We start from the raw sequence: 71,238 nt of genomic DNA on the forward strand, positions 1-71,238 counted from the left end.
GGAAGAGACGAATCCAATGATACCCAGTTTTACCTTTTCAGGTCAGTCATTGACCTTCCAGGTCAGGTCAAACTAAAAAATGTTGCTGTTTTGCGTCACCGTTGGATATCAAGTGTGCTGCTTATCAAATACCGATGACGATGCTGTTTTCTGGTGCCAAGCCAGCTAGAACCTCTTTGTCACACTACCTGACCAGAATGTTGCTGCTGAGGTCATTTCAGGTCAAGTTAGGTCAAGGTCAATTATATGTGTTTGTATGTCTGTGTGTGTCTGTGTGTATACTGATGTGTGCACCGATTGTTTTTGGGTCCATATTACATGAAATCATGATCTGAGAAGCTTTTACCAAAAATGCAGTAAAAAAACTTCAAAAAAAGTACATTCAGCTTGCCTAAAACGCAATTATCTTAGATGACCTAGGTTGACCTTGACACTGACCTTGACCCCTGTACATCGTCGAACAACATGTTCCATGATAGGTAGGAGGTAAGACTGGCAAAAAAGGCCGAAATCAGGGTGTCAAAAGCTCATAAGGCCCATGGCAAACGCAAGATGTTGAGAATTGGCCATTTGGGTCATGACATGACCTGAAAAACAAGGTCATATCTCCGAAACCAAAAATCACAGAAACTTGAAATTTTCAGTGGACATCAAGAAAGGATAGAGAAGCAGCTATACGAAAAATCAGCCTTCTAGCTCTAAAAATGTTGAGTGCAGAGCAGAAAGACTACCTGGGGGGGTGGCAACCACCCCCCCATGTGCGGGCGAGGGTTAAAGGGACTATCCCACCTTTAACATGGGGTTTGAGTTGAGATAGCCAAGTTTGCGGCGAGGTTCAGAAACCACTATCTATCTAGGTTGCAACCCCCGCGGCCTCTTGGTGTTGAAGAAATTCGTTCCCTTCATTTGAAAATGGGCCTTGTACAAGGCCCTATCTTCAACATGGAGCGCCCGTTAGTGTGACGTCACCTCGTTTAGTCATTCTGATTTAAATGGGTTTGTTCGTTGAAAAATCGCTTAAAACTTGGTCTGAACTTTGTTGTGGTGCCTACAGAGTAAAAAGAATCAGCTTTATGACAGTAATGTGGCCTGGGGAAGGAGGTAATTTTGGGCTGTGACGTTACATATTTGAAAGTTTGTGTTTGGAATATGGGAAGCCTAAGATGTTTAATGAAAAATAAATGCCAGAACCGTGTTCCTGGTCATCCAATCTATAAAGTCGGGCACAATTTAAATGGTTTTAACAACATTTTAGAAGGTGGGATAGTTCCTTTAATTGAGTCGTCCAATTTAGTTTCAGTGAGTGCGAGAATTGTGATTTTATTAACGTCGACAAAATTTGTTAGCTCTTGGACTTTGCCAGTGGCCGTTATACTGTTTATATTTACATGGGCTATCGTAATATTATTCGATAATTTCTTGTTATTTATTGGCCCAGGGTTCGATTCAATTCCTCCGATAATCAAAAGAATCCGCATGTCTGGAGGATAATTAAATAGTTTCAATGATGCATGGTTTGAGAGACATAAATGAGGCCACCAGAGGCCGGTGTGAGGCCCCCAGCCGCCGGTTGGGACCCTGAGGCCGGTTTAGGGGCCCTTAAAGGCCAGTAGAGGGCCCTCAGTGGTCAAGGTGGGCGCTTGACCGCCACTGAAGGGCCCTCAGAGGTCAGTGTAGGACCCTCAAAGACCGGTATGGGAGCTGTTAATAGCTAGCGTGGGTTTCTCGAGCCTCGCGACAATCGAATACGGGCCAGGGCCCCATACGCCTATGGGGGCCCAGGCCATCGGTTGTTTGGGGGGGGCAAATAATATGATGGCCCCCCTGATTTGCCTTTGGGGGGGCATGGCCCTGATGCCCCCCCCCCCCCTGCGACCGCCACTGGATAGGCGAGACGTTTAAAAGAGTTTTCTACCTACGAGCGGTTTAATAATTTTATCCCGTGCCGCCAACGTATTTCATGTAATGTCTACAGGGTGTCTCAAAAGTTCGCTTACACATTTCCCATGTCAATAAAGCATATAAGAACCGGCCAAAAATCTAAGGTTTTGGTGTCCGTGTGTACACTAGACAAATATGCATGCTTTGACAACTGATTCGGAAGGTTGGAAACCAAACCCTTTGCTGTATCTCCAAAAATATTTGCCCATACCGATTTTCGTCACTCCGTCAGCTGCCGGAGGCTGATAAAAGGTTACCAGCTTTCAAGCTCTTGTAGGGGAATCCCCCGCAGTTTCTGCGTCGGATTTAGGTTTGACGAGCTCCCCGGCAACATCCGCTTCTCCCTGAAAGCCGATAGCTTGCATCGACGCCATCCGTGAGTATTTTGTAGGTCTTCTCTGGCGCTAACTCCTTCATGAATCGCTGATGTGTCAGCTGTGTGTTCCCTGTGGGACTCGTCTGATTGAACGAATATACGATAAAAAAAAAATAAAAAAAAAAAAAAACACTGACCGGCTGACGTTTTCATTTCGCACGCTCTTCCTGTTGGGTCTGTTTTTAATTTTGCATGCTTGCTGTGCCTTCCTGTGCAAAGTAAACAATTGAATATAACTTCACTCTCTAAAAAAAAAAAAAAAAAAAAAAAAACTCCTTCATGAATGACTGGCGCCGACCTCCCAAGCACCATTTTCCTTTTCAAAACAACCCCATTCCTGAACAAATGGGAAGTGCCAGGGGCAAATTTTTCGCAGCATATCGTAGCAGAATGTGTCGGCCATCTGTTTCTTAGACACATTTTGCAAAATTTGCAAATCCCGAACGCTCGTCATTCCCAATGCCAAGACCTTCGCTGGGTTCCGGAGTGTTTTCCTCAGGAGAGGTTCTGCTTTGTAAACGGCCAAAACCTGTCCATCGTGCGGTTTTGTCCGGATTTTGTGTGTAAAAGAAAGCTATTTGCTCCAGATCTGCCTCTTGAAACTTCGTTAGATAAAACTTTACATTAATTGACACTTTTGGAGGGTCACTTGTCCTCGGCATTGACGATTTTCGCATTATTTTCCCTCAAAATTTAGCGTTATAGATATAATAAACAATTTTAAATGATGTTTTGTCTTTATTTTATGATGACCTGCAATTTTTGAAACTGGGTAACCTCTGTCTGTGAGCTTCTAGTCAGTTTTCAATAGTTAGGACTGCATTTTCAGCTGCTTTCCGGAGCACGAGTCTGCTGCGGTACAAGGGTCGTTCAAAGCGCTGTTAGTCTCGCATGGTTTTGTCCTTCAAAAATTTTAGCCACCGTTTTTATTAGATGACCATCATGTTGTACTCATCCTCGCCGACACTTTGCCATGTGTCATTTCCGACCTAACCATTCCCATTACTCGTGAAGCAGAGAGTTTCTCAGCCGACCCGAGTATGCGACCTCCATTTTCATGCCTGATCCATGGTCAGAGGTGAACCCTTTTTGTGTGCTCATGAAGGGTCGAATGCGCTTGAAAACAATGAAGCTGCTTGATGAAGGTTGTTACCAATGCCCATGCAAAATTTCGACTGTGAATTTCATGTTGATTCAGAATTATTGACAAAAAAGCATGGCTGGTACCTGTAAGCGAACTTTTGAGACACCCTGTACTAGACGTTTAACAGTTTGTTAATCGTCAAAGTAGACGTTTAACAACTGTTAAACGTCTGAAACCTGTTAAACAAATCAATTACTCAACATCTGATAATTTTCTCTCTTAACACGTGAAGCAATTGTAAACACTGACTACGGTGCGGGATAAATGACAGATTATCAGATATAAGATATACCGCTACAAACAAGCATTGTAAAATTCACAAAACGCATGCGAGAGCCTATTCAAATAACGCTATTCAAACGCTCGCATCAATCGTACGCACCTCCCGCATGCGTTTGATGCGGGAAGGACTGTAATGTATTTGAATAGGCTCTCGCATGCGATTTCCTGACTGCGGAAAGTCTGTTTCAGCCTTGATCATTTTATTTGCTTAACCCTATTCCTGGCGGGCTCCGCCGGGACAAGAAACTGGCGGGGGGGGGCCGATTCGGCCCCCCCCCCCTGAGATCTCGAGAACGAAGCAAGATAGCGACAAGCGGTAAACGGCATCGGATACGCACGGCCAAGATCTACAATTTTTACTAAGGTCATTTTCAGGTCAGGTCAAAGATGACGTCACAGGGGTCGAAAAAGTCAAAATGGCGGCGCTAGATATGGAGAGAGTTTTTCTCGAATAACTTTCGAATTAGTCAAGATAGGAACAAACTAAGGTCATCATCGTGATCCTCTCGTCAATCCGCATCGAATGATATATATGTTGACCTCGAAAGGTCAAGGTCAAAGGTTGACCTCAGGTCACGTGACCTCGAGGTCATCATGTATATCATTCGATGCGTCTTGACGAGCTGAACACAATGAGACCATCCACGGGTCTGTATCTTGTTCCTGTACGGGGTTATTGGCCAAAAACCTTTGGTGACCTTTGATGACGTCACATGACCTCACAGCTGCCCAACAGCAAAACAGACCTCAAGGTAGTGAAGGTTGATCGTATATGAAGTCATGTATGGTATATGGGGCCATTCCGACCCGTTTTAGTGGTAAAAACAGGGAGTTGATTCCCCCATTGACTTATAATGGGGAGGTCGCGAAATTGACCTGACCTTAGGTCACCGATATCAAAATTCCGAGATATACAAATTGCACATACTGGTACCCTAACTAAACCCTGAAGAGAAGAAATTGATCGGTCAAAAACTCTAGCTCTGGCGTGATTGCAAACTTTTCTGAGGTAGGGTCACCAAACCGCCTCTGGTGACCTGACCTGAGGTCAGATCAACTCAAAATTTTCAGACATGTTGCGTAGAAGCCTTTTAGGAAAAGTCAGAAAATTTGAGCTAGCTCAACGCGTTTGGGAGAAATAACCAAAAAACCTCAGGGGGGGGGGGGCTCCTGAGGCCCCCCCCCCCGCCAGGAATAGGGTTAAATGTCACAATCCAGAAACGGCTATATTGTGATGCATTGTTGCTGATTGGGGTAAATAGATAACGAAAACATTGAAAACAGTGATTTTTTGCAATGGGTGAATTTATTTAGCTAGGTAGCTTTGCTTGCAAATGCTGTATTGTTTTTTTTAACGGTTCTCCATCCAATCATATTCTCCGAAAGCATGTTACTGACGTTAATACGTTTCTGCTTACCTAAATAATAGAGTAGTACCGCCGAAACTGGAATATTAAATGCATTGTCTATACAAACGGAACTCTATAACTCATACTCATAACCAGGTGACAACCAAAGTTGGGGCGTTTTACCATACCCGTAATGTAAAACGCCCCGTTTTCAAAGGTCTTGCAAAAGCTCATTCATGCTGGAATGTAGCATTCCAGTGCTTTAGGTACATATTATTCTGTTCAATGGTCTAAAGATGACGCCTATAAGCATATGGTCCAATAACTAGCCTAGCGGTGACACACTTTCTTAAGGGGGCGTTTTGCACGGTTCACCTCTACCTAAGAAATTGCTAAGATCCGCAATCATAAAACATGGCTCACAGCAGGGCTGAAGCATGAAATACGCAAGCATGACCGGTTATTCAGGCTTGCTCAGCGCCACGACTCAGAAAGCCATGCAGCTCAGTTCGCCGCCGATGACGACAGCATGGTCGGGTGGTTCGTTCCGCGACAGGGTCCGGCTGTTTTGTGCGGCTCGGCGGGGCGGGAGGGGGGAGGCAGGCGACGCGTCTGACAGGCGACACTTGAGCGTCCCGGGAATCAGCTGTCACCGTGTGGCGCGGCGGGCCGTCCCTCCGATCCTTCCCATTGTTACCTGACTGTGGGCGCCGGCCGCCGGTCCTCCGGAAGGGTCACTTTGGTATGCGAAATCTTCACCGCACTTGCCCACTGTCAGAGAGTGCACTGAGGTACAGTAGTTTCTAACAGCTCGTTCGATTGGTCTGCCTGCTCAGCCAATCATATTCTGGCAACCTTGAACCTTGGGACCCAACGTCGCTATGGTACTTCCGTATAGCCTGAGGCACCTGGGTACTTATGAATCTTGGGTCCCGTTGGATCTTGGGTCCGACTGTACTTGGGTACATTTGATACACACCCGTTACGACCACTGAACTCTATAATGTGGAATGCGCATCGGCCGCCAGATGGTGTCCAACGGTGCCGCCATGTTGCGCAGACCAGAAAGCGGCCGCCGCCTGTGTTGGGGAATAGGAAATTCGGGACTTCGATTTACGTTTGCGGCCGCTGCATCCGTTACGTTCAAGATATGTAGACACGGAACCCGGCATCCTACGCAGAATTGAGTGGAGAACAAGATGACATCTTAAAAAATCCTCGACTGCAGGGAACTTATACGTTAAACCCTTATAAGTCAATGGGGAAATATGGAAATTGTTATTTTGGCGCCGGGAATGATCTGAAACTAGCTCAAGCATATAGAATCGTGATTTCATGCACTCCTTGCAAGGTCCAATGCCTCACATTTGCACTGTTGCCCTTGCGTGACGTCATCTGTGACGTCACAAGGGTCATAGCCTTTTCTTCAATAACTCCCGATCAAATTGAGCTAGCGAGTTGGGAAAGCCACCAATGGACTCAGGAAGACCTGCCGAATCGAATGATATGCGACATGACCTCTTTCGACCAACTTTGTGACCTGGGGGTGCTGACCTGACCTTGACCTGAGGTCAACACCCTAAGTTGACCTGACCCGAACAAAAAGTATATCACTCGATGCGCCTGAGCTAGCTGAACACGATGATGCCAAAATCGCGGCTCTACGGCTATTTTTGGCGAAGTTATGTACCAAAAACCGAACCCATGCCTTTGATCACTTGACCTGACCTCAGAGGTCACTGGTTGACCTGAGACCCTTACAGCGGGTTCCTACCAGTCACTCTGCATTTTACTTTGCCGCATACGACCACTTAACCGCTTAATTCTGGTCTAATTAGCGGCGCATTAGCGAGGTGGGTTCAATCAACCCCCTCGGCCGGGGCAAATGTAGGTCCGGCGAGTGAATTTGAGGAATTCTGAAGATACGATCGTGTTCCCCACTCAATTCTGCGTAGGATGCCGGGTTTCGTATCTACGTAACTTGAACGTAACGGAAATGGCGGCCGCAAACGTAAATCAAGGTCCCGAATTCCCTATTCCTCAACACAGGCGGCGGCCGGTTCTTGGTCTGCGCAATATGGCCGCCACCGTTAGACACTACGGCCAATAGGGTTGAAGCGGCATTGCTCCCCTGTGGTTACGACCATACGACGTACGGGAATGAGTTATCAGCTGTCTAATCGTAGACAACACAATGTCGAGCACAGGGGAGCAATGCCGCTTCAACCCTATTGGCCGTAGTGTCTAACGGTGGCGGCCATATTGCGCAGACCAGAAACCGGCTGCCGCCTGTGTTGAGGAATAGGGAATTCGGGACCTCGATTTACGTTTGCGGCCACCGTATCCGTTACGTTCAAGTTACGTAGATACGGAACCCGGCGTCTTACGCAGAATTGAGTGGGGAACACGATCGTATCTTCAGAATTCCTCAAATTCACTCGCCTGACCTACATTTGCCCCGGCCGAGGGGGTTGATTGAACCCACCTCGCTAATGCACCGCTAATTAAACTAGAATTAAGCGGTAAAGTGGTCGTATGCGGCAAAGTATAATGCAGAGTGACTGGTAGGAACCCGCTGTAAGGGTCTCAGGTCAACCGGTGACCTCTGAGGTCAGGTCAAGTGATCTAAGGCACGGGTTCGCTTTTTGGTAAATAACTTCGCCAAAAATGGCCGTAGAGCCGCGATTTTGGCATCATCGTGTTCAGCTAGCTCAGGCGCATCGAGTGATATACTTTTTGTTCGGGTCAGGTCAACTTAGGGTGTTGACCTCAGGTCAAGGTCAGGTCAGCACCCCCAGGTCACGAAGTTGGTCGAAAGAGGTCATGTCGCATATCATTCGATTCGGCAGGTCTTTCTGAGTCCATTGGTGGCTTTCCCGACTCGCTAGCTCAATTTGATCGGGAGTTATTGAAGAAAAATGGTGACCCTTGTGACGTCACAAATGACGTCACGCAAGGGCAACAATGCAAATATGAAGCATAGAACCTTGCAAAGAGTGCATGAAATCATGATTTTATATGCTTGAGATAGTTTCAGATCATTCTCGGCGCCAAAATAACAATTTTCATATTTCCCCATTGACGTATAAGGGTTTAACGTATTAGTTCCTTATAGCTGATGATTTTTTAGGATTTCATCTTGTTCTCCACTCAATTCTGCGTAAGATGCCGGGTTCCGTGTCCACATAGCTTGAGCGTAACGGATGCAGCGACCGCAAACGTAAATCGAGGTCCCGAATTCCCTATTCCCCAGCACAGGCGGCGGCCGCTTTCTGGTCTGCGCAACATGGCGGCACCGTTGGACACCATTTGGCGGCCGATGCGCATTCCACATTATAGAGTTCAGTGATGTCGAGCCTTAAACTGTAAGCCCGTATTGGTATTGTTTCTTTTATTTGGCTGTCGAACATTATTTATGGTTTGAAATATGATTTTATGTAAAATACTTGATATGAAAAAGCCGTCTTATAAGTTATGACCCCATTTCACCACACGCAAGTGGCAGAAATGACAATGATCAGCTGACGCATTTTTATTGGCCGAAGTCAGAGCGCGCGGCCCGACGCACCACGCGTATTTGGAAATTCCGACCTCGACGAGCATCAGAAGCCACCTAACAGGCGTGTTCGAAACCGCAGGAGATGATGATGAACGGGTTTATCGAAACTTGATTGGATGAGCATATCGGTAATAGCGATTTCAGTGTGTGCATTTATTGCTCATAGTGGTGTGAAATGTGGTTGGGGTACGACCGACAACCCGTCGGGGCGAATTTCGCACTGGGGTACTCAAAATTTGAAGAATTTAAGACGTTTCCATGAGTTTTGAAGGTATGGATAAGTTCTAAAAATCCGGTTCTCCTTATCTGGGCCATTAACTCCATACGGTCCAAGAAAGCTGGCACACTACCTTTAAACAGTTCGTAGCGAACCGTCAGTTTTGCAGCTGCACATAACAACGTCGCTGTTACGCTCTACCATCGCTTCAAAATTATGTTTCCCTTCTTTTTCACTTTTCATGACTGTCAGTATATTTGCTCCGTCTCTCTGCGGCTGGTGCATTCCTCATCCCTAGCGCAGTACCGCAGTGCGAGTTTTGACCCCGTTCACTCCGTTTTTCAGCACGAGTCTGTTCTCGCTGGGCAGCGTGTCCGAGTGTCTGCAGACGCTGCTGGCGCAGGGCATCCGCCTGTACCCGGCGCACATCCCCTGGCTGCAGGGCATGGCCGATCTCCGATACGGTTAGTGACGGGGCCAGTCGGGTGGATGGCGGTATAAAAGTCGTATTCTGAAATCAGTGTGTGCCTGCCAAGCTTATTTTTTTATGTCATATGAATTATGAATCGTTACCAGAGCTTTCGTGTTAGATATGCGTAATACATGGTTAACACTCCAATGCTACCGGAATTTCCATCGGTTTTCTTTATGTTTTTCCCTGTCTCATTTTCACTCGCCGTCTTGCTCCACTTTCCTGCCACAAATATCGATCGTATATCAATTCCATTTTCCCCACCCCACTGTGTCGCCCTGTCCCTGCGCGCCTTCTAACCCCCACCGACCCCTCAGCGGGTCACGAGCCGACCTCGTCTCTGCGCCACTACCTGGAGGCGTGTCTGGTGAGCTCCGAGTACTTCTCGCGGCCCGTACCGCGCACCGTGCTCAGTGAGGCTGTGCTGCGGCGCATGATCAAATGCTGCTCGGCGCTGCACTGCTACACGCAGGTACAGGGGATGGATGGGGGTGGTGTGGTGGGAGGCTGGGAGGGGTGAAATGGCTATCGATCAATAGTCATTTGGCTGGCGATGACTAGACTTTAAGACCAGCTCAGGAGTAGGTGCTTTGCTATTTTCTAACGGTGACGAGGAAAGCAGTGAATTTGAAGATCTTCCCCAGTCTCTTGTGTGCTTGCTAATGATTGAGCTCGTCGTTGTTTTGCCAATCCTGTCTATCCGGCTGTGCCTGGACTATAAATTTAACGGTCATCACGAGCTGTTGCACTAAATCTCGCTATGCTGTCTCTCTGTGCCCTGGTTAGTGGTTGACTCCCCCTCCCCTCTCCAGGCGACCGTGCTGTGCCAGTTCCTGTGGTACCGCTCTATGTCTCTGTTCTGACCCCCCCCCCTCCCCTCGCCAGGCGGCCGTGCGGTGTCAGTTCCCTTGGTACCGCTCTATGTCTATGTACTGACCCCCTCCCCCCCAGGCTGCCGTGCTGTGCCAGTTCCTGGACGACGTCGACTACGCCAGCGCGTTCCAGTACGCCTCCGAGCGCAGCTGCTCGGACGCCATGGACGCCTACTACGAGTGTGTCTGGGACGTCACACTACTCGAGTTCCTCACCAGCCTGCACCACCGGCGCGCCGAGCGCACCAAACGACAACAGGTCATCAAACTGATCGGACAGCTGGAGCTCAACTCCAACAATAACGAGGAGATCCAGCGCGAGGCGGCGGCCGTGCGCAAGGCGCGCTTCCTTAGGGCGATGGTCAAACAGTATGCGGCGTGACGAACGGAGGGCGAGGGTGGCGCGGAGCAAAGGTGGTGATGGCACGAGCTGCAGTGTAAGGGACGGTGTGAGGATGAGGTAGGCACGGAGGGTCATGTCGAGAGTGGGAGGCCGTGGGCTGTGGTTGGTGGTGTTCGGTGAAAAGGCTGTGTGGACTCTGGACAGAGTTCGTTCATAAGTCAGATGAGGGGTTTGAAGAACCCGGCGACCCGCGCACTAGAGTCTTGGCGAAACGGAACTGATTATCGGGCTGAGCGTTTTGTCCATCCGGCTGGCAAAGCTCGTCCTTCTGGCAAAAGGCCCACGTGACCCAACCCTTGCAATCGCAGACCCACTCTGGCACACCTCACGCACGATACCGAGCCTTGTTACCCCACGGGACCTGGCGCCAAGCTGAGAGCCAACCTTTTGCATAATTCCACCGCTGTGCTGACGAGTGAGTTGTGGAATGAGTGTGTGCTCATTGCATCAATGGCGTGGGATCCGTGTAAATGTGGCGGCAGACTGGTCACGAAGTTGCTATTGTGTGTTTCGGTGCGTGTTCGATATACGTGCTCACTGCTCACATCGCATATTATGTTGATTTTATGTGTATTGTAATTTCATGCTGTATAAACGTACATCATCGTGTCAGAATGGTCGTTTTAAATGTCCGAACTGTATTTATTCAAGCAAGCGCTGAAGGATGATATATTTCAGTCGCCATTTTCCATGGCAGTTGGGCCAATAGGACCTTGCTTTAGATCACCATTCGTTCGACACTAGCATCTGCTGGTCTGCGTCATAAAGTTGACAATGGATGACTGATGAATGAGGATACTAGTGGCGACCAAGATTCCTTGGCGACTGGCGACTGAACTGAATTTTAGAAATAATTTCATCTTGACCTGTCTCGTTGTAGTTTGTTGCATTTCAAGTTCAACGAAACGCCTGGAGGGGTTAAAGAAAAAGATGCTGGTCGCAGATTCCGGTTAAATTTCAAGCGGTGATGGAAAGACAGGGCCAAGATTATTTAACTAGTAGACAGGGCCAGGGCGAAGACAATTTTCGTCAAGATTACTTTACTACTCATTTTCGTGAGCCTGGCGTTCCGATGAAGCGATTTTGGCACTCAGTGAATTTGGTAGCGTTCGCGTGATACATTTATGGTGCAGCTGGGACAAAATATACCGCAAAAATTGACACGTAGCGGCCCGATGCCGTCTTTGAATTTTGTGTCTCGATAAAGGCGTACGACGAAGAGGTATGGGGAGATTATCTGGCAATTTTAGTTTATTCATTGGCTGTAAAAATCCAAATGTTTCGATGACCGGCATGGCCCTTGGCGTTTCTCACAATTGGTTCAGGAATTGGAGCTGCCATCGCCATTGCTTATTGATATTTTGCTCTCATTCCATGATCGCACAATTTTGATGTGAAATTAAGCTGTGTATTTTTTGACAAATGAAATATTTAAACAGTTCCTCTGTGTAAAAGTTTGTTGATTGTGTCGTCCCATTTTTTTATTTTCCCAAATTTTGCCAAAACCAAACCAAAACTCAGTCACAGTGCTGTCGTGCAAAGGCAAAAACCATTATGTCGGGTCAGAGGCCATTACCTCAGGTCAGAACTCAGAGGTCACCCGAACATGATGGGTTTTGCCTTTATATGGCAGAGTGGGTAGGATGGATGGGAAGTGTAAGCTAAGAATTCAATTTAACTACCTGCTTTTGGGCATTTTTTAGTTTTGTTTTGAAATATTATATATGCTTGTGTCTAGCAGTCCCTTGGACTTAATGTATACTTTTACCTGCTTGTCTTATGGCTGCTTGCTTTCAGAGACAATGGCAAAAAGCACATGTGTCGCCTATCTTCTCTGGCTAACACTTGGTGTGTTCGGAGCCCATCATTTTTATTTGGGAAGAGACAGACAGGCGTTCCTGTGGTAAGTTTTGTGTTTTGCCATGCTGTATGAAATTTATTCTTTAATTTTCTTATTAAACTAGGTTCTTTTCATAAACTAATGGAGAAACTGTGATTTTCATCATAGCCTTTGCTCATTTTTTTTTTTTATAAATTTAGTCCGAACCTTTTGATGGGAAGGATTCACAAGGACAGAGCCACCGCTAAGCGAATCTTGTTGTGATGACCCTGCCCTCTACCCCCGATCGCGCAATTCCGATTCTATGGCAGAATTTAGAGTCCAAAGTTTAACGTACGCACAAAGCCGCGCACGGCCGGTCCCCTCGCTGACTTCGCCTGGCTACGGCCTGCCACCAACCGCAACCATACCTGTCAGGAGGCCCATACATGTCGAGCGCCCGTCGCGCTTCGAACCCGGACTGTCATAACCGGGAACGCGTGTTCTCACCACGCGGAGTCCAACGCTCTAACCAACTGAGCTACGGGACCGGCATGAATGTCCAATATAAATTGCATAATGAAAGCTTGCATTGAGATAGACAATAACTGCCCTAATTCATTCATGTTCACAGGTTTGTGACATTTGGAGGGGTTCTCTACGGCTGGTTCAGCGACATAACAAGAATCCCAGGCTATGTTGATGATGCCAATCACGATCCAGAGTACCTGGCTGAGCTGGCTCGCAAGTTCAAAAAGTACAAGAAGGTATGCATTGCAGCAAGATTATATGGCAGTTAATCATTTAGTGAAGTCCTGCCAACCAAGGTTTCTTTCATAGGCTTTTGTAGGAATAATATCTCCCATATCTCCCAAATATCTCCCATGAAACTAACTATGTACTTATGTACTTACCTATCCAGTAGGTACATTTATCTACCACTGCATTGCTTTGTGTTCTAGAAGAGCAACTATCATACTAAATGGTTTTTATAGTTATTGAGCACCACCCCATTGAGGTCCAAGCTGTCACCATTCACTCATTACCATCCCTCTCGTGCAGCCACCGGTGAGCCTGACGCGGTGCACGGCCCAGCTGCTGCTCGGCATCTCCTGGGGCTACACGGCCATGGCTGCCGTGCCCGAGGATCCGCAGCTGATGCTCCGCTGGCTGGTGTACATCGTCACCCCGGTGGCCACCGCACTCGGTACGGGACCGGGGAGGAAGAGTGGGACCAGCCGGAAAATGTCTGGAACGAACCTACAGCTCTCTCCGTGAGAATGTTTCGTATTGAATAATGGTTCGTTTCTCCGTTTTCAACGATACCTTGAAAACGATCGGCAACACTTCGCTCAGCTATCAGTATAATAAATAATTATGGGTTGTCAACAGTCTGACCATGTTGTCATCTCTGTTCCTCTGTTTCTCATCTCTCCTCCCGTGTCTGTGTCCCCTCAGCGGTGCACACAGTGGGTAACGTGGGCCGGTGCCGCGGCGCGCTGCGCTGGCCCCTTCTGGCCGCCTTCGCCACGGTGCCACTGTACTTCTGGAGTCTGCAGGTGGTCCACTACACTGCCCTGGCCAGTATCGTGGCGTTCGAGTACGGGGCCAAGGAGTGGCGGCGCACACCGCACCCGCCCAGATCCGCCTGCAGGTCAGGAGGCGTGGGTGGAGATAGGAACTGGGATGTACGGAGTGGAAAATATAGCGAGCGGGTATGGAGACGGAGATGGGGCAGAGACGAATACAGAGAAAAGGAACGGAGGTGAGCCGTGAGGACCGGCACATTGACGAATGTATAAACCGAGCCGGAAAGTGATTGTGCTGATTAGCGACTGGCTTGGCGGCGCACTGCCCCGCCAAGGCCGTTGCTGTTGTGCCGTTTGTGTAGGTATTGTGTGTCAGTGTTAATGACTTCGCGCCCATCCCTCCGCTCCCCAGCCGGTTCGGAACGCTGGTCGTCTGCGTTCTGGTCTTCTACTCGATGTGGGCCAGCTATTTCTACTTTAACGCCGCCGTCATCGACCGGCACGGAGAGAAGACCATGTTCAGGGACGCCGTCAAAAACTTCTTTAAGTCGCAGCTCTGGAAACGCATGAAGGTAGGCATGATGGGTTTTGGAGGCTGCGTTAAAGTGATGTCGTTTTAGTTTCAGTGGATAAAAGTATAACATAACATATAATGAATATGCGGGCATTTTATGTGGGCTTAGAGTAAATTTACGTCATCCTTACTCCTAAGAGGCCCTTTGATCGTTTCAAGCTTATTTTGTTTTTTGTCTAATTCGTTAAACTACGTTTACGTTCATTGGTCATCACCCCTCTCCCCCGAGTTCCATTGACCATTAAACTCATCCTCCTGTCCATTTCAGGAGGAGATAGTCCGCCTATTCGAGCTGACCCGTACTCAGGGCTGGTCCCGCGCCTGGAACTCGTTCCTCGAGAGTGTGGACCCGTCAGGGCGGTACGCAGCGTTAGAGGTAAGATATCCGCTCCCGCTCGGACGCGCTGGGTCGGGGGAAGCGTGCGCACGGTCGAGGGGGCGGGAGAGAACGGTATCTGTTCATAGTTGGTGTGGCGATGGGGTCTATGCGAAGTGATGGCTACACTGTTGTGCCTCATCACATAATTCTTTGATGTTTACGTGAACCCGGCAGGCCTTTCCATGTCTCTTGAACTTGTTATCGTGTTTCAAAACAAGTAGTCTCCGCCGTGAATTTGACTTTTCCATGCTGAATCAACACCACTCTGATAGCTTGCGCAGTGTTTCCAGTGGCTTAGCTTCTTAGAAGAGTCAGACATTTCGTTTTTTCTCACAGACAATGACAATGACAACAATTACATTGTTTTTGTACCTATTGTCATTGTCTGTGGGCTTAGCTTCTGTCTGTCGATTCTGATGGCTAATTTTACACTCTCACCACACAGTGTATAACGTTTCTGCTCCTGCCGTGCCTCAGGTGCTGGGTTTAAACAAGACGGCCACCCAGGAGGACATAACGGCCCGGTACCGCGAGCTGACCAAGACCCAGCACCCGGACCGCTTTACCGACCCCGGTGACAAGGCAAAGGCCGAGGAGGCCTTCATGGAGATCAACCTGGCCTACGACAAGCTGTCCAAGATGCGGAACAAGAGGCGGCGGAGCAACAGAGTCTCCCGGGAGGAACGGGTGGAGCTGTGAGAGGGCGGGGTGACGGAGGGCTGAGGTCAGTGAACAAGGGTTCCTCTGAGAGTGGACGGGACGTGTTACCCCGCCCTCAGTTTTGTGGGAGTGCTGTGTTGGCTGATTCTGGGTGATTAGTGTGTAGATGGCTAGGGCACAAAGCACAGGACATAAATGCGAGGACTGCATTACGGTATACATACAATGCCGGTTGGTGTTATGATAGCGTAATATTTATTCTCGAGTGAAAAGTTTTTGGTAGATGGGTGTCATGCCCATGTGATATTTCATAATCTCAAAGAGCTCAACGAACAACGAATGGGGTCGCGTCCTGGATGCGTGACGAATGTTAATAGCTTATTAAGGACGCCCAAAAGCGTAGACAAGCTCATTGAAATGAATTAGATCCGTGGTGCGTCGGGGCAACGGCTAGAAAATCCCTATTTGGTGTCAGTCACCATAACGTGCCTTATATGTCGGACTTGGCGTATTGCGGTACTCGCTGACAATATTTGAACCGTTTGTTCAAAACGATTTTTATCAATCCTACGTTATTGTTTCTTACAATGATAAAGTTGGCCTCGGACTGTTCACTGTTGCTCATCCCGTGGATCTCGGGTGTATTTAGCTTGCCAGCAGCGTTGTTTCCGTTGCTGCTGCAGACTAACTTGAGGCATTCCTTATTGCTACCTACTTAAGCACGGGTGTGGGGATATTGTTCTAAAGTATTAGTTTTGCCAGTACAGCTGTGATTGGATGATCACATTGTTTGCTGTTTTTGAAGCATTAGATGTTTTATTAGTCACATTAGCATTAGCTAATAGCCAGTTTTGATACTTGTTTGTTGTGGCATTCCAAATGATCTTCCCTTGCACAACGCACATTGCACAAACTTTGTTGTTTTGCGGTATAATTATTTTGACACGTTGTTTTCCTGAATATAATGATATTGCTAAGTCTGTTTGTAGTTTTTCCAAGGGAAACTTTGACAGTGGTGCATTCACGAGGAGAACACTCGATGACAGCCAACATCAATCTGGTAACCTACCGGATTGGCTTTAGTTTTCGCCCCACGGCCGGTGCGATCGGGTCACGCGGCCGTGAAGTGACCGCCGGCTGTCTCCCGGTATCAGAGCCGGTGGAAGACGCGTCACCGTGATCCCGGGGTGCCAGCGGTCCGCTCTGGCTCCTGGCCAGCCTCCGGTCGGGCCGGACTGGCACGGAGCCAGAGCCGCCGCCGACGGCTACCCACCGACCTGAGCGATCGACGGTGGCGGTGGTAACGAAACGACCGGTCATCAGAGGTCAATGTGGTAGTGCGGATCCTCCTCGAGGACTCAGTGGTGAGTGAGAGAGATGGTTGGATTCGTTCCATCGTGCTCTGTGAAGTCGCTGGACTGAGGTGGTCAAAGGACAGTTCACCCCTCCATACCGCGGTCACCTGTTGGTCGGAGGAGGCGGAGAGGTGTCGGCAGTGACGCACGGCCGGGGGGACCGGTAACCTGAGGTCGCGGACCGTCCGAGCAGCCATGACGCCCCAGCACAGAAGGCAGGCGTTCGGGATGCCGCGGCAGGGCAGGTTAGTGACTTTCGTACTGCAATGTTTATCACAATGCACTTGTCTGGAGCTTTTACAAATGTGGCTTCAAATGATTGCAAGGATAAAGCAGAATTTACCTGTGCGAAAATGCAAGTATTTATGATGAGCCTGTTATCGAAGTGTCTGAATGATTAGGCATGATGATGATGATAATGAGAATGATGAAGCATCTCCCCCATCTCTGACCCCGCCTCCCCACCTCCGTCAGGGGTAAGGTGATGATGTCCAGCGTCCACGACCAGTTCATGTCGGCGTGCGTGCAGCGGAACGAGGCTCGGTTTCGCGAGCTGGTGAACCGGGTGCGCCTGATCGGCTCCAAGGAGACGGTCAACCAGACAGACCCCGGCGGACGGGTGAGAGGGAGAGGCCGAGGGCGGAGGGTGACTGAAAGGGCCGCTCTTTTGACTCTATTGCCGCTCACGGATGAGCGGCAATACGAGGTCGAGATGGGGACTGGTGGGTAGGATGGGGTAGAGTGTAGCAGGTAGCTTTCGGGGTGAAAGATGAGGAGGTCAGGATAAATAAGATGAGTAGAAGCTTGGTTACCGCCGTTATTGTACGCGGCTGTGAGGGCCATTGTGTGGAGGGTGATGACATGCGACATGAACGTGGCAATAACCGCGTAATGAGTACCCCGACATCCCGTCAGTTTCCTGTCTCATATTCACCTGCCTGTTGGGTACGGCAAGCTGGGTGGCTACCTGTTGGGTCCAGTGCTCCCACAGACACATGACTGATGCAATATTCTGTTCTTATCCCTGTGACTCACCCAAGACGTCCTCGCTTCCTCCAGACTCCCCTCAGCCATCTCTGCGGCCACGGCAGCGACCGCTGTGTGGAAGACTGCTTACTCGTCCCCTCCTCCCATTCCCTCCCGCAGACACCTCTCAGCCACCTGTGCGGTCACGGCAGCCACCGCTGTGTGGAGGACTTTGCGCGGCTGAAGCTTGTGGACGTCAACCTGGGGGATAAGGACGGAAACACACCGCTCCACTACGCCGCACAGGCAGGTCTGTGTGGCTTGTGTGCGTTTGCGTTGGATGGGAGGGAGTGTCTGGTTAGATAGAGTAGCCAGTGTCCAACCTATAACTTTGATTTCAGATTAAATAGTTGAGTTTTGCCACTCTTACCTTTCCAGAGACTCTAGATATGCTGCGTATTGAATATGATGGGTTATATTCTTTAAGTCTTTAGAAGCTGACGCATCGATGAAGATTGAGTCTGAGTTCACATAAAAATGGTCACGTCATTTCTTTGGTAAAGCTGACGAAGCTCAACAATGCGCCTGTTCTCTCCCTGCAGGTCATTCCGAGGTGGTCGATGTGCTGCTCAGCAAGTTTGAGGGTATCGAGGTGGACGCCAGGAACCGACTCGGGATTACACCGCTCATCAAGGCTTGCGTCACGGGAAAACAGAAATGCGTCCAGATTCTGCTCGACAAAGGTGAGCCGGTGAACGATTTTATTTACACGTTAAGGCGAGAATTTCTTTAAACTGGCACCTTTTGCTTAGATTTGAGGCCGCTAGACACTTGTCTTTTACCTACATGTGCCCTACCTTATTTTTTCAAGTACATTGTATTTGTTTCAGTTTCTAACTTAGCTGTTCACTGTCTCGCAGGTGCCGATCCGCTGGTGAGGGACCCCCGGCGCGGCCTGACCGCTGCACAGTGGGCCCACCTGTGCTCCTGGCCGGCCTGTGCGCGGGTGCTGCAGGTGCACGCTATGGCCACGGACACAGACCTGAGGGCCGGCCGGACTCCGGTCCCAAACTCGGTGACCGTCCGACGGTCGACAGTGGTGACCAACGGCGAGCTCAGCACCGATACAGCTGCGGAACCTGATCCCGACACTGGACCGGAGTCCGCCGTCGATCCCTGCTTCCAGCCAACAGCCGCGGAAACCTGTCCCTGTCCGGATCTCAGTGAGGATTCTGGGATAGACCCTGACTCCGTCAAAAACTCCGGTCCTGAGCAGGACTGTGACGCCGTCCTGCACTCTGAGCCTGCCACAGAGGTCCCAGAGAGCAGCGAATGTCAGGAGAGCCGTCTTCTGCAGTGGTTCAGTGAGTCTGACCTCACCCGAGAGCCTGCCTGGCTCCGGGAGCGGCACACGGCTCTCACCGGAGGCCGCCCTCCCGGCCGGCGAGCCAGCCTGCCCGACCGTCCTGACATCTATCGGCCGGTGGAGCCTGCCACCTGGCGGACGAAACTGGAAGTACCGGCTATCCGAGTGCGGGAGGTGGAGGCTCCCGTGGATCCTGTGATCGTGCAGTACGGCGACCCGGTACCTCCAGATCAGCTGGCGGTCCAGCCAAATAAGGTGAGTTTTCCCATCATATCATACAGTTAGCATTCTCGCTCGGACACTTGTCATATTATTAACGCTTCAATTGATGGATGTTCCTGCGAAGTACGATAACCGACGATGCCCATTCGTGATAAAAGTAAGTTGTACCGTGTACAGTTACATAACATAGGTAATGCCTACTGGAGCATTGTAATTGGCAGTCTTCTGACACTCTCCATTTGTTTCAGGTGAAGACTCTGTGCTTACCCGGGATGGGAAAAGGCTTCGCGTACGAGTAACCGAGGCAAGTGTAATCCACGCCGCTCGAACCGTCGAATACGTATGCAGTTGGTGTATCGTGCTGGGTTTCTGTGAACATTCAGAAGAAAATACATTCTGCTTTTGCATATCAATCAACATTCTGCATCCCACATTACAAAGACGATCTACTGTTGCAAGTACCTATATATTTATTACGACTTCGAGAGCACCTATATGAAATATTAGTCGGAATGACTTTGCTCGCCCCGCAGCGGACGGGCGCTGACGAGCTACGACTCCATCACTTTTAGTCAGTCGTGAGAGCCCTCTTCCAGGTTCAGGGTCCGGTGACTCGAAAGTCAGAGTCAGAGTCACCGAGCGGCCAGACTGCCCGGATGACTCGGTGAACCCGTTTGTAGTACGTGCTCTCATTTCCGCCAGCACTGAGTACGTTAGGAGGGGCGCCGGCGGACTGCACAACGCCTCGAAAAGCTGCCTCATGAGATCTAATATAGAGAGTCGGTGACAGCTGACTAAGGACAGCGAGCGCTGTCATGGGGTTGAGGAAATCAAGGAAAAAGAAAACATGAGACACGAGTTCGTCCTGCGACACTTCACCATCAAACACGTCATGGCAGGCGCCATCAAAAGATGTCATGACTAAATGTCATCAATAGTCATTTCAGCTGGCAGTTGACTACAGGTTACAATACGCATCACTGTCATGCCGATTGGATGTGGCTTGGGTAAGCAGATCTCCCATCAGATCTGTCATGAAGGCTTCAGATCTTTCACAGTTGCGTCACTTTTGACACGACAGACACAGTGCTTGAGCACCTCTATCGCCACGTTTCACCGGTTTTCCCCTCCACCTTTCCACCCTTCATTCCTTCCTGTTCAATAACATTTCCTACAACCGATCGACGGCACAGCTTCACTTTCCGGGCGCTCTGTCTTGGCTCCTTGGCTCCTGGCTCTTCCGTGGACACTTCCCGACCGAACACGTTAAATAACTACTACGGCTTTCGCCGTAGTAGTTATTTGTAGAAATACGTTAGCCCGAATTCACTGGCACTGTTCCCGCGGCCGCCGCGCTGTAACCACACACTTAGGCCGCTCTCGGCCGCTCTAACTCGCACCTAGGCCGCTCTCGGCCGGTCACTGGCACTTTCGCAGTCGCGTCCTCTGCCGACACTCTGTAGGTCGCCCGGGTCGCTGGTGGAAGTTACAGCAGTAGCGCCGGTAGGTGATCTGTATGTTGTAGCCTCGGCCACAGCACATATACTCGCAGCTGCCAGGAACTGTCGGACAGAGATGGGGGCACTGTCAGCGGGTGAAATACTGACTCATGTGGCGCAAGTGGTTAGAATTACGGAAAAACACGTCATGGTAAATGCTGAAAGCGTGAGAAATAGCAGTTCATGCGGTACAAACATTTGTAAATTATGCGAGACATTTCCTCCGTGGGTGTTTTAGCATGGCGAGCATGGAAGTCATGCATCGCCTACTTTTGCTTTCGCCGTAGTAGTTATTTGTAGAAATACGTTAGCCGCATTTCTCGTGAGTTGCATGACTGAGGGCTGCCAAATTGGTTCCCGTTTTCTCCACCCAGCCCTGCCTCGCCCGTCGGCCACCGTGCTCAGCCCTCGTGCTGCGGTACTCACGGGAGCGGTTCTTTCGACACACGCGGCCGACGGTGCCGTTGTGGCCCCTCTCCGGATCGGGGTCGCAGTAGGTCGGTGACGGCTCTAGGTGCACCAGTCTCCGCCGTTCCAGGCGCTCGGTAGGGTCACCTTCGACAGCCCGCAGTCGGCGTTTGCCGGTGGGCAGCTGCACCAGGTGCACCAGCTGCGAGCTGCCCAGCTGCTGCTGCAGCCGGTCCCCGATCACCGAGAAGCTGGAGGGCGCGTCCATCCAGCACGTGCGCAGGGAGCAGCTGCCGGAGGGGCCGTGGCAGTGGCAGCGCCGGCGGCGGCCGCCCGTCACCGCCTGCCGGAGAGAGGGAGGGAGAGTCAGAGCGAGAGAGAGAGAGAGAGAGAGAGAGAGAGAGAGAGAGAGAGAGAGAGAGAGAGAGAGAGAGAGCCTCCTTTCGCAGCGAGGGAGAGCGTCTGAGAGAACAGAGAGCTGCAGGTAGCTGTGCCATCCGTGGGCGTGCCGGGTCCACTTTTGCATCTCGCCCACTCCCGAGGCCCAGGTCACCCCTCGACCCGTGCCGGTCAGTGGTCACAGAGGGCGCCGTGTCTCCGAGTCGACAGAGGGCACTGTAGTGCTCACTCCACACGACAGGCGCTCGACAGCTGGTTTGCTTAGTTTCGAATTCATTTCACGAGGGCCGCCGCTGTCACGGGTGCAGTTCCTCTTGTCAGAAGTGGAGGTGCTACATCGAAACGCTCAACTTCAAAGACGTTTGTGTGTTGTTTGTGTTGTTCTCAGTTTTCGGTCAGGAGATGGCTAAACAAACGTCGGAGCGTCATCTGAGAAGACGACAAGAATCAAAGTGGCATTCGTACAGCCGCCAAATAAAACAGTGGGTATCTACATAACTATCGAGTAGAGACCGTGTGCCAACACTACAGGAATGGTCACTTCGGCCTGTATCAAATTGGTCGAAAAGTCAAAAGTCAACAGGCCGGTGGGCTTTTCGTTTCATTTTACTGTCACATTCATTCGCTCTATTGATCTTTCCATGTGCAGATTTCCCTTGTTCGGGAAAAATGAACTACCGAGTACCGATAACGAATTCGAAGTGCAATAACAGGGATCACAAAGCCTTCGGTGCCCACGCCGGCAATTCGCCGATATACGTGGATATGGCGTGGATCAATGGATCAAGCATGAACATTAGGCAGTCATATGCTATGGCAAGGATAATCTGGTTATGAAAGGAACTCTGATAGACATAAAATAGTCAGTAGGTACACGCCGCTTTACATAATTTTATACCCGAGACAGTCGCCCACACAGTACACGGACCCTCGGCACTCGGGAGTCGGGACTCGAGTTTCCACAAAGTCTCAGCGGCTTGCAGACGACACTGCAATGCCGCTGCCGACTCATGGCTCGGCAGTCGGCAGCGGTCGGCCATACTCAGCACATTGCTCGCCGCGAGTGAACTCAAGACTCAGCACTCGACAGGCTGGGTGGCGAGTCCCGTGACCACTCCGATTTTCAGCGGCCTCCCAGTGCAGTTAGGGCCCTTAGAGGACCTTTTACACGGTTTCCCCATGTTCCCCCATCTATCTATCATTTGAGGCCAATATAAAACGAACTCACTTAGGTTTCGTGAAATACTCGTCTGACGGTTAGGTATAATCACGTGTGGCTATGTTACGTGTAGGAATTAGCTCATTTGTCACACTGCCCAGTGACAGTGGTGGACAGGCACGGGTATTTAGCCACTGTAATTACGACATGTGATAAAAATGGCGGTGTTTTGGTGCTGCTAATTTCGCTCAATTTCAGTCGTGTTCTGCATGCAACCAGCGACCCGCACCGGTAACGGAGACACGCTGCTAAATGGCATGGTGATCGGTGCATACGGATTTTAACTCATACAAGCCAACACATTCGTGTTAACTATAATCCCTACATAATGCTAGATTGTGCGACATCAGCATACGACACGACTCGCGAAGCTTAAGTATATAAAAGCTGTTACGTATATTTTTTTTATAGGATGCTGAAGATTTTCGCGAACGCTTAAACGGATTATCCAACGCATTTCGCCGATGCGACTCTGAGCCTAACTGGAGGTAACTGTGACGACCCGGTTGCTAGACTCGCTGCAGAATCTGCCTGTCTGGTCCTGAGTTCAGTCATAAACGGCCTGCAGATGCTGCGGCACTTGTCATCTGGGTACGCCGAGGACGCCCACATAGCCGTCATAAACGTGTAGTAAGGATAATGGCTCCAGTATTGAGTAGGACGACGCACCCTCGGATTCGACGTCGACAGCGAGGCAGTTCTAAGAGAATGGCTTTGCTGTTTTTTTTTTTTTGCAAATTGCTACCTTGAAAGGCTCTTTTGCCAGGGCTCCCGCGCCCCGTTTTACTAACGCGCTTTGCTATAACGAGATTCGAAGCATACATTAATGCTTTGTTCATCAAATGGGCGGCAAATTTTCTGCGCGGAAGTTTTCGTTTTGATACAAAAATTGTCAAGGGCCAACGCTACCTCGCCTTATGTTAATGAATAATGTTTGTATGTTATTTAACATCGCACATCGAGTAAGGTTAGGTAAACATACCTAAATGCTTGCAAAACCATTTTATGCTGGTAAAACGAGGGCCTTTAACCCTGGAACTTATCCTGATTTTCCTCATTCGTTAATATTCCAAGAAACGAAAGCTAACGGGGACAATTTCCGACTAAGCCTTACTTTTCGATAGTCGGGCTGTATATGAACAGAAACAGCTCCCATATTCCGTCATGGCTTACAAAGACAAGGCCAAATGGATGGTAGCAAATATCTGAGCGAATAATCATCTGGTCAGACAACTTTCCCGCGAGTGAGTAACCGGCGACTTTCCAATCACTCCGTCCCAGTAATGAAGACGGGGGAGTTTTGGCGTCACGAGGCGAGGTCAATGGCTGCGCTCGCATTGCGTCAGGTGGTGACGAGGCACACCTCGGCAGCGGGTGACAAAAATAACAACAATGAGCGCGGCAACATCGAATGAGTGAGGAAAGTTCCCTGTTGAACAGATGGTACAGCGACCTGAGCGGTAGTAGAGACGGCTCTGGACCGGTAACTTCGATATGCAGCGATAGATCCTCAAATGTGGGGCCTTTATCATTTCTACAATGACCACCTTACACGGGAAGCTTTTTTATTCGGGACACGCTTGGACCAATTGGTATTTCCGCTACGTTGTTAATAGTTTCACAATTTATCTTAGCGAAATAATTTAAGCGTTTAAAGTAATTATATAACTGGATGATATAGGACTTCATTCAAATTCAAGGGCCACAATCACAAACGCTGCTAAAATAATTTCTTTTTTTGCGAGACACGCACAACAACTATATAACTCCTGCAGGCACGCCGGCACTGGAGACCAGACAGGCGCTCTGTCGCAGCCCTGAGCCTCAGTGGCGTTTACTCTGTCCCAGCCCCGAGTTTCAGTGGCGTTTACTCTGTCCCAGCCCCGAGTTTCAGTGGCCGTAAACGGTTCCCAGCGGACACTGAAGACGGCCTCTGACTGCTCCATACATCTCCACCTCACCCGCCGGGTGACAGCCACTGTGCGCCGAACCCTAATGGGCGCAGATAAGGTGTTATGGGTCGTCCGGGGGTTTTATTCACTTCGTCGTAACGCCCCGTCCGGGTCATTCATTCGGGTATATCTCTGCCGGGGCGGGGAGGCGGATAAAAATGGTCCCGAGGCAATAAACGTCTTCATTTGAAGGAACACGGTCCATCTTGTGCTTCCGTATTATGGAAATTGATGGACGGTAGGACACTTATAAGGCTGAGTCGCGACTGAGTCGCACCATCCTTTCGCGAAAGGATGGTGCTCTTTTATCAAACCGTCTTTGGCTTAGAATTAAAAAAAAACTTCTATCGCTGAAAACGGTAGTACAATCGCCAGTGTTCCCTCATCAAAATGCTGTGAGCATCCCTGTGGATCCTTTTATTCACTTGGACACTCAGCAGTTTCGGATACGAGTCTCGTACAACCAGTTATAAGGGACGGTATAGCAATCAATCAATGGACGGGTCTGCATTGAGCGTCTACCCTTGCATTGCACCAGCTCTCTGTAACAATGGGCGGCGACTGCCTGTGGTGCCAACCCGCTGCGATCGACCATCAGACTACCGCAGGGGTCACTCGGATGAAATGACGTGGCACAAACGGCTCCATCAGACAGCGGCGAGCGGTTCATGACGCTCAGTCAGCGGCACCGTGGGTAAAAAGGGCGGACAGATCGACACGGAACATAATCTGAATACAATACGCCGAAGGTGTCAGATGTTCAGTTTGTGGTGCATCTGTCGGGCTTTATCAGCTCACCATGTAAAACTAGGATTGATTCATAGATAGGTGATTGATTCTGGTGCGTGAGGGCATTAAAAACGCCAAGAAAAACGAATATAGCAAATGGCGTTCGTCAATTTTAACAATTCAATACACGCTCGATCAATGAAGTGAACGGACTAAGTCGACAAAGGCATTGTGAAGCGGTTATGCGGACAGACCGGACTTTTGTGCGAGCAGGATCGTCAATCATTTTGAAGAAGAACCCACTTGACCTCATCAATAATGGAAGCAGCAGCCGGACAAGTCTATCGCACAGACATGTCCTTTTTGCTGGCCGGCTCTCCCTGAGCTCCCATTCCGAACGTCTCAATCGTTTCCATGAACGGAAGTCATCTCCTTCAATGTCCTACCAATGCCGTCCAATCGTGCGCTAACACACCAAACTGCGCTGAACACGCTGAATGGGCGCTAACGGCGACAAATCACTGACGTCAGTCTGTATGGCGAGGGCAGTCCAGTCCAGCCGCCTCCACTCCCATATCTCTACTTCCCCGCACGTCCCGCAATTCGTCACCATTGCTGTCCATGGAACTCGGCCCATAGAAGCCAGCTGTCCCGAGGGACTAGACCTAGAGGAGACCGTTGTCCAGTGTCAATGGACCTATAAGTCGGAGCTGAGTGTCCAGTGGGGGACTGGGCCAGAGTTTGAACCTGTTATCCAGTGACACTGGGGCTTTAGCCGGAGTCCGTTCTCTATTGGACAGGGCCAGGGACAGGGCCTCGGTCGGAGCAGCTCGCCCTCACCAGCGGGGGGCAGTGAGCGACTCCACACACCCGCCGCACGGTGATGGATGTCCCTCTGTGGCCGATCACTGAGAGCACCGCTCGCTGTGAGCCGGCCGGCAGACGGGCCGGGGCGGGACGGACCGGCGGGAGGCCACGGACGTCAGCGAGCCGCTGAGAGCTCAGGGCAGAGGGCTGCAGCTGCCGGTAACGACAGCGGCACCTGCCTCCAGCTGGCCATGTCCTATACCTGCCTTGAGCCCTGTGGCCATTTGTCAATGCCGGATAAAATATACATACATGTATTACCGGCTTGGGTAAGGCTTTCTGGTCTCCTACTCTATGGCGTCTCTTATTTTTACATTCCTCTCTTGCTCTGTCCTCTCTCTTTCCCTCTCTCTATCTCTCTCTCTCTCTATCTCTCTCTCTCTCTCTCTCTCTCTCTCTCTCTCTCTCTCTCTCTCTCTCTCTCTCTCTCTCTCTCTCTCTCTCTCTCTCTCTCTCTCTCTCTCTCTCTCGCTGTTTTCATCCTACACACCTTCATACACACTCCATCAATATTGGATGTCAATACAGGATGGCTTTGAACAATCATGTCACGGACCATGTGAGGCCACAACTCGGCGTTCCGGCCCTACAGGCAGTCTAGGTAACCAGCGCTGGTTACCTCCATATAAGCTGATAAGTGATTGATGAGCGCTAGGGACTGTCATGTCACAGTGCAACCGATCCAAACTGCGCTCCGTGGACTCACCGGGGGCCCTGGTCAACAGAGACGGACAACAGACATTGCTCAGAGGGAATACATCGGCAGTGGGTGCTCAGTGGAAATCGCTGATCGAAGAGATCGGTGAGTAGGTCGTGGATAGATGGTCGTTTATTCGTATGCTTTAGGTATATAGCGTAGACAGATGATTCCGATAAGGTTATTTGCTCTGACAGTTATTGGAAGGCGGAGGTTATTTTCGTCTTAGGTTCACGCGAAGGCTGTCGTATTTAGGAACTCCTCACGCTACGTGGCAGACCAGTCAGGCTATCGCCTACATCACGTGCCTCTTCGTGGCGTCTCGCTCCAGCGCTCACAGCATCATCCTCACTGGACCATAACCCCGCATTATTGGTACGCCACCGCACCCTGCCCACGCGGCTCGTATAAGGCGGCTCGCCGACAGTGGCCGGTTTTTAGGGCCGCTCCCCACCATCCGGTGACTGCGTGTCGAGCGCAAACAGCGCGTTTAACTCATCCTGTCGTCAATGACATCGCGCCGGCGGCCGTCAGATACGATCGCCGCGCCGACCGAGCCGAGATGACAGCCGGCTGAGGCCTAAGCCGCCCGGCGACTCCAGACGATGTTGTTGCAGTCCGGGCGGTTCCATCGGTCGGCCCCGGGTTGGCGTTTAGTGCCGCTCTCGGCCCGCGCGCCCTGGCACCGCGAGGCACCCGGAAATGACGGGAACTGGTTATGAGCAGTGTGCCTGTCACTGGCCCCGGACATTTGCATTTGATATGGCATCTATGAAGTAATGGCGTCATCAAAATCGCGTCAGTATAAAGATGACATCGTAAGTGGGAGCTCATGGGACGGATGCCGTCTAAAAGACCGTCCATTAATGTTTGGTTTGAAGCCTCGGGGGACAGACTAAGCTCATGGATGAAGCTCATTATAGGGAAATGCGGCTCTATCTTGTTGAATTTAATTTCTCTCCTCATAATCCCCGACATTCCTTTCATATTCTCTCTTCCATATCGCTTGCTCCCCATCTCTCTCTCTCTCTCTCTCTCTCTCTCTCTCTCTCTCTCTCTCTCTCTCTCTCTCTCTCTCTCTCTCTCTCTCTTTCTCTCTCGTTCACCTCACAGCAACTTTCCTCGTTCCCTCTCACCCACCTCCCTTGCCAAGGCTGGCGAGACACCCGAGCTCTGCATGCTGTGAATCTACATATTGTCTCAGCGAGAATTCGACAAACACTTCAGCGGACACACATAACACCCAGTCGTGACAGTGGTGGCCCTAAGAAAGTCCTCGGCTCGGCGCGTATGCTCTCTGGACTGCCAAGCTGTCAGCGTGTGTGGAACAGTCGTGAGGCAGCGCCTCGTTTGGCTCGCTCTGCGCCGTTGTCACCCTAAGGTTGATGAGCCGTATGATGCCCGGAGAAACCCGGCACCTCAACCGAGCTGACGGAGACGGCAGTAAGATTGGGGTGACATCAGCCGTCCGGTACATTGTGCTGCTCTGGCTGATGACACTATAATAATTAATAACGTAACAGGCTGCCAGCAGACGCGTCATGTTTCCAAGCGGGTCAGGGTGTCAGCTGACAAGAAATCTTGTGACTTGTATGCACTGTACATTGTAGTACATTGTAAGTAGATACATACATGGACACCACTGTAATCGTGCGAAATGATCGCACTGTGCGCATTATATGTACACTTTCTGATATAGGTGTATAGGAGGTAGGTGACAAGCTCCAACCGTGACCTGACCCCTCCATGACCAACATTGACCCTGACCTGACCTCCTTTCTTACCAACCCTGCTCTGACCCCCTCCACAACCTTCCCTTTTCTCAGACTCCTCTCTGACCCCTCCGTGACCTACCTTGACCCCCGCGCGGTTGTTGTGCCGGTTCATGAGGCTGCGCGCGTCCCTCTCGGTCTCCCTGGCGTTGAGGAAGCGGCGCGCAAGCCGGCCGCTGTGAGTGAGGCCCTCGCCGCAGCCGGACCACTTCCAAAAGTCCACGGCGCGGGTGTCCGGGCCCGGCTGGCGGCACGCGCAGCCTTCCACGGTACCTCTCCGACAGGCGGCGTACAGGGCGTGCGTCACGGCGGCACTCTGCAGGGCGTACATAACGGCCGCCTCCCGGGTACCTGGCGGAGAGGTCACAGCAGGTCAGGGCAGCACAATGCAGGATAGGTCAGGCTAGGTCGGGTCAGATCAGAGCAGGGCAGGGCAGGCATGATATGGGCAGGGTAGGGCATAGCACTGCAGAGTGGGACAAAACAGGACAGAACAAGACAGGCTAGGGGAGGTTCGGTCAGAACAGGGAATAACAGACACCCCATAAAACCTATGTATCTGTAAATACACTCACTCACTTCTCCGCCACCATCTTTGCCGAACGCAGCGCCGGACCCGTCTCCGAGGGCGGCCTAGTTAGCCGTCCTACACAGATCTGACAGGTCTGGCCAGACCGCAGCCTTTAGCAAAATTTCGGACCTGACGAGTGAGGGCCACTGCACTGGCTGGCACTCGGCAGACATATTCGATGTCAGAAGACTGAGCTATGCATCACTGATCAGCCTATAAAACCTGTCCAGACGGCATTCTTCCCGTGTTTGGATTTCTAAGTATGCTAATTACAACTCGGGCCAATTTGGATGCATGCCTATGATTAGCAATGTCATTAATTATGATAGACATCACAATGTAGGTACGGTAAACGGTTCTACATGATTATTCCACAAAACAGCACATTCATATTTAAACCTAAAGCACAAAGATGACTTCTCTCGCATGGTTATTGAGGTTAACTGACCTGAGTTTGCAACGTGAAATCAATAGTTCCTAAAGGGATACGTCCTGCTGCAAATAAGGAAGGCTTCGTGATTAGGTATAAGCACAGATCATGCACGACGTAAATATGATCCACATTCGTGACGGCGGTGCGAACGTGACTTTCTCACGAAACAAACAAACCACGACGCTACTTCCGTTTCTTGTTTCGCTAGCAGTTTGTGATGCCGTGAGCGCCTATATGTACTCCAAAGGACGACAGTTGTCCCAGAGGAAGTCAACTCAGCCTGGGGTGTCCAGAAGTGTTGTGACGTCCGTAAAAGTAATTGGACGTCTGTTTACAAGCCGTGTGAATGTGTTTGTCAGTGTCACGCCAGGACTCAAACGGTGCTGGTCCCACCCGTTTTTACACCAGCTGAGGGTGACATGAGCTCCAGCACCCCGCGCTCACGACATGTGGAGTTCACACAGGAACCAGACGTGTCTGGCCCACGAATGCCAACCACTTCCCAGGCCAAATTCGCCGTGTCCCCGTGAGTGCGATACAAGGCGAGCTTGTAGATCACGATAGCTCCCTAATCCGATCAGTACAGTCTGGTCTCACGTGGAAAGCACTAGACAGGCCACAGACGCAAAAAATGGTGAGGAAGGGGGCACGGACCACGGCGAATTGTAACAACCCTCTACGAGAGCCCGGCGCTTCGTTACCGGTAGCCTTGGAGTCTAAGGGCAAAGGGAGTGTTTACTTCTGCGAGTCTGTCTACTGTACGGTTCTTCGACTGTGACAAAGAATGCAAACGAAATTGCAGAACTTAAACCACATGTAACTTATTCCAGACAATTGCCTTCACTATCTTGGTATAATCCCTTCCGCGTGGTTCCCTCATGTTAGTGACTTCATGTTACTTACACTTTCACTGTCCGTTTTAGGTGCGACTGCATTCTTCGAGTGCTCCTTTTGCACCGTTTCGGCGTGTCTCATTCGTTTGGAATGCGATCGATAGGTGTTTTCTGTTGACACAAAACTCCACTCCCGTATTATTGTTCGTCCTCACCCCTTATCACATCACGCCATGTAGCGATGACCAGCAGACATTTCACCCAGAAATGAAGCTGGTCGTTGGAAATCAAATGAGGATCGGAAGCATTGTGCTGCCTTTTGCAGGCGCACGTTTTTCCCAAAGATATCTCCGATATCTCTCTTGTGACATTTACCACTGTGATCCCCGGTCCTCCAACAGGTTTGCACTAAAACGTGTCCATCTTATGTAGCATTGGGCACAGATCCGATATACGTCTTCCATTAGGACGAACGGCACGTATCGTCGATCGTCGTGTGTCCTGTCCTCTGGACACATCTCTGGTCACTCGGACACATCTCCGGCCACTCGGACACATCTCTGGTCACTCGGACACATCTCCGGCCACTCGGACACATCTCTGGTCACTCGGACACATCTCTGGTCACTCGGACACATCTCTGGTCACTCGGACACATCTCTGGTCACTCGGACACATCTCCGGTCACTCTGACACATCTCTGGTCACTCGGACACATCTCTGGTCACTCGGACACATCTCTGGTCACTCGGACACATCTCCGGTCACTCGGACACATCTCTGGTCACTCGGACACATCTCCGGTCACTCGGACACATCTCTGGTCACTCGGACACATCTCTGGTCACTCGGACACATCTCTGGTCACACGGACACATCTCCGGTCACCCGGACACATCTCCGGTCACTCGGACACATCTCCGGTCACTCGGACACATCTCCGGTCACTCGGACACATCTCCGGTCACCCGGACACATCTCCGGTCACTCGGACACATCTCTGGTCACTCGGACACATCTCTGGTCACTCGGACACATCTCTGGTCACTCGGACACATCTCCGGTCACTCGGACACATCTCTGGTCACTCGGACACATCTCTGGTCACTCGGACACATCTCCGGTCACTCGGACACATCTCTGGTCACTCGGACACATCTCCGGTCACTCAAACACATCTCTGGTCACTCGGACACATCTCCGGTCACTCGGACACATCTCTGGTCACTCGGACACATCTCTGGTCACTCGGACACATCTCTGGTCACTCGGACACGTGTCCTGTGATAGGATCACACCGAGCCGACGTCGGCCAGCCGCCCTCCCGACAGCCCAACTCACGGAGAAGCCCGTCTTCCGTCAAAGTGTCTATCTATTCAGAGACAGTGTGAGCCAATAAAGAAGAGGTCTAGACTTAACCTCAAGACGCCTACAGAAGCCACACTCAGTCTGTCTGAGTGTCAAACGGGGGATGTGATCCAATGCTCCTGGAGTGACGTTACTGACGAGCTTCAATTCCAGGTTTAACTGACCACGAACGAGGTGTTATCAGTAAGCTGACAGAGGACGAAAGTTTAAATTGTGTGAGCTCACATAAACCGCCGTGTGCGGATGATTTGACTGACGGTTGATATGAATGAACGTCAGTTCGCCAAAGTGGTGCTACCGTAATGTTTTCATTCCAGATGGTCTGACAGGCAGTCTGTGATAAATTCGTTAGCGCTATCTTCGGATGTCGTGATGAGGTGAAGGTGATAGCTGTCAACTGTCAGCTGCTGTTCTGGCCTATCGTATGAATATAGGTTAATTATTTTGACAATATTGCATGTGCACCATGCAGTGTGCAAGGGTGCAGGCAGCTCACCAACTTGAAGGGACTGCTTTTTTAGTTGTCATAGGGTTGGAGATCTGATATGCTCTTTACGCTTAAATAATTTAAACTAGTTTACGACGTGCAATGTGCATGACCTAGGATGAAATACGATCTATAATTTGTTTAGGAATATATATTCGAAGGGTCCCATGCACGCAAGAGAAAAACGAACCTTGAAAAACTGAAACACAAAAACGCTGAAGTCTTCATACTAGCTACAATAAACCAAGGCCACATAATTTATTCCTACTCCCATGTGAACAGCACAATATCTAAATAGCTCCGATATAACTTTTATTTATCGCCACCGGAGGCTACTTTTGACATTTTATAGCAGCGTTGGCATGCCCGGCACGCCAGTGCTTACACGAACGGTCCTAACAACGTTCAACGCTATAACTTTTACGTAAGATGTAGCTATAAGAATGCTTTCTGAGGCAACCGCGTCACATGGTGTGTCAAAAGTGGAAATAGCCGGTGCGCCGTCTGGCAACCCGGCAGCCCGCCGCCATAGGGAAATTCATGTTTTTTGTCGCTTTTTTGCTCCTTATGAGTCACTTCATCTAATTAGAGCTTAACTAGGAACGAGGCGGGTCACTTGGACGTATTTGGGAGCCGAATACGGTGTTTTGGAGCCAATACCTGGGAAACCCTACCCGCCCAATGCGAGTTTTTAAGAGTCTGCATGCCCAAATTAACGTTGAGCGCGGCCGTTCTCGGTCGGTTTTCCGCGACCTTGTGGCGAAATTGCCTTATTTATTCAACCAGGGTGGGCTAATTCGCTTAACTAGGAATGAGGCGTTGAAGAGAATTATTCAAGGAATAGAGCTGTGCAAAAATATTTTTTGTATTGTTAAAACTGTATCCGCCCTCGAACGATGAATATTGTTGACCCATCAGAAACATATCCCCTGGAATGCGTTTGGACTTGGCTGGATCTAATATTAGCGAGTATCTGCTAATGCAGTTTCTTGGCTTACACAGTACGCACACTAGCATACATACTTCCTGCCCTTGGTTATTCCTCACTTGAATGAAAATTTTGCTATAATAACTATTCCAAGCAGTTAACAGGTTTTAGTGCAGTGCCAAGTCGGAACCGTTCAGCGCCGCCAGTCTCCCAGGCGGCGCGTAACGGGCGCCGCCGGCCGCCGCGCCGCCGCTCTGGCAGGGTGTTTGACTTCATATCTCTGTTGCTAGAAAAGTTGTGGACCGATTTACTTGATTCTTGCATGAAAAGATCCGCCATTCAATTCTTATCCGATAGCGAAAATTTGACGTCAATTACACGATCCGCTGCCCATATTGTGGTACTGCCATCTATTGACAAGGCTGGCGAACTAAAGCCGGGCGGCTATTTCCACTTTTGACACACCATGAGCCCAGGTGATGCCTAAAACTGCCTCGTCATATGTAGTTCTGATGCAACACTACATCACACAAAGGTGGAAGGCAGTTCTTTCAGGCCCGCTCTCTCGCTCTTAGTCAGGATCCTGTTCGTGGCTCAGGATACAATGTGGCATCACATCGAAAACACGGATCTATTTCTATTCTCGTGGCACTCACATGAGGCAGGACTCAAGAGGCGTCCATGTGTGTAAGACAGCTTTGTAATGTTTGTCGCTGTCACTGACCTGACCTCTGAATTCTGATTTCTCCCTCGCACTCGATTACTGACCTCTGACCTCGCTCACTGACCTCTGACATCTAACCTATGACCTCCCTTAATGACCTCTGACCTCTAACCTCTGCCATCCCTCACTGACCTCTCACTGGGCTTTGACCTCTGGCTATGATCTCTGACCGCGCTCACTGACCTCTTTACTTGCTCACTGACCCTCTGATTCTGACCTCTTCACTCTCTCACTGACCTCTTCACTCGCTCACTGACCTCTGACCTGGACGTGCCCGAAGTCGAGGTGCCGGCCGAGCGCGGCGCAGTTCCAGCGGTGCCGTCGGAAGCGGTGCCGACAGTCGGAGGCGCCCAGCTGGTAGCCGCTCAGCAGGGCCTGCAGCAGGTCCGGGTGGCGGCGGCAGAAGCGGCGCTGGCGCGACGTCAGACCGCGCACCCGGCCGCACGACGAGCGGGATACCGGCAGCGGCCGCCTGGCGGCACAGGGTCACACAGGGGTCACAAAGGGCTAGAGAGGGTCACATCAGGTCACAGATGTCCACAGGTGGCTACAGCAGGTCCACAGGAACACACATGGCAAAAACGGTCACATAACGGTACCGGGCCACACAGGGTTACAGAGGGTGGACGGGAACAAATGCAGCCAAGGTGAGTCACTTTAACCCTCGCCGGCCGAGGGGGGCGGGGGCGGGTGCCGCCCCCCCCATAGGGTTTTTTCGCGATAGCTCCGAACACGCTGGCGATAGAGAGCTGAAACTTGGCATACCTGACCTTTGATCCAAGCCGCATCTTTTGACACCAACCGCGTTTTTGGGTCAGGTCAGGTCACTGACCTATGACGTCATAAGTGAACCTCTGCACGGTCTTCAGATGTCGCAACTTCGCAACGCCCTCACTGCCAGAGGAGATGTCACAGGGAAATGAAACTTGCAGGATCTAGTATCCATTATGAGTCTCACAACTTGTATATCTCGGATTTTTCCTAAAGGTCATATGAGGTCAGGTCATTTTCGTGACCTCACCATTATAAGTCAATGGGGAAAAATGAAAACTGCTATTCTGGCGCCGGGAACGATCTCCAACTATCTCAAGCACACAGAATCGTGATTTGATGCACTCCTTGCTAGGTTAGATGCGTCACTTTTGCAATGTTGACCTTCCGTGACGTCATTTATGACGTCATCAAGGTCATATTAGTTTTTCGTCAATAGCTCCCGATCAAATTGAGCTAGCGAGTCGAGAAAGCCACCAATGGACTCAGGAAGACCTGCCGAATCGAATGATATGCGACATGACCTCTTTCGACCAACTTCGTGACCTTAGGGTGCTGACCTGACCTTGACCTGAGGTCAACACCCCAAGTTGACCTGACCCGAACAAAAAGTATATCATTCGACGCGCCTGAGCGAGGCGAACACGATGCTGCTGCCAAAATCGCGGCTCTGCGGCCGTTTTTTGCGAAGTTATTCACCAAAAACTGAACCGTACCCTGGGGCACTTGACCTGACCTCAGAGGTCACCGGTTGACCTAGGACCTTAAAATCGGGTACCAATCTCTGCGTCTCGTAACGGCGCACACGCTCGTTTTTTCCGCGACGCGCTAGCTCCACCAGGGGCGAAACGGCGAGGGGGGGTCGTACCCGCCCCCCCCCCTCGGCCGGCGCGTATGTAGAAAACCAATAGGTCCGGCGAGGGTTAAGTCAGAGCGACAGCAGGTCACCACTTCACCACTGGGCTAAGGAGAGACACAGCGGGCCACGAACGATACAAATAGAGTTTCACGGAGAGCCATATAAGGGATTGGTGAATAAGGTCAGGAGCTGTTCGAATCGGTCATGACAGGTCACATCGGATACGGGAAAACTACCTGCTCTCCCCCGTCAAAATAGCTCTATCAAACTAAGGAAGAGGCTGTCTGATTATCCGAGCTACAAAACACAGTCCCATGAAGCTGGCCCGCCTGCTAAACCCAAAAACCTACCACGTTGCATGACATCCGCCTACAGCAATCTGTTTTACATGGCAATGAATCACCAATGCACAAATAGCTCCATTGATTCATTAATAGGTTGTCCAACAAAATAATGTTCTCCTATCTCCGACATCGCTTTCCACTCCGCCGCGGTATCCGGTTGTCTGATGCATCGTTCTGAGGCTGACTCTTCAGCAGAGTCCTGCTCAATGACGCTGGAGATGTGACTTCCTCATCACTCACATCACTGCCGAGACAGCGAACTCGACAGAGATGACTATGGACAAACAATGTTCAGCGCAGGTCCACTGACTGTCCGAAACGGCTCCTCTGCTACCGAGGAGAGGGGAGGGGTTTTCAAAACTGTCACTGAGCGCTGGGTCAGAGACACGTTATACGTGCATGTTGTGTCCATCAGATGACCAGAGAAGGGGCCTGTCCTGTTCATCAATATGCCGTCCCGGTGACGATAAGATCAAGGTAAATGATTTGTTGCGCAGGGATGCTCATTAAGAAAGTCTCGTGTCATGTCTCCTGACTGAGAGACCCCTGTAAGAAATGACAGCGAGATGCTGCAGTGAATACGACCCAGCAGCCAGTCACTGAAGGCAGGCGGCTGGAGAATGATGTCACGTCGTCTTCGTGACGGGCTGCAATTCTGGAAAACCTGGCAAACCAGATGGGCTTCATTCAGGTCACGTTTTAGGAGAGAAAGTCTGAGTGAGATGATGTAAAATCGCGTTGCTGGTCATGTGGGCGAGCAAGAACCTTCGGGGCCAGAACCATGACGTGTGCTTTACCTCGCGCAACTCCAGAAACCCCCCACAGTCAACACGCGAGACTGCATAAAAAGAGACACGCTACTGGGTGCTCACTGCTCACGCGCCACGGCCCTACCCTAACGAGGCAACCACCGGGGAACGGGTACAGCTGTCACAGCGGTGACAGAAGTTGCATTACCACGGGCGCGACTGTCAGAAAAGGAGGCCACCCGAACAGGGCTCATCATCGGTCACGGAATCCCCTCCGCTGTCCAGCGGCAAATGGGTGCTAATAGCCGGTCGGCCCGCCCCGTTACCGTCCGGCCGGCCGCCGCAGACCGTTGTTTTGTTTTACCGGAGCGGCGCGCCGCCGATCACTCCCCGACAAGACGGCTACTCCGCGGCCGCAAACCTGGCACCGTCCACAAACACGGCCAGCGCCATCGGCCGAAATCCGACCGCCGCATTTTTACAGCGCTCACGTGATAGATGCTGCACTCAGCTAGGTTTCATCGGTTTCAGTTCATCAAACAACACAGCAGGAGAAATAGTCCGCAATCGGCCAATGACGGCCATTGATCAAAGCGACGTGGAGTGCAACTGCAATACCACGAGCCAAAACAATGCAACCATTCAACTTCTGTCAAACTATTGGGCATGGACAAACTTTATATACCTACTGTGATTTTAGGTCCATAACAGATCACGGAGAAGCGCTCTAAAAAGGCTCCTTTACGACATTTGCGTCTGATTTGCCATGGAAATAATGGAAATGTCTATAAACTAGACACTACCGGTGAGGTGAAAATTTCCTGAGCTGTGCGTACCTACTTACCTAAGCAATAATCTAGCGAAAAATTAAAAGTTAATAGGCATGATATCAAATAAAAAGATATCGTTTCAAGAATCAATTTCATTAAATTGCAATGCACAACAGAAAGTGCGAAGTCATTCGAGCTTAAGTTAAATGAATCTGGTTGACAATAAATCTTCCTCATTGGGTATTGCAGTGCAGTATACATTTAGGCGCTCAACTCCAACACCATCTAACGGTCAAATAGATAAGGTAACGCTATCTAATCCAATGCAGTTTTTACTGGGCATCGCCTTCTCGTCTCACTGCGAAAACGTTGGTCAAAGGCAAACACATTTTCGCACAGTGAATGTTTTTGTTTCAGGCTAACTGCTGAAGTGAGTGAGTGGCCTACACAACTCACAAGGCAATGCTAAAAAACGCAAGGCGACCCTTTATGGCCATCATTTGAAATGCATGACATTCTTTCATAATAATTACACCTAACTAAGTCTCCAAGTCTCTTTACGAGTATGTGTGCATTTGCATGATACCATAACATTTCAGCTAACAAGCGGTCGGTTCGGCTTTGAATATTTCATGCATTACGTGACACTGCAGATAGAAGTAAGTGATGTCTTAATTATGTTTGTAATTGATTACAAGCTGTCTCAAATCCGGTAATTTTTTACTTAAATTGAAATGGGCGGCTATGATTAATAGAGGCAAGATGGTTACAAAGATTTCATGCCCGCTTGTAGGTACGCTGTTGCTAAGGGATTTTTTTTTAGAAAGCTTAAGTATTAGCGTTTGTAAAAATATAAACTGCTATTGCTCAAATAAATCAACCGCCGATGTTTGACACAAGGCGAGAATGTAATTAATCAGGGGATGAGATGATCTAACGAAGTTTTTTTTTCTCACGGCCACGACGGCCATTTGTTAGAGAGCGTGATCTTCAAAGGCGTGCAGTGATCCATGGCTTGTCAGCGGTGGCAGAATGCCAAAACACACTGCAAGTTAGTCAGATAAATAAGCCCATCACTTACCCACCATGCCCCAGAGCGGCGCCGATAACAGGCGGCAGAGAGGTCAGAGGGGGTAGGGGCGAGGTGTGAGATTAATGGCTCTCGGATGTGCCACATGTTGGTTTTACACCCACACTAGTATCAAATTTTACAGCGAAAATAGCAGTGCATCAATATTACAACAGGTGCGGACTGCACCGGCATAATTTACCGCTCAACTGGCAATGAACGAAGACAATCTGTTACCGTTAAAGGGCGAGCAAAAATATGGCCGATAATTGGCCATGAGACGCCCTTTGATCGCCTCCCTCCATCCTAGGACTTAATCATTGGCATGTTCAGTAACCATAGCTCATTTCCGAAGCTATGTACGACGAGTGGAGAGCGCTGCAATGCGCAGCCCGCATGCAAGTACTCGAGGAGACCTGCCGGGCCATTCGTGAATCCGGTCTCTCAGTGGGTGTGCTGGGAGTGGCATGCTTCTATAGCAGGAATTATCAGGTATGCGTTTGCCATTCGTACTTCGTAGCGTAAACCACATATATACTGCTATGCATTTAACGCTAACTTCCTATCTTTTTAGCTTTGTACTCTTTGGAAATATAAATGTTGAAGAAAATTAAGTTATTTCCTCTGCTGCTAAAGAGAAGCTTACAATAAACTGAGCTGCAATTAAATAAAATTTGCTCAATTTAACCAAGGAAAATGGGTGAAAGTCAAGACATTGTTTATCTTTACGTACATGTTACATGCTACAGCCGATGCAACTGAAGCGTGAGACAGGGGTTGGTATCTTTGTGTCCTTGTTCGAGCCAATAACAATAGGACGATGCCTTTCAGTACACGATTTAATTTGTGAGTCAAGCTGATTCCCATGGATAAACATGAACACTGCTAAGCAGCGCCAGTGAAATGTGAATCAGACATGGAACAAGCTCCCCGCTTTTCGCAGTTGAGTGAGAATACAAGACCAGCACATAACCCGTGTTTAATTGAACGAATATTACACCTTTGCCACTCCTGCAACATTTTGAAGTTGGTAATAACAACTCAATATGAAACAGGCAAATACATTGCAGTATAGCTAATATAAAAATACTTTTTCGCTTCTGACTTAACAAGATAATTACTTGATGAGCATTGAGCATGCCTATAGATCAGTCTTGTTTCTCCATTACATTATCTAATTTCATTACCCGGTACCTTTAGCTGGAATTGAATCGACACCTGAGCTAATGCCAGCCTCTTCAATCCATTGTTGGCACTGATCGATGCAAACGCGGAGCGAGGACGGAAGGGGTGGGTGAGAGGACGGAAGGGGGCGGGGTCAACGGCAGGAATATGGGGGTGGAGCGGGATGTGGGCGGGATGTGAAGCTGTGGGCGGGGGCGGGCTGACGCTGGACCGGCGGCCATGGGCGGGGACGGGGGCGGGGGCGGGGTCGGGGGCGGCTGACGGCAGGTCCCATTTGCATCATGGCTGGCCTCCGACCAGCTGGCATACCGTCCATACTGTCACGAGGTGGAGCAGGTGCCACGGCGCCCACCCCGCCCGGCCGAAATACTGCATCATGTGCACGGGAACTCCCGTCACGACGTGGGACGTACCTACGTCATGAGTGCGCCGGGCCAGGGCCATGAGTCACGTGCTGCTCGACAGCCCTGATCGTGTCCATGTGTAGGCAATAGGCATGTATAAAAGGAAGACATTTGGCAGCTGCTAAAAGTGCCGCCTTGTCGTTAAAAGCAGCATTCAATGGATGTTTAACATATGGTCGAAAAAGCTTTGGGGTCTTTTTGAAATATTCCAAACACGTATCTTGAGTTAATTTCCTATCAAAGGCCTGCTGAGCCCGTCTATTAGCATCCAATGATTGATATTACCGCTAAATGCCGGCTGTCAAACATGAAGGGCCATTGCTCACTTCAACCGCAAGCAGTAATCGCATAAAAGCTTTAACCTACAAACATTAGAAGCTTCAAAAAGGAGCCGAGTCCGATTAGGAGGTTGACATCAGAACATCAATTATGCCCGATTAGGTTTTTGTAATTACATAACCAGCAATGTTGGCATGTCCGTGTCAAACATTGATCGAGCGCAGGTGTTGCCGATGATTCGCTACTGTTTTTGTGATTGATATTCTGTTCCCTTTAAAGGTCAAATGACATGCACATAGGTCTTGACGGTTTTTCACAACAGCTGGTGACGTAAAAATACGACCAAATTCCTTCCCGTTATATGAAGCTAATACACCAATGCGCTGTTTTCTAGGAGTTTCGTTTGAAGTTCTCTGACGTTTGGGCTTATATAAGCACCACATGGAGCCGGCGACGTTTCGTCAAGGGTTCAGCTTTGTCGATACTGCCGCAGTGAGCACTGCTCCAACAGAAGCCATGCAGCATGGGTGTCAGCTATAGCGTGAACATTGTTGGTAGATTTAAAACAGAACTCATGTCGCAACTTCGCTCCGATTGTTGTAACAAACAGTTATTAGTCCTAGTTTCGTTGTATTACTAAAAGTTTTCATCCATTTGCCTTTGTAATAGTGAGAAGAAGCTTTTGTTCAAATGTTTAGACGAGCTTGGTAAGCAGCAACAAACTAAAATGTATGGAAATTACGCGCTGTTAAAGTAATCTTTTCTTGTATCTGAAAGTCAAGCTGGTTGTTGTTTTGGGCCCAAAATCAAAGTAACAAGTGTTTCAGAACCGGGCAAAGCCAAGCATATGTAGACCAAACTTATAGTTTTTTCCATTTCCGTTCATTCAACTTCCATGCTGTAAATTATCGTTTATGCAACTGCTTCATTTTCTAAAGATAATTACCCAGTAGAAGTCCTGGTTTTGTATGATATCTCGAGGCTTCTAAATTTCATATCTGTGACTTCATCCCAAAATCAGACATTTCCTTTTCGCCAGACCCATCGAGCTTTATATGTCCTTAGTCACAGTCCCCTTCCAGACATGAGCTCAGATGGTTTCAGCAGCTTTTGTGAGCATGACCACGGAGATCAAATTACCGCTCACGGGTTCGCGACTAGCCACAAATCTCAACTGGTGCTCGGGACAACTCCATGGCTGACCACTGGACCTGGCGAAACATTACAGCTAACCGCACTACACAAATTAACGCTAGAAAAATTGGCCGATTAGGTTAATGATTATTGAGGAGACTGTTTCAAAGGGATGATTTCATTCGCGGTAGGCGGATAACTTTGAACAAGAAACATCAATCAAGCTCAAATATGTAGATTGGAGGATTTCAATGACTTGTAGGCTTACAATGAATGATAATCTATACTCTCTGTCGTACAATGAAGGCATAATCAATTCGATTTTTCAAAAAATAGGGATGACAGCGTTAGTAAAGACAGCCGATAACATTGTGTTTAGCGCAAGAAAAAATAAAAAGGGCAAAAATGAAGCTTTATAAGTGCCTAACATTTTTATTATGCATCATTACATAACGGTGCAATTTTCCAATATTTTTATCTAAATGGATACCGTAACAAAATTATAGGTATCCCTTCAAAAATAGATTTTTTTCTTCAAATAATATGTAAGATGTTGAGAAAATGTGCACACCTTTCGAGAGAGATATACACCGATGCCTATTCAAGCTGCATATGTTAGCTCATTTATTACGCAATTAGCATGTCGCGAAAATCAGCGAACAAATTAAAACAGCGCCTTTTTAATATTTATTCTACAACTCAAACGGACAACCGTGTTCCAAAATAATCAATGACCATGTCTGCCCTATCGATCTATTACTGTTTCAAACTTTTTCTGAGAACTGCATTTGGTGACTGGATAGTAAGTCCCTCGTAATTTGATTGACATCAACTGGACCATAAATCTCACGTAATTTGGAATTTCTATCAGCGTATATTATGAGATTACGATTCTTTCGCCATTATCATATCGTGCTCGCTCCTTTCGCTTGATTGATTGGATCAATTTTTGTGGGTGTGACAGATCGATGTTATCATATGACTTCCACACGACCTAATAGGGACGCCTTATGGGCGCTCATGACATAAAATCAAGATAGCCCGCCGCGAAGTTTTATCCGGTGTTGCTGCAATCATTTTACCACCATAGGCCGATTTGTCATCAGCATCTCCGGCCATTAAATTCTTAAATGGCTGCCTGACGACACCATCGGGCCATGCGCTGTCCGCAGGAGACATTCAGTGTCCCATCAGAACCACTGCAGCCGCTCGCTCTGCCATTGCTGTCAATAGATAAGCAGCCAACGCCTGGTTACCGTTGAGAGGAGAGGAGTCTCGCCCTTACCTGGGCCTGTAGTGAATGTGGTCCTGGTGGTCTGTGGTGCCGCGCTCGCACGGGACCAGCGGTCCCTCACACACCCGGTCACACAGCGGGACCACCTCCGACCTGCGGGGAAGGACCAGAGGTCAGGTCAAGGTCAGGTGGGGTCAACAGGTAACACAGCGGGACCACCTCCGACCTGTGGGGAGAACCGGAGGTCAGGTCAAGGTCAGATGAGGTCAACAGGTCACGGGGCACGTCTAGCTCCCAGCTAGCTGTCGGAAATCGGTCCATCATTTCAGGGTCCTAGGGTCAGGTATGTTCAAACAGTCGCACTGTCAGAAACCAGTAAAAAATTTCGGACTTTCGGTCTGCTCATTTAGGCATACGTTACATGACCAGACGACAGATATGCAATAAGGAGGACCTAACTGGTCCCCGGCAGCGTGGCTCTGTTCCACTGACCCCAACCGGATGTCATCATTCAGCAGCGACAGCATACGGATCCAGTGGTCAAGTGTCGCTCGAGTTTTTAATCACAGATAACTCATAACAATAGGTCCGGGCGTCGAAGCACCGGAAAGAAACCGTGGGCCCGCATACATTTGGCCGGCGAACAGCTGTGCCCTCTTTGAACTCTCAACAATCAACATTCGACAAAGGAACGCTCATGTTCCATTTCCACAAAGTTGACCTTTGTTGCTGACCTTCCTCGTGCTAACTAAGCCAGGTCACCTGAAACTACTGCTGTAAACCTTCCACCAATTTTGCTAGTGACTGTGCGATGAGGCATAACACCCTTCACTAGACGCGGTAAGCCTCACACATGAACCACCATTCCGCGAAACCTTTTCCTTCCAGTTGGCTTAACTTTACAAAACAAGCACCCACAACTATGTGTGAAACACCCGTCGCGCCCCGTGTGGCAGGTATGCACTGCTGATGTGATAGCGTTGTCAGGAGGCTCCTGTTGCGGGTCTGAATACCACGATCCATTTGGAGGTCTGTGAACAGTGAACAGTGAACACTCTCAGCTGTCTCGGGTACAGTCCGCACTCACTGTTGGTGCACACAGTAAACGGAATGGATGGAGCCCGGAGAGAGAGAGAGAGAGAGAGAGAGAGAGAGAGAGAGAGAGAGAGAGAGAGAGAGAGGGAGAGAGAGAGAGAGAGAGAGGAGAGAGAGAGAGAGAGAGAGAGAGGGAGAGAGAGAGAGAGAGAGAGAGAGAGAGAGAGAGAGAGAGAGAGAGAGAGAGAGAGAGAGAGAGAGAGAGAGAGAGAGAGAGAGAGAGAGAGAGAGAGAGAGAGAGAGAGAGAGAGAGAGAGAGAGAGAGAGAGAGAGAGAGAGAGAGAGAGAGAGAGAGAGAGAGAGAGAGAGAGAGAGAGAGAGAGAGAGAGAGAGAGAGAGAGAGAGGCTGTAAACGTGTTTAGCTCCCATGGTAGCTGATAGGGCAGATAAAGGGCGTAGACCGGCTTGCATGCGGACAGGGCCACTTATTTTCGGAGAACGGGGCCGGCCTCGAAGTTGCAGTTTGGAATGGCTGCATACGTTGAGCGGTGATAGCGGCGCCTTTGGCTTAACAGATGATCCGGATTTGTTCGAGACATTCCAAAGCTTACTCGGATTTATCATGGCTAAGCGAGATGTTCAAAAGGCTTCGACCGATTATGAAAAGTTTACAAGATATACGAGTATGCAAATTCGTTCGGCGCACCATATTCAGCATATCATTTTAAACAAACGAACTGATGGTTTCTTCATAAAAGACACAAAACAGTGCTTATGCCGCCACTTGAATATGCATTTATGGCTGAAGCTGACTTTCCTTGATAAAGGAAACGGTCAATGATTTTTAAGGCAATGATGTGGATTTACCAATCATATAAAGCCTGTATCCGTAGGATCGGCTGTCGCTCTGACTAGATCCACTCGTAACGGTGGACAGTGGATATGTGCGGCGCGGATCAAGAAAGGAACCGCGTAACAGAAACATGAGACGCCGAGCCGCCACAATGTACATAATCGGCTCGGAAACCTAATTCAGGTGGCAGAACCGGCTGGCAGACATTCTAACGGTAGACGTTACAGCGGACAGCGCAGTCAACACATAGGCATCACTAGGGTGACCCGCGTGCTCCGCAACGCGAAAAGGGATATTTTCGATCGGCGGGTGTTCGGTTGTTCTTGTGTCGGTTGGGTTATCCATCCCTTTCGGTGGATTGCTTTTTGACGGCTAAACGTTTTGGTTTGGAAAAAATATCCACCGCATCGGGGTGCCCGTGTCTGATAAGCATGCTTTCCACTTCAGAATCTGTCAAATGTGTTTTATAATTGAGGTGCGTAGTTTTAAGACAAATGAAAGGCGTAGATAATTTTCACTAAAAATCGTTTTGCAGAGGTTTGAAACATTTATATTTTTAAGAATACTGTTGCTTGTCATGCAAACGTGATGATTTGATCTTGGAGAGAATTGAATGCTCTTTCCAATGATAGCATTTTCAATTGTTAAACGTATCAGGTTAAGCAGCAAAATCCGTGTAATTATTTAGTGGCACATTTTGGACAAATACCATTTAATTCAGCGATTTTTTCCACATTGTTTTCCATCAATTGGCTTTTCACAATTTTTCCATGAGAGACGGTACATTTTTATTGCTAACAGGCGCTGTTTCAACTCATTCCGTCTGACGATCACCTGAAATTAATATAAATTCCAAAATCCGTCCAAAACGTCCATTTTTCAAAAGAAAGTGTCCTCCCCGGTGCACGTGGCGCGTGCCAACCCCTGCACCGCACACCATTCGATAGCCCGTTCGATTCTCTACACGATGGTGTTTTCCCCGTGCCAATCGGGCCCACGGTTACCGAGATATTGCACGGAAACCGGACCCGTGTCGGGCCAATTTAGCCATTTTCGCCCGTTTTTGCCAGCCGATTTATACATGTAAAGTCTATGGCGCGAATTTGCACTTTTCGGGCACGCGCCACGCGCTCGCTATCGACCCGATCGAGCTGAGACCCATCAAAGGCACGTTGTCCATCCTTGTTCTATGAGTTGCACAAACTTCAGCGCGGTAGGTGCAACGGTGTGACCTGTAACCCGCGCTACGTAGCACCATGTCGCGACCTTCGAAATAGACAGAAACTACGTCACCACAAATAGTAATATAGATGGTTGGTTCAACATTGGGTTCAACAGACCTCACAGAAGGAACATAAAGAGGGGAGCTCTTGTCACTTCATGATGGGCCCGTCCTCAAACAGAAGTTTGCATTGGTAGATGTGAGTTGGGACACCCGTTTTCGTGTCAACATGTGATGATAGCACGTTATGAAGGTGAAACTCCTGGTAGAATATTCCATCGCTACTGTTCAGCACTTTGCATCGATGTCACTCAGCACGTAACCATGGCGTAATGCTTACCTACATGCCTTTTTGCATGCTGCTCTGATACCACCCGCACGTTAAACAGCCCACAAACGAGCCATCAGCGCCTAATAATCGAACTGAAATCCGACCGGCATAACTCGTCAGCATTGAGCGGTCCGTACACGTGTACTCTATGCCCTGCGGCCTGCAGTCGGGGTCCGCCCCCGCCGCCCCGCCGTCCGTGCAGCTGCTTCTGTCTCCGGGAGCTGTCCTCAGCTGAGGTGTTCAGCTCAGGGGAGGTGACACGCTCAGTCACCTCCCTCTCACCCTCCTCTCTCTCCCTCTGCCGGCCGGGAGCGCAGGGAACATTGCACGGGTTCTGTGTCTGCGGTTGACGAACGACTGGTTATTACATGAGGGATAAACGAGCTTCGAAAGATGGAGCCCATACCTTTACCAAATGAGAAATGATGACCATACTCAAAGGAGAACCACGTTGCAAATCTTCTGATGAAGCGGTTAGTACAGGAATTAGTCAGCTGTGGCATTATTCTCCGTCGGCTCTCATAACCATGTCGTATCGTTTATCAACAGCCGGCGAGTTAGGCCAACCATTTGATGTTATCGCCGGCTCCAGGGCCCCGGGCGGCTATATTTCACCGCGGCGTTTGGCAGCGTCGTAACGGCGCCGTCTCGGCGCCTGACCAGCGACCACCCGCGGGTCGGCAGCGGTCCGATTGGATTGTGTCAGGTTGGGCTGGACTGGGCCAGGTCAGGCACGGTCACAGCTCGGGTCGGTCCGCAGGTCAGATCAGGTCAGGACAGATATAGAATGGGATTCGAGTCAGGTTGGGTCGGTTCGGTTCAGGTCGGGTCGTGTCACGGTCAAACCATCAGATCAGCGGACTATCATTCCATCAGGGTTGAGTCGGGTCGGGTCAGGCCGGAGCGGGTCGCAGATCAGACCAGGTCAGGTCAGGTAAGATTCAGTTCAGTTTGAGTCGAGTCTGACCCAGCCATGCCGGGTCACGTCACGTCACCTCACGCCATGACCCCTCCAGCCGCTCACGGAAGCTGGTCCAGACCGAAAGACTACCGCGGTATGCACCCCGACACCGCGTCGACGACAGAATGTGTCAGCTCAGTGGCGGCGTCGAGCGCCCCGCCCCGGCAGACAGCGTTTCGTCAGACACGGCAGGGCTTCCGGCCGGGGGTGGCCGGCGGCCGCCCACAATGGGGGCTGCCACCGCCCAACAGACCTACTGCATCACCCATCGAGTGACGCAACAGACACACCGACGCCGGCCAACATCCGGGCCATGAATGGAGCGCCGGACAAAGTGGCAAACGCTTCCCATGACTGATTCAATCACATGGATTCGGCTGGGTCTGTAGATTGCACCAACCACCAACCAATCAACAATAGGATTATCCGGGAACCGGCCTTCTGCAGCATTCCAGAAGCATGGCGTCCCCAGAGCTTCAGTCGATGTTGATTCATAACCTATCGGCAGCGTGCAATGCGCATCTGTGTTTACTCTGGATCTCGGTGGCGGCATGGCGAAGTCATTTCTATTTTCCCCAGTCGACGGCATGCGAACATGTCTTTGTCTGCCAATTCAAACTCGTGCTGGTCCCATGCCTGTCTGATCCGAATCTGTATCGACCACTGTTGCGCATTTCGCCAGTCGGTAGAGAAACTTTCACGCTATGTTCTCAAGACAGAGTCGTTGGAAGTCATTTGGAATGAATCCATTCGCGCAGATTGTCGCTCAAAAGCAATCAATATCACGCAGCCAGTTTTGCAATGCTGCATTCTCTTATTCATATCGTTGCAAGCGCATTCGATGCCTGACCAGTTTTTACGTCTTCCTCTCATCTGGAACCCGAGCATTTATTACAGCTTAAAGTGTCCAGATGGGACATACGGTGTCCGTCTCAGAAATCAGATAAGCGTCATTACGCACTACGATGTCCCAGATAAAATTCCGGGGTCGGGTTCAACAGGCTAATTATTGTAAGCTAATAGGGCTGGTGCATAACTCGTCTCGCTCCAGTAATAAGGGGATAATGCCGTGCTGTGGCTCCTCTCTACTAGCGCATATCGATGTCAAACGTGCACGAGCCGCAACCCCTTCAAACGGACCACTGGTATGGGCGATTAACACGATATGAATAATGCATTGCCCTTCATTTTATAACTTTATTTGTTATCCTTAATACTTCCATTTTCAAATTTGATACTGACGGTTTATCTTCTGAGCGGTTTTTAGGGTTTGGAATTAGTCATTATCCTGTCTTGCATTTGAACATATATTCGGCAATTCAGATTTCACCCAGGGATATACTCATTTTATCCGCGCAATAAACAAAGACTCATCCAGGCTCTTTACATATTTGATACCAAGATACTAAGGATGTGGGTTAACCCTCGCCGGACCTATTGGTTTTCTACATACGCGCCGGCCGAGGGGGGGGGGGGGGCGGGTACGACCCCCCCCTCGCCGTTTCGCCCCTGGTGGAGCTAGCGCGTCGCGGAAAAAACGAGCGTGTGCGCCGTTACGAGACGCAGAGATTGGTACCCGATTTTAAGGTCCTAGGTCAACCGGTGACCTCTGAGGTCAGGTCAAGTGCCCCAGGGTACGGTTTTGTTTTTGGTGAATAGCTTCGCAAAAAACGGCCGCAGAGCCGCGATTTTAGCAGCATCGTGTTCGCCTCGCTCAGGCGCGTCGAATGATATACTTTTTGTTCGGGTCAGGTCAACTTGGGGTGTTGACCTCAGGTCAAGGTCAGGTCAGCACCCCCAGGTCACGAAGTTGGTCGAAAGGGGTCATGTCGCATATCATTTGATTCGGCAGGTCGTCCTGAGTCCATTGGTGGCTTCCGCGACTCGCTAGCTCAATTTGAGCAAGAGTTATTGACGAAAAACTAATATGACCTTGATGACGTCATAAATGACGTCACGCAAGGTCAACATTGCAAAAGTGACGCATCTAACCTTGCAAGGAGTGCATCAAATCGCGATTCTGTGTGCTTGATATAGTTGGAGATCGTTCCCGGCGCCAGAATAGCAGTTTTCATTTTTCCCCATTGACTTATAATGGTGAGGTCACGAAAATGACCTGACCTCATATGACCTTTAGGAAAAATCCGAGATATACAAGTTGTGAGACTCATAATGGATACTAGATCTTGCAAGTTTCATTTCCCTGTGACATCTCCTCTGGCAGTGAGGGCGTTGCGAAGTTGCGACATCTGAAGACCGTGCAGAGGTTCACTTATGACGTCATAGGTCAGTGACCTGACCTGACACAAAAATGCGGTTGGTGTCAAAAGATGCGGCTTGAATCAAAGGTCAGGTATGCGAAGTTTCAGCTCTCTATCGCCAGCGTGTTCGGAGCTATCGCGAAAAAACCCTATGGGGGGGCGGCACCCGCCCCCCCCCCCTCGGCCGGCGAGGGTTAAGATAAGACATAGCACTGTTGCTGATCTGTGCAACGACTTAGTCATCTAGAACGTAAAGCAATATGTCGATCTTCGTGATTTCTCTGCTTTGCACATGACAGTGTTAATGCTCATGTATGAAGATTTATTGGAGATTCTTGATGGAATTCATATTTATTGTTATTTCAAATGTTGATGACATGCACCGACGCCGACGCCGGAAAACCGGATTCCGTTGACTAAGCACTGTACAGAGAGGATGCAATTTTATGCTGTATTTCTAGAAAGACATGCCGAAATCCTGTCTCGCCAAGTGATTTCATCGAAGTGCGTTTCGTTCGTATTTCTCCGAAGATGAAGTAAGTCCAAAGTCTTGGTACTGAACAGGCAACGTCTACTCCTACCCCTATCAGTGGCGGCGGAATAGGGGGTGCAGGGGGTGCAGCTGCACCCCCATCGAAAAACATGGGGGTGCAAACATATCTTTTTGCACCCCCAAAATTCGTACAAGGGGCCCGTCGCACCATCAAATACATTTTCTCTTTAAAACCAGTGATCGGGAAACGAACACTGATGTGGAATCATCCGGGATGTCCAATTATGGTCAGGAGCGCCCCTGCATGCTAGTCTTTGGGGCCCCACACCGGCTAGAAATGTTCCTAGCCGCGTTTGGTGCTCCACGTGGCATCTGAGGGCCCCCACAACGGCCTCAGAGGGCCCTTTTATGACGATCTCTGAGGGCTCCCACCTGAGGGCTTTGCCCCCTGGGGCCCTACAACGGCCACTAAGGGCCCTCATGACGACCGCTGAAGGTACCACAGAGACTCCAGGGGCCCAAGGAGACTCCAGGGGCCACGCTGGCCTCTGATGGCCCCTATGACGGCCTCTGAGGGCCCTTACGATGATCTCTGAGGGCTCTCACGACGAACTCTGTCCCCTGAGGCCCTATAACGACCAGTAAGGGCCCTCATGACGACCGCTGAGGGTCCCACAGGACTCCAGGGGCCCTACTGGCCTCTGAGGGCCTCTACGACGGTCTCTGAGGGCCCTCGTGACGGCCCTAGACCCAACTCAAGTCTGAGGGCCCATTTGGCTTCAGACGGCCCAGCGACGGCCTCTGAGGGCCCCAACACAACCAGGTTGCAGGGGCTATGCTGGCATCTGAGGGCTCTGCAACGGTCTATTGAGGGCCCTAACAACGATGGCCTCTAGCGGTCTTACCAAGGCCTATGAGAGCCCTGCAAAGGTATCTGAGGGCCCATGAAGACCCTCAATATGGCCAAGGACCCTCATGACGACCTCTGATGATCCTCTCGAAGGCTTCTAAAGGGCCCTCCCTCACAACAACTTCTGAGGACCCCACCCCAGGACTGTCCCTGAGGGGCTGAGGGCCCTGACGACGACCTCTCTGGGCCCTCAAGATGGTCTCTAAGACCCAGCGCAAGCTCCAAAGGCCCACACTGGCGTCTGAGGGCCCCACGACGGCCTCTGAGAGCCTCGACGCAGGCAGGCTCCAGGGGCCATGCTGACCTCTGAGGGCCCTCTTGACGGCTTCTAGGACCTAACGAAGGCTTCAAGGGGCCAACGCTGGCCTCTGAAGAACCCTACGACGGCCTCGGAGGGTCTCAACTCAACGCAGGCAGGTGTCAGGAGACATGCTGGCCTCTGAGGGCCCCGCAGAGTTGAGATTCAGAGGATCCAACGACCTTTGTGGACCTTACGAAATACGAAGGTCTCCGAGAGCTCACGCAGGCTCCTGGAATTCCACACGGATTCTCAGGCCCCATGTCGGCTTGTTGACGCACTTTATCTGCTCTTGATGCCCCGTCGCCGGCCTCTGAGAGTCTCAATGTCGGAACTTATGGGGCCATGGGCCCTACACCGGCTTTTATGGCCCCTACATAGACTCTTGGGACTCATGACCCATGAAATGTGTATCTAAGCGGCTTCTAAGAATCCCCATGCTGGTTCGAGTAGCCGCCAGCCGAATATTAGGGCTCACACTTGAGCTCCTGGGACCCCGTGCATACCCCAGGGGTCTACCTGCCTCTAAGACCCCACACATACTTTTGGGGCTCAAACGCTTGCCCCTGAAGGCCCCACTGAGACCCCTTTCCTACATTCAGTCCTCCACACCGGCTCTTTAGGCTAAACATCGGCTCCTGTGGCATCTATCCCGGCTTTGGAGGGCCTCCATACAGGCTTTTTTGGGGGGTCCGATGCCGGTTTCTGAGAGCCCTCAAAAGACTTATGAGCCTATACTGCCTTCTGAAACCTTTCAGCGACTTTCAAGGGACCGACCATGATCAGAGAGCTCATTCAGTCTGGGGAGTCATGTAGGTCTCTGGAGGAGTCTCTATGTGGTCGGTTTCCAAGGGGCTTCTAAACACGGTCTTCTTGGAACGGTCTTGTAGGGCCCTCAATGGTCCACTGTGGATCCAGAAAAGTGGTTTGAGACGCTGCGGGTGGTGGCTAGACTAAAAACTAGCTGCATTTGCTTCTTTATGCTTTCATTATTTGAGATAAGTTGGTACACTGCAATTTCAAACATTTTACAGAACTTGTGTGTATGGGGATAGTTTTCCAAAATCTTCGTTTTTGATAAATCAATAATAATCACCCAAAAAAACTGAAGGGGGCCCAAAACTTTCAGAGGGGCCCCTTGAGAAAACTTTGCACCCCCATCCAAAATTACCTTCCGCCGCCACTGACCCCTATACCTGATGCGTTCGGAGTTACCAAGACGAGTTCTGCACCAGACCTATTAGCTACAATAATTAGCCTGTTGAACTATCAAGCGGCAAACCTGTCTTTTATTATTTGCTTATGCATAATGAAATGCAAGTACAAGGTAACTCATGTTAAACCTAACACCCATCGGTTGTTAACATTCTTACCCATATGCACCCATTACCCATATGCTAATTGCATTGCTCTTCATAAATGAATATTCGAATTACCTACTAGGAGAAATGTTCTGAAGTTATTATTGCTTTCGCGACTAGTCATGGACCTAGTAACGAGGTTGAATGCCTCGTTAGCCTGACGAATTGAAACTAATTACTTTATCTAAATACTTCCTCAGATAATAAGTTAAGTACCTACCTACTGCGATTAATCGCTAGTATTTCCAACATTCATTGATGAAACTATAGGTATTAGGTAGCTGAACCTAACTATTGTTACAAGCGTAATCTGCCGCTGTTTTTTAGATCACCAATTATCCTAAGTTTCCGGTACTGAGGCCCTCATTTATGGGCGGGTTCGTGCTGTTGAATTTTGTTCTATCCACTATCCGGTTCTGCGAACGTGGCATGGGTAGGGAGAAGAGGACTTGAGAACGTTGTCATCGGACATAAAGACATACTCTGTTGTCTGTCGTCATGATCAATTCATGAATTATCCAACAGGTCCACAATTTCTTTTTTATCTAAGCTATTAATGAACAAAACATACTGTTCCGTGGAGCATATAAGCACACCTACATCAACCTATATTACCTATGCCTACCTTGAGTATCATGCTATGCTCTTGCCTCTTACTTCGTGCTCTACACGATTAGTAGGTGATCTGCTGTGACAAAAACGTCTAAATGCAATCATTTATAGTTGAATCTAGAGAAAGCCGTTCTGATGCCGCGGAAAAGTTATCGATTACGTCAGAAATCTTGATTGTGGGCTGATTGGATTCGCAATGCTCCGAGCCACCCCTCATTTTTATGCATTTAGCGAGCCAAACACATAGTTGACTCGCAAGAAACGGTCGCACAACATCAGTGAACTGGAGTGTATGGGGTATTTTACCTGAGCCATTGCTCACGATTATGTGACAAATTCACGGGTCACGACGGCGGGGCGGGAGATTATTGCCAGATACAGTGTCAGACATGGCGCTAAACGGTGCGGCTGCCCACACTACTGGGCCACTCAGTTGTGAGACGGTTAGACAGTGAGAGACAGTGAGATACGTGAGAGAGAGTATAGCCGCTTGTATTGCATCCAGACTGGTGTCGGTACTGACGTTCCCTTAGAACGAATCGTTGTTTGAAAATGATCGGAATTCAATAAATCCAAAGTCACTTATCCTTTTCATCGACAACAACTTATCAACCCCTCCCATCAGCGGGCGGGTCGTCAGCGAAACGCGCGGCCGTCACTGGCACTTCAGGCGGCCATCCGTCACCGTCCCGTCTCGGCCCCACGCGTGCCCTTTCGGCCCTCCCCTGTCGTACCTACACGGCGCTGACACACTGTCGCCTCAGTCACTACCGACTGGGGGCGGGGAAATTGACATCTGTCCGTCACCGCGCATGGATCGGCCGGTTTGTCACGGCGGAGCACAATGACCGCTCGTGTCACCGGGGCGTGGTGGTACCGCGAACCGCTGCCGCTCCGCTCAGCACCACTAAACCACCGTATTTTCATCGCGGCAGCACTCCAAATTCCTGGCACCGGCAGATCGGCCGCTGACAGCCATCTCGACAACCGATGACATCCATCTCGGCGGCGATAACATATTGAGAATTGTAAATTACACAAAACCGTGGAAATCTATGTAAATTTAGGAAACAAAATACACTGGCAAACGCTCTTTTCTACATAAATCGTGACTATCGAGGTTGTATGCAAACTGAATCGATGAATGCCATTAACTTAAAACAAGAAAATATTTGGAATGATTTTATTCTAAATTTATTTAGCCTGTCAGCCAAAAGTCGATAGTACTTTGATAAATCATGCTGCCCAGCTCAATTCAGTTCGGTCATCCTGTTTTCGTGGGATGTTGATACTAGCGGTTTCAGAATGGTCCGTGAGCATGCAATTTATCATTGCGTGATTTTACAGCTGATAGACGATAACATGCCATGAGGCAATCGCCGGAATCAAAGCATAGCACGAGACCAATCACCGTAGCGCACAAAATGTCAATTGTCATCAATTATCGCCCACCCTGGCCCAGCTCTTGGCCCCTGACCCACCTCAGTCCGAGGCCGTATATACTCTCAGTCACATTTTTAGGGATGTAGAATGACAAGAAATTTAGCACAAAATAAACAAAAGAATGTCAACACTTATTTCTAATGACGAGAGATCAGCGATTACCGATTCCCAGAGCATGCCAAATGGGTGGCTCGTCACCTACGTCCTCATGCCTTAGTGTAGGTGTGATGCAGTGGCGGTGATTTGGGCGAGATGCAGGGTGGAGTTGGAAAAGGTGCGGCGATCTTCAGCTACTTACCGGCGCGGCACCAGCCGGGAGCACCACGTCACGGTCACCATCACCAACAGCAGCGGGAGCAGGGCCGAGTGGGCGCCGGCCGCACGCATCATTTACCAGTCACCATGGCCCCGGCGGCGGCGGGCCGGGACGCACCATACGGCCCCTCTCACCCGCCGGCTCACCGGATCTCACACGGCGCTCACAGCGATCTCACACGGCTCACGGCACCACTGACAGCTCACGGCCCCCTCCTGACCGCCCTAATCCTCACGCTCAGCTCTGTCTCAGTCAGCGCGGACCGTGTCGACTGTCTCCACTCCCACTGCCGTCGACTGGCCGCCCCGTGCGCGCTGCCCCGCCGACAGGAGCTGATGGAGAGCTCCTGCCTCCTGGACGAATGACAATCACCGCGGGCGGCGCCGGCGCCGTCCGAGGATTTCACACAGTCACTACCCACCCGCCAGTCACCTTAGCGGGCGCCGCACAGGTAAATACAGACCGTCTGGAAGGCTGCACGGCACGGGACACGGAACGGCACGTGGTGGCACGTGGCGCCGGATGCTACGTGACACGAAACGGCTCGGGTCGGCACGTGGTGTCTCACACTTCCACGTGGTTCGGTCCTAATGTCACCCGCGACAGGTGTTCTGTCGGTTTTGCAGAGAGACGTTCACCGTGTTGCCGGTTCGACGTTCGTCGGAAGACTGAGCCGCGGTGGCGGCGGCGGCGGCAGTGCGGTCCGTGCCAGGGGAGCAGCCGGTGCCGCCGGCGGCTCCACCTGGCCGCACACGGCACGGCGCGCCGCGAGAGACGAGTGGGTGGCCGAACGACTCACGGTCACGGGAGGAGCTGCTCAACTCAGCCGACCGATCTGCAGTCACGGGAGGAGAACGGGTCTTCAGCTCAGCTGACCTAGCCAAACAGCTGCGAGGGCTGAGCGACCTCCACGTGGACAGACGAGAATAACCACACAAACCACGTGGACTGAACGGACCCTCAGCTCTCTGTTCAACTCAACTCGTGATGAGTGACGTCCACGTGGGCAGCTGCACGGAAACTAAAGCACATGGCTTCCAGTGGGAATTGACCAGCGCCCCCGAGCAGATTCTCCTCAGAGGACGACTGTAATTCGTAATTCGTAATTCGTAATTCGTAATTCGTTTATTAGGGCTGATCCACAGGTGGCTATTACGGCCCAGTCAATACAAGCAATATGAGAGTACCTAAGTCACAAAAATCATCATAGTAAAAGACACACAAAATGTACAATGGTACTAAAAAAAAAACACTCAGGTGGCGACATGTCTCTATCGGAAGAACCGCATCAGCTGTGCCCTGGAGGCGGTCCCTGTCACCTCTCGCGGCAGCCCGTTCCAAGCCGCCGCGGCTCTGTACGGGAACTGCCGCCGAGCCACCGCCAGGCGGACTCGGGGCAAGTCGATCACCGCCGAGCCCGCAGCGGTGGCACGCGTGGCCCTCTCTGAGACGACGGCTCGTGGGCGAAACATTGCCCGTAGCGAGTCAGGGGCACCAGCGGCATACAGGGCGCGATGCACATTCACTGCGTCCCTGCGCGCGATCACTTCCCCAATGTTGGGCCAGCCGAGCGCGCCGAGAGCGGGGGTGATGCGGTCAAATTTACGGAGACCAGAGACCAGTCGTGCGGCAAAATGTATGACCTTCTGCAGTCGGTCCAGGCGGGATTTGGAGGCACCACCCCAGACTGACGAGCAGTACTGGAGGTGGGGGAAAACATGGGTTTGGACAAGGATTTTAAGGATGTCTGGGGAGAGGTGATGACGAATTTTGAATAATGATATGAGGATTGCGTTGCACCGGCGGATGATGGAGGATATGTGTGGCTCCCAGCTCAGGGTTTGGTCGAGGAGAACGCCCAGCACTTTGATATGTTTTGTTGGCCGTATAGTTACATCATTTACGTTAATGGCGAAGTCTTCAACTCTATCAACTGAATTTTGCGTGCCGAAAAGGGTGAAACAGGTCTTCTCCCCATTCATTTTCAAACTATTCAAGCTGAACCAGTGCTGGAGGTGCTGGATGTTCTCCTCGGCCCGGGACTTCAGCACTTGGATGTCAGTGGGATTGGAGGGTGCTGAGTCCAGGATTTGGGTGTCGTCCGCGTAGGATACCTATGAGGCGGCCATGGGGGAGGAAACAGGTTAGGTCGTTGACGAAGGTGAGGAAGAGGATGGGACCCACGATGGACCCTTGGGGGACGCCGTGGGAGAGTGGGAGTGCCGTCGAGGAGCGGACAAGTTGGGAACGGCCGGAGAGGTAGCTGCTGAACCAACGGGATGAGATGCCATACCACTCGAGCTTGTTCAGAAGCACCGAGTGATCGACACTGTCGAACGCCTTGCTCAGGTCGATTGACGTTACCGCCGCGACGTCACCGTCATCGATCCTGCGAGCCGCCCATTCGACAGCGTCGAGTATGGCATCTTCGGTGGAGTGGGATGGGCGATAGGCATACTGGGATGGGGAAAGGATGTGGTTAGTGACGAGGTAGGAAGTGAGCTGGGAACACACAACCTTTTCAAGGATTTTGGAAAGCGCTGGGAGGATGGAAATAGGACGGTAGTTGCCTGGCTGGTTGGGGTCACCGGACTTAAGGATGGGGGTAACAATGGCAACTTTCCATGCGTCGGGGAAGGTGCTGGTGGATATGGAGGAATTGATGAGGTGAAGGATGAGCGGACCGACTGCAGGGAGACAGCTCCTGACAGCAGTGATAGGGATGCCGTCAACCCCGACAGCTCTCGACGAACTCAGCCGGCTCACGGTCAAGATCAGGTCAGGCAGTGTAATACAAGTCAGAGTGAAGGCGCTCGAACACACCCGGGGAGGTCGCGGGCCAGCTGCGGGGTCTCAGTCCCCTGCACGGCCCGCACGGCCTCAGCTGCCACACGAGCGCCGACACCAGCGAAGTGCCGATTGAGCTGGTCAGCGCTCAGTGTGTCGTCATCGGGTGGTTGTGCGCCTTTGGAGCCTCTCGCAGACAAGTCAGCACCGTACTGCTTCAGACGGCTCCAGAAACGCCTCGCGTCGCATTGAAGCGAATCAGTCAGGTAAGATCTGCGTGCACGCGATAAAAGAAGCTTTGCTCTGTTGCGGAGCCGCCTATAAACGTCACGGTCAGTCACTGAACCCGAGGCGGCCCACACCCGCCGCGCCTCGTCCCGCTCCGCCATGACCTCCCTGACAGACTCGTCACGCAGCCAGGGGCAGGCGGGACGTCGCACCGTTCTGCGCACGACAGGGCAATGAACATCAGCAACAGAGTTCCAGATATGAATAAAAATGGCTAACTTATCATTTACATCGGCGGCAGTGTAAAAAGGTCCCCAGTCGGAATGTACGATATCCGTGGAGAATGCCTCCCAATCAACACGATGCCACGCGCGCGAGCTAACCGGGGGACGACGCTGCCGAGGGGCCGAGGGCCTGATAACAATAGGAAGGTGATCCGCGATGAGATGGGGAAGAACAGAAGCATGAATGTCGGGAGATGATACATTTGTAATGGCTAAATCTAAAAGCGAAGGCACTGGGTGAGGGTGTGTCGGCTCAGTAATAAGTTGAGACATATTAAGATCACGCAAGAGCGAATTAAAATGAACAGAGTCAGCTGAATCACCGATTAAAAGGTTAACATTAAAATCACCGAGAACATACACAGGCTTCCCCACTGCGAGCGCCATCTCAAACTGTCCGCGCAGAGCATCGCGCAATCGGGCTGTTAGTGTCCCCGGTGGCCGATAGATGGCGCCGACCACCACCTGAGCTCGGCCGGCACCACCGACCGACAGCCACAGAGCCTCCACGCCGGTGTCGCCGTCGCTGGAGTCATGCAGTCGCGTCACCCGGAGACTCTCGGAGATCAGGATGGCGACGCCACCACCTCGACGGCCTCCCGACCGGTCGCATCTGAGCAGCCGGTAGCCCGGCACCAGGAGAACGCCGTCGAGGACGTCTTCTGATAACCAAGACTCCGAGATACAGAGCACTTCCAGCCTCTCACTCTGCAGCAGCTGGCACACTTCATTCAGTCGGGGCGCCAGCGATCGCGCGTTAATATGTCCAATAGCATAGTGTGATGCTGAAGTCTGCAACTGTCCAAGGCTGACGAGAGACCTGCCTGAGTGTCTGGTGGGTCAGGACAAGCTTCTCGGTCAGACTGTCTGGATTAGCGCCACCCAGCCGGTGGCATTTCTACATTATTCCGGCGGAGATTACCAAAGCTGAGACAGCTCGGTATACGACCAGTACTCACGGACAAAGTAGCTCCCGGTGGAGCATTTACCCCAAGGTCGCTCCGAACGGGCCATTAGCCAGTGCGGGCCCATGCGGAATCAGTCGCGATCAGTGCCGTCGGCTGACACGCCCCACCGTTTTGCATCCATCGCTCGGAGCAGCGCCCGCCTCCGCGGAGCCGCTCTGCAGCACCGAGAAGCGCCAATTGGCGGCCAAAACCAGTTTGTTTGGGAGAGTAATGGCGGTAGTCTCCCGGCCGACACGCTTTTCATTGCGCCGGGCGGCCGGCGGCGGCGACAGACGAGGTGTTGAAGCGGAATTACAGCGCGCACCACTCGCCGCGGACGATAGAGAGGGACCACCCAGGAACGACGGTGGATTATCGACGGTCACACGCCAACAGGACGGTCTAACTACTCGCTGATCTACAACAGTTAGCGACAGCCCGTGATTGATTCATCACTATCCGAGCTATGCCCATGAAGCGTCAATCTTGACAAGGAAGTTTCAATTCGATCTACCTGGGCGTGCCGCGGCAGACGACCATTCCGAGGGCGCGGGCCGATCTCGTCTGTCACGCCACGCCCGATGGAGGTGCCTCCCGGCTCACCGCCAGCCCAGTCACGTCACAGACACGGCGTCTCGTCACGACCGGATGACGTCACGTCCGTCGCGTCACGACGTCAAGACGTGGGGTCACGCGCGTCCTCCCGGGGCGCCAGCCCGGCACCTGAGAGTGGATCACGTCGACACTGATCCAACACGTTACCGGGACAGAGTTGTCCGATACTGCGCGCATGGCTGACCGCCGTCCCGGTCCAGCCGTGGCTCAGCCGGGCCGGCGACCGAGCGCGGATTTTCCGAGTTTGGGCGAGTTTGGCAGGAGTTACACCGCGTCGGGCGGGGAGGGAGGGGGATGACCTTCATTAACTGTGAGGCCGTCCACTGTAGAGGAGGGAGGGAGGGGTCAGGTGACGGGGTGCGACCAAACAGCCCATGCAGACGCAGGGCCTCCTCTAAGGATTTTTCACTGGGTGGGCAAAATTTTCGCTACTCCCCTGCCCAAGGGTGGATCCAGCCACTGTTTTGGGGTTCAACCAATTTCATAACCTGTTACCGGGGGGGGGGGGGCGGGGGTGAGGCGAAATAAGCAGTGCCGTTATTGGAAATAAGATGATAGTTTGCAAAGTTAACGTTTGTCGTATGTTTTATGGTCAGCAATCAGGCGCGCACACAGGATTTTTGAAAGGGGGGGGCACGACCTTCGAACTGGGCCCCCCATGCCGAAGGCCCCCCCCCAAAAAAAAAATACGGCCCACGGGGCTATATTTCGGTTGGTTTGAAGCTTGAGCAATTGGTTTGTCAATGCATGGTAAAACAATTATTTCGGTACCAGCTTAATTTTCAAAACATATATATGTTTACGCTGGGCTGTTTTTTTTCTCAAATGCGACTCTGAGCCGGTACATATACCTAATCATCTAATTTATTACGTAAAACATTTCATTAATAAACATTTTTGCAGGTCCCTCAGAAATCAGCCCCGGGCAGCGACTGACTGCCGGCCGGCCGACCGGCCCCGGGTGGCTAGAAGCAGGGGCCGGTCACTGTTTGGCCCGGATGTGTAGGAGCGGGAGCAGCACTCCTTTTTCACGTATATTCGCATATTTTTTTAGGCACATCGACATGAAATGTCATTATATCTGATACGATGCGGGATCACAGACTAGAGATCCAGCTTATAACTTATATTTAATGCTTAACCGATGAATCAAATCAACAGGACTATGTACGATGCATATCGGACACGTACCCAGAATTTCGCCCAAGAGGGGGTCACCTGCTGGTCACCTGACCCCGGGCCCGCGAGTCACCCGGGCGCCCGGGGTCAGCTCAGGCAAGGATGTACCCAGGACCTTTCGATGGGAGGAGGGAGGCACGGTGGGTCCAGTCTCACTGGCAGACGGGTCTCTTTAAAACGGTCTTTGCATGAGAAAATGTGGAAAATTGGCAAGCAAAAGTATCATTTATGCCCGAGGAGTGTGCCTAATGTACACTAATGCCTAATTTACATGATATTTTACGAGCGAGCGAAGCGAGCGAGCTCCTCAGAGTCACCGGTGTGTGGCGCGTTCAGAGGTGCCACTGAAAGGCCGTCAGATGCGCTGGTGTTGGGTCCTCACAGGCGCCGTTGCGGGGTCTTAGGGCTTAGAGACACTGGTGGGGCCATCATTGGCATGTGTGTGGCCCTGCAAAATGGCCTGCAAGTGGAAAGTGGCCCGTCATAGGCTGGCAAGGACACTCGGAGGCTGGTAAGAGGCCCTCAGAGTCACTGGTACGCGGCCCTCAGAGGCGTCGGTGTAGGCCCTTAAGATGCGCTGGTGGGGGTCCCTTGGAGGTGGGGCGAGGGGCCTCGCAGTTGCCATTGTGGGTGCCTTTAGAAACACTGGTGTGGACCGTGTGTCAATCACAGACGGATGTGGAGCCATAGCAGCCAATCCCTCGTTGGCCGTTACTGCTTAGGGCCCTGAGCGGCCGGCGAGGTCTCTCAGAAACCGGCATTGGGCCTTTATGAAGATAATTGTGGCTACATAGGAGCCAATAACGTCCCCCCACAAGCCCTGTGGTGTCCTTCCGAGTTGAAGTGCGGCCAGCGCTAACCCTCTGCTACCAACTGGCGCCGCAGGGCCCCTCGGTTTCGAAGGAACCTTAAACCCGAGAACGGGCACGTACCCCCTCGCTCCCTTGCTATGTCACTGAATCCAAGTGATGGGACCCTTTAGGTAATCAGGGGCGTTTCAGATGACCAGGGGTTTTCAATTGATCAGGGGCCCACCAGGTGACCATGGCCCCTCTGGTAACCAGGCGCCCCTTAAGTAACCAGGGACCCCATCAATAACCAGGGCCCCTCAGTAAACGGGGGCCACTCAGGTAAATGTAGGAGTCCCGCAGATAACCAGGGCCGACAAGGTTTCTCAGGTCCGTTTTTTGACAAGGCTCTTATTGACTCAGGTGCGAGCCCTTTGCCATCAGCAGAGGGCCCTTTCAAGCCTTTTGAGGGCCGTTTAACGTCTCTTGAGTTCCCATTGAGGCCTTCTAAATGCCCTTTGAGCAGTCGAGGGGCCTTTGAGGCCTTTTGAGGGTCTCTTGACGTCAGCTGAGGACCGTTGGACGCCAGCTGAGGATCGTTTTTGGGCCTTCTGATGGCCATTAGACGCCAATGGATGACCCTCTGACACCAACTGGGGCCCTCTGACACCAGCTAAGGGCACTTTAAGTTTGACGCTAGCTCAGGGCCCTCTGACATTAGCTGGGGGGGCCTCTGACGCTAGCTCAAGGCCCTTTGACGCTCTTTAAGGCCTTCTGAGGGCCCCTTGAGGTCTTCTAAGGGCCCCTTAAGGCTTTTTGAGGGCCGCTTGACGCCAACTGAAGACCGTTTGAGGCCTACTGATGGCCATTTGGCGCCAGCTGGGGGCCCTCTGTCACCAGCTAAGGACCCTTTAGAGCCTTCGGAGAGCCATTTGACGCAAGGGCATGGCCCTCTGACGCCAGCTCAGGGACCTTTGACACCCTTTAAGGCCTTCTGACGTCCGTTTGACGTTAGCTGAGGGCCCTTTGAGGCTATCTGAGGGCCCTTTAAGGCCATCTGAGAGTCCTTTGAGGTCATCTGAGGGCTCCTTAAGGCCATCTGAGGGCCCTTTGACACCATCTGAGGGCCCTTTGACACCATCTAAGGGCCCTTTGACACCAGATGAGGGCCCTATGACGCTAACTGAGGGCCCTTCGAGGCCATCTGAGGGCCTTTTGAAACCATCTGAGGGCCCTTTAAGGCCATTTGAGGGCCCGTTGTACACGGTCTTCGGTGGTCTAAGGATTAGTTAGAGGCCCATTTGAGGCGGCCTTCGGCCGCCTCAAATGGGCCCCTTCCTTTGAGTTGGGCCCCCCAACTCGAATGGGGGGGGGCACGGGCCCGTGTGCCCCCCTTGTGTGCGCCCTTGTTAGCAATGCTCGAGCGATTCGTTCCAGAGTTACATGTACAGCCCTCTGCAAACTGCGTGGTAGGTAGGTATTCTTATTCGGTATTCTTGCTATTTTGACAATGCACCAGTTTTTGTGACCTTGTGACCTGACCTCGGGTCACTGGAACCTAAAACTCCAAGGCCAAGTGACAAACAGATGCTCCAAGTCGTGTCTTAAATTTGGTAGCGCTACGTGCTATAGAACTCACGCTATCAACGAAAAACTCTGGCATTCGGTTGCCGCTAAACTGTTAGTCCAATTTTCCCCTGACCTTGTACCGGGTTTGTGACCTGGTGACCTGACCTGAAAAGACTAGAGACCTGAAATTTTCAGGACAAGTGCCAAAAGGTTGCCCCAGAGGGTATGCGAAATTTGAGCGCCGCCGTTTTTACGTTATTTGTGAAAAGCCTTAGGGGGGTGCATCAACCCCCCTCATCGGGCGAGGGCTAACTAACATAATACATTGTAGTAAAGGCTACCCGAACCGGTAATGATTCTTGCTTATTTGTTCAGCTCAGCCGTATTTAGAGATTTAGCTGGCTTTGTCCATGAATAACAATATCGGCAGGGGCGTAGCCAAGGGGGAGGGGCCACGGGGGCAATGGCCCCCTCCCTTGAGCGCAAAACGCGCCATGGGAGAGCCCCTCAAGCCCCGGGATATTTTTTCAAACACTGGATAAAACGTCTTTTACTCGGAAGAAAATTGATATCGAAGTTTCATTTCTCTGGCCTTCTGATGACCCAATGGGCCCCTGCACTCATCCGATGACCCCCGGTTTTCTGGGGCCCCTGGTCGCCTAGGGGGCCCCGGTCGCTTGAGGGCTAGTCGCCTGGGGGCCCCTGGTCGCCTGGGGGCCTGGTCGCCTGGCCCCTGCCCCCTGGTCGCCTGGAAGAACGTTTGTCACCTGCAGTGGCATAGCCAATGAGGGGGCCAAAGGGACCATGCCCCCCCCCTGGAAGCCAGGGGTCCTTATTCTATAGGGGCCCCTGGCTGACACAGTGGGCCCTTGGCGACGCAAAGGCCCCTGCGGCAGATCCTTTGACACAGCTGAGTAGTTATACTTTGGCCAAGAGAGCCCCAATTTTAGAGCCTTGGGGCCCTATTGAAACCAGGGGGCCAGTTGGATGGGATGGGATCAACTTGGGTCCAACGGTGTGTAAACAGAATCAATGCGTTCCGACTGTTGGTCTGACCCTATATCGGTTTGAGGGAGCTCGGATCGGATCCACTGTCGATTTGAGGGGGCCCTATCGGTTTGAGAAAGCCCTCAAATGCCCTGAACGGGTCCTTAGTTTGTCTAAGAGAGCCCTCCGTCGGCATGACTGGGCCTCTGCAAGTGCAAGGAGGGCTTTTGTCGGTCTTAGTGGCCCTTAGGCGGCTTATATGACCCTCAGACGGCTTACGAGGCTCTCATGCGCTGTAGGGGCCTCTGACGGTCTGAAGAACCCTCATCCGACCTACGGGCCCTCAGACCGCCCTCAAAACCGACTGGCGACTCTATGAAGCTATTCGTGGGCCTATCTAACAGGGCCCATGGACTGCTTACCCCCTAAGTTCTAATATTTTTGTTAATAAATATTTTTCCCTATTTATTTGGGCCCCCTCCAAAAAATATTGGATGCAACCAGATGGCTTTTTGGATTTTGAGGGGGTTATCTTGGGCCCCTGTGCGTTTGGCCCCCTCCTTGAGGAAATCCTGGCTACGCCCCTGAATATCGGGCAACCAGAAAACTTTTTTTGGCCTTCAAACAGCATCCAGTTTGCTTAAGACCAGAAAGGTAGTACCGGACGTCCGGCCGGACCAGAATTTTTGCATTTGCTTCTGGGTGGGCAAATCGACGCCACTGGGTGGGCAATTGTGGTGACTGGGTGGGCATTTGCCCACCCAGTGGGTATGTTTGAGGAGGCCCTGTGCAGACGGGATCTGGTCGGCTAGAGTCTAGACCGAGTGGGAATGCGGTGATTGAACGCAGTGCCCTTGTAAAGAATGTAGTGTGTCACGATGGTACTATGAGAATAGAATGTATGCGGCCGGAAGCTGCAGCTGAGATGTCACGTTGATATGCGGGTGAGGTGATATACGCTACCTGTGCCGGTCATTGAAGATCGTCTTCATATAAAACAGTTGAACGATGCAAAAAATGGAACAGAAATATGATAAACAAAACAGATACCTAATTTACCACTGCAGATATCCGGTGAGCGATTGCCATTCAACGTGCATTTAAGCACTGGTTTTTGCTGTTTGCACAGCAAGATGAAACTGATATGCCATGATTGATCGGTCATAAAACAGTGAAATAAGCCGGTGACTACGAGATGTAGTTTTGCAGCAAATGTGGTAGAAAGCCCTTTCGGATAGATATGATTTAAAGGGACCCTCCCACCTTAACATTAGATTTGAGTTGAGATAGCCAAAATGGGGTCCCTGGCTCACAATTACCGGTTTCGGCACTCACAACATCGAGAAATGCCTTAAATCGGAAATATTGAATTTCAAAATTGCAGCATTTTGATTCAGAGGGGCTAATGCATAGGAATACCCCTCTGAATGTGTGACGTCAGCGCAGATATCTTACGATTTTTAAATGTTTGACTAAAACGTTTTGTAGCACGCGGTGGTATATGCTGCTTTGCGCGCAACAAATGCCGCACTTTCAAATAAAGTCGCTAGGAACAGCGGAGATCCCAAAAAGTAAACAAAAGTAAAAGTCTTATATCTTGAAAACCGGTGAATATTTTTCGATGAAATTTGGTAGATATTCGTTTTTGCTCTTTCTGAACCGAGCGACATCACTTTCATGCCAATTCATTAACTTTTTTGAAGGTGGGAGGGTCCCTTTAATATTGGGATGATTGGCAGTATTTACTTCACAAAATTCTTTTAATCGAGTGCAAAAGCTAAAGTCTGAAATACACAATCTTACTAATTAAAGCGTCATCATTTCTATGGAAGGTGGGAGGGTCCCTTTGAAGGAGCTTTTAGCTCATACCTATCAAATAACACCTATCAAATTTTCTCGGAACCGACTCATAACTTTTACTGAACATAAATATAGATGCTTCAGGACTGCGAAGACTCTCCTGAGTCTTTCCCTACCAGATCGGGTCAGATTGCCTCACGAGCCGGCCAGCGTCTGCAACTCAGAGAGTCAAGTCAGCACCGTCCCTGTGAGTACGTCCCAGGCCTTCTGGAGGTCAATGTAAAAGGCCTGCAGAGATTGAACGGTGAGTGCAACTTCGTCCTGATGTTTTACTAGCACACAAACGTTGCGAAAGCGTACACCTTTCCAGCTCTGGGACACTCAAAGAAAAAAAAAAAAACGTTGGGGTTCGGAATCTTTTCGTTGCGGCTGACCGTGCATTTACATAGCTTAGGTGTTTTCGATAAATATTTTAATTTCATTAAACAGAACCGTCCAATAATTAAAGTCGTTCTTTCTACAGTTGAAACGTATCTTAATAATATATATAAATGCAATGAAAACCCTAAGCCTCATGCTAATAATTGTATTCAAAATAGGGCCAAATGAAACGAGTAATGAGTGCATTGTTTCCTTCAAATAAATCACAAATCTACGAATGTTTTCACTTCAATCGACGGGAAATGATATTATACATGGCGCGACGATTCCATTATAAAGTTCCAAAGAACTAACGGTTTAACGAGTGATTATCCATCCGGATAAAGGGCAGCTTTAAAACTTAACAAAATAGGAAAAGGTACAATTAAATGTAAATAGTGGAACCTGTAATCGACCGGATGGACAACCATCTCTCTGTCATTAAAAACATTGATAAGTCGTGTTTTACATTCCTGTTGGTTAAGATTTGCATGTGATTTGGAGTGTGTGGTTAATTATCGACCGATTTTCCCTCAAGAAACTGTTAGACAAATCTTCTGTCCAATTAGTCACAATCGTTGCAAACAAATCCCAAGGCATATAGATACGTGGAAGACATTTAACTAGCGCATGTGTACAAACATGTCATTCTTATCTTGTTATCACTTGTACAGCTGTCGTATTTAATTGAACAGCTTAGTGCCACCCAGGTAGCGTCCAAATACTGAATCATGGTGCCCATGAAGTCATCAAGAATTGAGGAGTCTGTATAGGCATATCTTGAATGCATGTACAGTACAGAATACAGATGTACTAAATATCACAATCTCAATCTCATAATTTCTATTTAAATCTCATATCTAACGTCTCCAACAAGCACATATTGAGGATTCACCTTTTATTCAGTGTTTTGTATTTTGCAATGCACAAAACCCAGAGAGTGAGAGCTCACTCGTGTCTTTGGGCTATATATACCTAACGTGGCCCCGACGTGAGGCCCCTGAAGGCCCAAGCCAGATTAGATCGATTGGTTTGCCTCGGTCAAGACCACCGATTTAGCATACGATATGATGGATTTGATATACAGCTGAATGGATGCGATGGTAATAGGCACATGGAGCGATCCATTACCAGCAAGATGCGCACAATATGTGATCAATCAGCATTTCCCGACGCAGCACAACAGCGTGAAATTCAACGAGCATGTGAGAATATTTACGCGCTCGCTTATGTCAACGGTATTGTGTTTATGCATCGTATTAGGCCATTCATCTCCGATCAAATCATACCCTCCATCATGTCCACACGTTGTGCAGATAATAGTGACGTCATAAAACCCGCTGGAGACAAACACAGCGTGTCCAGCTGAGCTGGCATGGCGATTCAGGCGCTGTCATCGCTGTAACCGCCCGCTGTCACCAGAGTGACAGTCTGTCATCTGTCACCTGCCTGACAGTCTGTCACGAGTCTCGCAGGTATCAGCTGGGGCTGTGACACCAATATTGCACCGGTTCGTCCCCACACATGTATGTACCTACACGTATATAGGGCAGTGTGCTCACCGGATCTGTTGGTCTGTCAGAGCCAAGCAGCTCCTCAGAGACTGCTCTGAGGGGAGGGCCGCTCCGAGGAGCCGTAACGAGCCATTACGAGGGACTAGCCGTTACGAACCATTACAAGGGACCCGTTACGAACCATTACGATGGAGCAGTCACGGGCCACTACGAGCCAGTACTAAATAGTCGTTACGAGATAGTCGTTAGTGAGGTGATAGTGCCTACTGTGGACGTCAAACCGCGTGGGACGCGACTTTTTGCAATAACTTTTGAATACGTTGCCTCTCAAGAACGAAACTTCGGCAATGGACATTTCAGACCCCGGCCTAATTTTTATTATTAAGGTGTTTTAATGTCAAATAAATATTTAGGGTACTTCCCGTTCACTCGTAATGCTAAGTGAAATATCAGCCCGGATGGCGGCTATCGTCAGGCTGCTCGCGAAGCCCCGCCTACTAACTACGAATTCCCTGCCATCTACCGTTCAGACACGACTGCCATCTGTCGGTCGATCCTCACTCAGAACCGGTTCTGCATGCTGTGTGCGTCGGGTCTCAGATGGGCGGACATCTCGAAACCGAGATTGTTCAGTATGGCCTTTTACCAGGTTTTTTAATCCGAGAAAAAAACCGAGATTGTTCAGTATGGCTCTTTACCAAATTAACTATACGAATTATTGACTTAGCAGCAGGGATGCAGAGCCTTGAACATTTGAGTCAGCTCCAGCTCCGGCTCCGGCTCCGAGTAAAATGGCAATACGGCTCCGGCTCCGGCTCCCACTCAGGGCAAAATATGACGGCTCCGGCGGATCCGGCTCCCCTCCGGCTATGCGTACCGGTGCATTACGGAAACATTTAAGTTGGGGCATATTGGGGCTTGGCAGGATAACACGAAGTGTACTAACGTTCCTGGCGGTTTGATATCTACAAGAGCCTGAAATTAAAATGTTTATTAAAAAATTAACTTGACTGTGTAAATATATTATATTATTATGTATCTCATTTACGTAATTACGTTGACAAACTTATTAAATAATCATTTACGTATTTTCTGTTATTCTTAAATCATCGTAATATTTGGCGTACGCGTATAGTCTTCCTATCTGGGTGACATTCTTAGCGAGTCGAAGAAAATATTTCATTGATAGAATTGCGAACAGTCAACACTCGCCACCCAGCTCGCCATGCGGCTGGGTGTGTTGGCAGGAAGCACCGCGTACCAACCCCTACGGACCGCGACTGACCGGTCTCGGGTCAGGTAGCGCCTCAGGCAACGGCCAGCCGAGGCGGAGCTTAGCTCCAACGTCACACTATGGCTCCGCCCCTTGTGGAGTAGCCTCTGCTCACCGAGAGAGTTTCAGGAGCAAAATTTAACATTACGAGTGAACGGGAAGTGCCCTAAATATTGATCGGACATTGAAAAACCTTAGTAATAAAAATTAGGCCGGGGTCTGAAACGTCCATTGCCGAAGTTTCGTTCTTGAGACGCAACGCATTCAAAAGTTATTGCGAAAAAGTCGCGTCCCACGCGGTTTGACGTCCACAGTAGTGTACTCAACATCCCGTCCCAATGGACAAGCCACCGACACCGAGCTGTACAGTCACCAGCACTTGCTACCCATCACCCCCGGACGGCGGGGGAGCAAGCTACCACCGCCCTTGCGAGACTAGCGCCGCCATGCGCCAAGAAGTGGAAACACCACGTGACTGACGCCACGTGAGGGCAGGGTCACGTGATGGAGGGGCGGAGCATAGTAGCTTTTGCGCCCGACACTAACTGAAATGCGGCGCAGTGATTGGGCGCTTTAGCATGAATGAAGCCCCGGTGCCAGAATCAGCCGTTCGCCTTATGTGGAAGGTAAGCCTGTGCGTTTCACTGTTCTGTGTTGGTTTGAGAGCCACGGCACCATACGAATTGTGAGCCCCTTTGAACGGGTCACCGCCCGAGGCACTGAGGCGACGGCTGTGCCGGGCAAAGCCTAGCCTGGTGGGAGAGGTGGGCCAGGGAAAGTGCGATCGAGCAGCGACACTGAGACGTGGATTGGTATTATCTAACCGCGACAAACGATGTCAGCAGCCTCTTCTCGTTGACACGAAAAGTTTGACAGACAACGTGGGCAGTGCCCAATCAAAAGCTACTAAACGATTCAGTTAAGAAGTTGCCGGGATAACCAGACCCAATAAAAAGTTTTTAATTCGATTTTGATTGCCAAATGACATACAAGCCCGCCGTGATGGACCAAAAAAGGAGCTGAATAGTTCATAATTTCTAAAAAGCTCAACGGTAAAAATTTAGAAGTCAAATGTTAAAATTCAGCCTGCATGTTTAAACTCGGGTCCGGAGCTGGCAGGAAGCTTATATGCCAAGCTTGCAATTCCACTACGTTGTAATATAACCAAGAGTTATGTGAGAGCAACAACTGAAAGCCTTTAGCCCCGTTGGGGGGAGGGGGGCGCGAAACAGCCCCCTCTCCTTTTCAGTCGATATCTCCTTAAGTATAGCGTAGGTCGCCACCAAACTTTCAAGACCCCTCCGGGCATCATTTTACACCTTGTGACCAAATTTTTCCAAAGCTCTTATGAAAGGTTAGTCACAAATGACGTCAGAGTGACGTCATGTTCTGTCATTTTCGACCCAATAAAAGGTTTAGCGGGAAGAGATGTCACGCTTACAGTTTTGAAGATAACAAAAAATAGGTATTCAAGATAAAAAAGATGTAAAATAAACAGCGCTACAAAACTGCCAACTCTGATTTCTAAACAAAAACTGATTTTGACCATCAAAACTATAGACGTATACCTAACACCCGGAAA

General features: G+C 50.4%; 4 protein-coding genes across 4 annotated transcripts; 3 read left to right on the plus strand and 1 right to left on the minus strand.

Moving 5' to 3' along the window:
- Nucleotides 1-9,166: 9,166 nt before the first annotated feature.
- On the plus strand, nt 9,167-11,230 carry LOC122363970 (integrator complex subunit 8-like; the record flags this gene model as incomplete). The annotated part of the gene is made up of 3 exons (XM_043333858.1): nt 9,167-9,332; nt 9,658-9,812; nt 10,292-11,230. Coding segments are annotated over 3 exons (624 nt in total), but the record flags the coding sequence as incomplete, so codon positions are not given.
- Nucleotides 11,231-11,760: 530 nt separating this feature from the next.
- Nucleotides 11,761-16,557, plus strand: LOC122363982 (dnaJ homolog subfamily C member 22-like). Its single transcript, XM_043333898.1, has 8 exons — nt 11,761-11,837; nt 12,413-12,518; nt 13,069-13,201; nt 13,497-13,641; nt 13,893-14,088; nt 14,376-14,535; nt 14,806-14,913; nt 15,394-16,557. The coding sequence occupies exons 2-8, from the start codon at nt 12,418-12,420 to the stop codon at nt 15,613-15,615; spliced, it is 1,065 nt and encodes a 354-aa protein (XP_043189833.1). The 5' UTR covers nt 11,761-11,837; nt 12,413-12,417; the 3' UTR covers nt 15,616-16,557.
- Nucleotides 16,558-16,828: 271 nt separating this feature from the next.
- LOC122363983 (photoreceptor ankyrin repeat protein-like) lies at nt 16,829-19,890 on the plus strand. Its single transcript, XM_043333899.1, has 6 exons — nt 16,829-17,176; nt 17,406-17,550; nt 18,078-18,207; nt 18,500-18,640; nt 18,818-19,518; nt 19,734-19,890. The coding sequence occupies exons 1-6, from the start codon at nt 17,127-17,129 to the stop codon at nt 19,782-19,784; spliced, it is 1,218 nt and encodes a 405-aa protein (XP_043189834.1). The 5' UTR covers nt 16,829-17,126; the 3' UTR covers nt 19,785-19,890.
- A 45-nt stretch (nt 19,891-19,935) lies between these two features.
- On the minus strand, nt 19,936-56,089 carry LOC122363984 (protein Wnt-2-like). The gene is made up of 6 exons (XM_043333900.1): nt 55,248-56,089; nt 43,221-43,322; nt 34,629-34,843; nt 29,110-29,378; nt 21,411-21,735; nt 19,936-21,047 (listed from the first exon to the last, which is right to left on the minus strand). The coding sequence occupies exons 1-6, from the start codon at nt 55,337-55,339 to the stop codon at nt 20,905-20,907; spliced, it is 1,146 nt and encodes a 381-aa protein (XP_043189835.1). The 5' UTR covers nt 55,340-56,089; the 3' UTR covers nt 19,936-20,904.
- Between the last annotated feature and the right edge of the window lie 15,149 nt (nt 56,090-71,238).

The sequence above is a fragment of the Amphibalanus amphitrite genome, unplaced genomic scaffold, assembly GCF_019059575.1.
Source record: "Amphibalanus amphitrite isolate SeventyFive unplaced genomic scaffold, NRLGWU_Aamphi_draft 000650F_arrow, whole genome shotgun sequence".
Classification (NCBI taxonomy): Eukaryota; Metazoa; Arthropoda; class Thecostraca; order Balanomorpha; family Balanidae; genus Amphibalanus; species Amphibalanus amphitrite.

Coding starts and splice junctions, on each gene's coding strand:
- LOC122363983 (XM_043333899.1), top strand. CDS start 17,127: ATGACGCCCCAGCACAGAAGGCAGGCGTTCGGGATGCCGCGGCAGGGC. Junction 18,641..18,817: donor CCAGATTCTGCTCGACAAAG/GTGAGCCGGTGA, acceptor ACTGTCTCGCAG/GTGCCGATCCGCTGGTGAGG. Junction 19,519..19,733: donor TGGCGGTCCAGCCAAATAAG/GTGAGTTTTCCC, acceptor CATTTGTTTCAG/GTGAAGACTCTGTGCTTACC.
- LOC122363982 (XM_043333898.1), top strand. CDS start 12,418: ATGGCAAAAAGCACATGTGTCGCCTATCTTCTCTGGCTAACACTTGGT. Junction 12,519..13,068: donor GACAGACAGGCGTTCCTGTG/GTAAGTTTTGTG, acceptor TCATGTTCACAG/GTTTGTGACATTTGGAGGGG. Junction 13,202..13,496: donor AGTTCAAAAAGTACAAGAAG/GTATGCATTGCA, acceptor CCTCTCGTGCAG/CCACCGGTGAGCCTGACGCG.
- LOC122363984 (XM_043333900.1), bottom strand. CDS start 55,339: ATGATGCGTGCGGCCGGCGCCCACTCGGCCCTGCTCCCGCTGCTGTTG. Junction 34,844..43,220: donor CACATTCACTACAGGCCCAG/GTAAGGGCGAGA, acceptor CTGTGCCGCCAG/GCGGCCGCTGCCGGTATCCC. Junction 29,379..34,628: donor CGGGCACGTCCAGGTCAGAG/GTCAGTGAGCGA, acceptor CCTCTCCGCCAG/GTACCCGGGAGGCGGCCGTT.